The sequence below is a fragment of the Schistocerca gregaria genome, chromosome 2 (assembly GCF_023897955.1).
Source record: "Schistocerca gregaria isolate iqSchGreg1 chromosome 2, iqSchGreg1.2, whole genome shotgun sequence".
Lineage (NCBI taxonomy): Eukaryota > Metazoa > Arthropoda > Insecta > Orthoptera > Acrididae > Schistocerca > Schistocerca gregaria.
In genome coordinates this window covers 591,556,980-591,629,068 of record NC_064921.1, presented here as the reverse complement: position 1 = coordinate 591,629,068, position 72,089 = coordinate 591,556,980, and the positions used below count along the sequence as shown (strand labels likewise).

General features: G+C 44.2%; 4 non-coding genes across 4 annotated transcripts; 1 reads left to right on the top strand and 3 right to left on the bottom strand.

Annotated features, from left to right (window-relative positions):
* Positions 1-25,057: 25,057 nt before the first annotated feature.
* Positions 25,058-25,129, bottom strand: Trnap-agg (transfer RNA proline (anticodon AGG)). Its single transcript has one exon. It is a non-coding gene; the product is annotated as a tRNA-Pro (tRNA).
* Positions 25,130-42,702: 17,573 nt separating this feature from the next.
* Trnap-agg (transfer RNA proline (anticodon AGG)) lies at positions 42,703-42,774 on the bottom strand. The gene has a single exon. It is a non-coding gene; the product is annotated as a tRNA-Pro (tRNA).
* A 9,309-nt stretch (positions 42,775-52,083) lies between these two features.
* Trnap-agg (transfer RNA proline (anticodon AGG)) lies at positions 52,084-52,155 on the bottom strand. Its single transcript has one exon. It is a non-coding gene; the product is annotated as a tRNA-Pro (tRNA).
* A 5,135-nt stretch (positions 52,156-57,290) lies between these two features.
* On the top strand, positions 57,291-57,380 carry Trnay-gua (transfer RNA tyrosine (anticodon GUA)). Its single transcript is given in 2 exon segments — positions 57,291-57,324; positions 57,343-57,380. It is a non-coding gene; the product is annotated as a tRNA-Tyr (tRNA).
* The last annotated feature ends 14,709 nt before the right edge of the window (positions 57,381-72,089 follow it).

The window sequence follows — 72,089 nt, the reverse complement described above, 5'->3', positions numbered from 1 at the left end:
TGCCTTTTCTTAATCTTTCTTCTAAGATAAGTCGTAAGGTTAGTATTGCCTCACGTGTTCCAACATTTCTACGGAATCCAAACTGATCTTCCCCGAGGTCCGCTTCTACCAATTTTTCCATTCGTCTGTAAAGAATTCGTGTTAGTATTTTGCAGCCTTGGCTTATTAAACTGATAGCTTGGTAATTTTCACATCTATCAACACCTGCTTTCTTTAGGATTGGAATTATTATATTCTTCTTGAAGTCTGACGGTATTTCGCCTGTTTCATACATCTTGATCACCAGATGGTAGAGTTTTGTCAGGACTGGCTCTCCCAAGGCCGTCAGTAGTTCCAATGGAATGTCGTCTACTCCGGGGGCCTTGTTTCGACTCAGGTCTTTCAGTGCTCTGTCAAACTCTTCACGCAGTATCGCAGCTCCCATTTCATCTTCATCTTCATCTTCTATTTCCATAATATTGCCCACAAGTACATCGCCCTTGTATAGATCGTCTATATATTCCTTCCACCTTTCTGCTTTCCCTTCTTTGCTTAGAACTGGGTTTCCATCTGAGCTCTTGATATTCATACAAGTGGTTCTCTTATCTCCAAAGGTCTCTTTAATTTTCCTGTAGGCAGTATCTATATCATCCCTAGTGAGATAAGCCTCTACATCCTTACATTTGTCCTCTAGCCATCCCTGCTTAGCCATTTTGCACTTCCTGTCGATCCCATTTTTGAGACGTTTGTATTCCTTTTTGCCTGCTTCATTTACTGCATTTTTATATTTTCTCCTTTCATCAATTAAATTCAATATTTCTTCTGTTATCCAAGGATTTCTACTAGCCCTCGTCTTTTTACCTACTTGATCCTCTGCTGCCTTCACTACTTCATCCCTCAAAGCTACCCATTCTTCTTCTACCGTATTTCTTTCCCCCATTCCTGTCAATTGTTCCCTTATGCTCTCCCTGAAACTCTACAACTTCTGGTTTAGTCGGTTTATCCAGGTCCCATCTCCTTAAATTCCCACATTTTCGCAGTTTCTTCAGTTTTAATCTACAGTTCATAACCAATAGATTGTGGTCAGAGTCCACATCTGCCCATGGAAGTGTCTTACAATTTAAAACCTAAATCTCTGTCTTACCATTATATAATCTATCTGATACCTTTTAGTATCTCCAGGGTTCTTCCATATATACAACTCTCTTTCATGATTCTTAAACCAAGTGTTATCTATGATTAAGTTGTGCTGTGTGCAAAATTCTACCAGGATGGCTTCCTCTTTCATTTCTTAGCCCCAATCCATATTCACCTACTACGTTTCCTTGTTTCCCTTTTCCTATTAGCGAATGCCAGTCACCCATGACTATTAAATTTTCGTCACCCTTCACTATCTCATTAATTTCTTTGATTTCATCATACATTTCTTCAGTTTCTTCGTCATCTGCAGAGCTAGTTGGCATATAAACTTGTACTGCTGTAGTAGGTGTGGGCTTCGTATCTATCTTGGCTACAATAATGCGTTCACTATGTTGTTTGTAGTAGCTTACCCGCATTCCTATTTTCCTATTCATTATTAGACCAACTCCTGCATTACCCCTACTTGATTTTGTGTTTATAACCCTGTAGTCACCTGACCAGAAGTCTTGTTCCTCCTGCCACCGAACTTCACTAATTCCCACTATATATAACTTTAACCTATCCATTTCCCTTTTTAAATTTTCTAACCTACCTGCCCGATTAAGTGATCTGACATTTCACGCTCCAATCCGTAGAACGCCAATTTTCTTTCTCCTCATAACGACATCCGCTTGAGTAGTCCCCTCCCGGAGATCCGAATGGGGGACTATTTTACCTCCGGAATATTTTACCCAAGAGGACGCCATCATCATTTAATCATACAGTAAAGCTGCATGCCCTCGGGAAAAATTACGGCCGTAGTTTCCCCTTGCTTTCAGCCGTTCGCAGTACCAGCACAGCAAGGCCGTTTTGGTTATTGTTACAAGGCCAGGTCAGTCAATCATCCAGACTGTTGCCCTTGCAACTACTGAAAAGGCTGCTGCCCCTCTTCAGGAACCACACGTTTTTCTGGCCTCTCAACAGATACCCCTCTGTTGTGGTTGTACCTACGGTACGGCTATCTGTATCGCTGAGGCACGCAAGCCTCCCCACCAACGGCACGGTCCATGGTTCATGGGGGGAGATTTCACTTCACTAACCTCCACAAAATCTAGATGACTCTTAGCAGTTCTCTTTTCAGATTTTCTAGCTTTCCTACCACATTCAGACTTTTCAAATATCACGCCCCGTCTCGTAGAAAGTTATCCTTTCATTCGCTATTCAATCTTTATTTCATGGTTGCCTCCTCCTTGGTAGACCCCTTCTGCAGATGCGAATGGGGGACTAGTCCGGAAGTTTTTGCCAATGGAGAGATCATTAAGACACTTTTTCAATGACAGGACGCATGTCCTGTGGATACTGTAATTATGTAATAGGCGTATTTAAACTGTTTTAGCATGTAATTATCTGAACTGTTTCTTATTTAAATTGTTTTGTTAATTAAATTGCATTGTGTATTATTGAGAAAGAGCGGGAAACCGCGCATAGATACATTTTGAGAAAGAGCGGGAAACAGCGCGCAGTAATACATCTGTAATGGTAGCAGGGATTGTCTGCACCAAAAACCATTGTTGGCGGCGAGACCGCACTTTTGTAGCATTGAGCGTTGGAAGCGAGCAGTTGCGAGTAAGATGTGAGACGAGGCAGTCGTAGCTAGCGAGACATGAGAGGAGGTCGCTGTAAGCGAGGTATGAATTAACACTTTGAAAGAAGCGGTGTGCTCGCCAGCCACTCGCTATATGTAGCGCAATGCTAGTTTTTAAGAATTTTTGTAAAGAACTATGCCCCTTGTAATTGTTTGTCAAGATCGTTCTCAGAATACAGTTATGTAATTTTGATGGAAAATTAGGTATGTAGCGCAACGCTACTTTTTAAGAATTTTTGTAAAGAACTATGCCCCTTGTAATTGTTTGTCAAGATCGTTCTCAGAATATAGTTAACTTCTACCAGATTAAATGCATTAAGAATTTTCTATCCCAAAATCATTCACGTAAATGCTTTACGGAATTTATTGTTATCTTAAAAGAAAAGTCTAAACTGAGCTTCAGCTTTTATCAAATCTAAATTAACTTCAACTTAAAGAATTCCAGTCACAAAGTATTATGAAACTCCACCAGCAGCTTATAATTATGTTAAAGAGAAGTAAGTATATTCATTCCACAGTTTGCTGTAGCAGTCAGATGGCGATCCAGTATAAATAATTAAAGGTAAGAATCAGTCTTAATAATTTCAGGTAACGACTGAGGGCCACGGCGACAACACATTTTATGTTTCGTCGTAATAATCAGCAGGTAGTCTTGACAGAGCAGCAGTTAAAAGATTTTAAGAGACGCAGCGTTCAGTCAGCAAGCAAACGTTCATCCAATATTAGACAGGAAGGTTTCAATACACATTATCTGTGTTTTAACGCAAGGATTTTCATTGGTTTCTGCCCCCTCATACCGTTGATCATTGCTGATTATTAGCCTTTAGGGCCATTTTCCAACCCCAAGGTGAAGAGAGTGCCCTAAACCTCTATCCGCTTCTCTGCCCCCACTAAAAATGCCGTCGGCTGAATGAGGGTGACTTCATATGCAGCAGCCTATCGAACACGACGGGCGTCCACTTCTCTTAAGAGGGCAGGGACAAGGTAAAATCTTCGGGCTCATCTGAGATTTGAACTCGGAACCTCTTGCACCCTATGCGAGAATCAACATCCCACAACTTTTTTTCTGTAAGGAACATTGCCGGCGCTCAAAGGGAAGGGTGGGGAGGAAGTGGGCAGGTGTCGCAACCCAGGGACCAAGGGAAGCTTAAAGGTGCAATGAACATCGTTATTCAATCTCTTTCTGGTTGTCACATACCCCTTGACAGACCCTTCCCAGAGATGCGAACTGGGGACCAGTCCGGAATCTTTTGCCAATGGAGAGAGCATTAAGGCGCTTTTTCAATTACAAATGTGGATAAACATTATCTGTCTTTTAATGCAGTGGTTGTCATTGCCTTCTGCATTCCTCATGCAGCTGATCAGCCTTTAGGGCCAGTTTCCTACCCAAAAGTCAAGAGAGTGCCCTGAACCCCTATCCGCTCCTCTGCCCTCTTTAAAACGGCCGTTGGCTGAATGAGGGTGACTTCGTATGGCGAAAGTCTTCGGCCGCCATTGCTGATGATCTTCATCCGACATTTAAGCGATGCCGGGGTTCGAAACCGGGAACGAGGCCGTTTTGATAACTAATCAAAAGCTCTATCCCTAGACCACGAGTCAGTGAAAGAACAGTTTCAACCGAGGGAGCTGTGTTGTGTGTTTGTGCTCATTACGTGAATGTCGGCGAATCAATAAACTCCCACATTACTTGCTTCTCAAAACTTTTGGATCCGGAGTTGGGTGCAGCAACCGAACACGTATGGGCGACCCCTTCTCTTAAGACGGCAGGAACAAACTAATAAATTCGGAATCATCAGAGATTTGAGCCCAGAACCTCTCTCCGAAAGCGAGAATAAAGCACCCCCCCCCCTATTTTTTTAAGAAATCTTCCCGATGTCCAAAGGGAGAGGTGGGGGCAAAGTGTGCAGTGGTCACAACCCGAGGCCTACATCTACATCTACATTCATACTCCGCAAGCCACCCAACGTGCCACTGTCATTACCTCCCTTTTCTGTTCCAGTCGCGTATGGTTCGCGGTAAGAAAGACTGTCTGAAAGCCTTCGTGCGCGCTCGAATCTCTCTAATTTTACATTCGTGTTCTCCACGGGAGGTATAAGTAGGGGGAAGCAGTATATTCGATACCTCATCCAGAAACGCACCCTCTCGAAACCTGGCGAGAAAGCTACACTGCGATGCAGAGCGCCTCTCTTGCAGACTCTGCCACTTGAGTTTGCTAAACATCTCCGTAACGCTATCACGGTTACCAAGTAACCCTGTGACGAATCGCGCCGCTCTTCTTTGGATCTTCTCTATCTCCTCCGTCAACCCGATCTGATACGGATCCCACACTGATGAGCAATACTCAAGTATAGGTCGAACGAGTGTTTTGTAAGCCACCTCCTTTGTTGATGGACTACATTTTCTAAGGACTCTCCCAATGAATCTCAACCTGGTACCCGCCTTACCAACAATTAATTTATATGATCATTCCACTTCAAATCGTTCCGCACGCATACTCCCAGATAATTAACAGAAGTAACTGCTACCAGTGTTTGTTCCGCTATCATATAATCATACAATAAAGGATCCTTCTTTCTACGTATTCGCAATACATTACATTTGTCTATGTTAAGGGTCAGTTGCCACTCCCTACACCAAGTGCCTACCCGCTGCCTAACCTCCATGTCCCATTCCCACCCTCGAGGAACCAAGGAAAGCGTAGGGAATGTAGAGTAGAAGTACAGTGAACATCGTTTATTTATTTATTTTCTTGTAACATTAATACCACCGAGAATAGCAGGAAACCGGCGTCGCGAGGAGAAGGGCGTAGCAAGACTTACGACACATTGAGACTATTGACGTATTGTTTTTCCGAGAACAACATTCGGATGACCAGAGAATGTATCGATTCTAAGTGTGGAAGAGGTGGGTTAAGGTACCATGAGGATTGGACGTCAGTGTCAAGATAAGGAGCGCACACCGATCGCAAACGGCACGCCGGTCGCAGTGGGGATGCTTCCGCTCAACCACATTCGGTGATCTGTTCTGGAGAAGAAAACTATAGATGGCATTCGTGGATGTCAAGTCCGGTGGCAGTTTCATAGTACAGACGTAGCTCAGTTCGAGGGAAAAGTGCCCGAAGTAAAAGAAGTGCGGCGGGAATTTCAAAAGCCGGATGATTGCTAGGAGAGAGTGTGGTGCAAGGGCCTCCAGCAGTAGGCTGGAAGACACGTAGGACATAGGCGCCGCAACGCCATGTGAGCGCTATGAAAAGCGCTTGCTCTGTCAGGCACATGATGCAGACCTAAACCGGCCCTGCACCGTGGGAGAGCGGGGGTCTCGTACCTTATCTTGAACAGCAAGCCGTGGCAAACAAATAAACCCAATGCCATGGATGGCGGAATAGAAAGTGTCTGTGCCACGTGGGGCATTTTTTTTGTCATCAGTCTACTGACTGGTTTGATGCGGCCCGCCACGAATTCCTTTCCTGTGATAACCTCTTCATCTCAGAGTAGCACTTGCAACCCACGTCCTCAATTATTTGCTTGACGTATTCCAATCTCTGTCTTCCTCTACAGTTTTTGCCCTCTACAGCTCCCTCTAGTACCATGGAAGTCATTCCCTCATGTCTTAGCAGATGTCCTATCATCCTGTCCCTTCTCCTTATCAGTGTTTTCCACATATTCCTTTTCTCTCCGATTCTGCGTAGAACCTCCTCATTCCTTATCTCATCAGTCTACCTAGTTTTCAACATTCGTCTATAGCATCACATCTCAAATGCTTCGATTCTCTTCTGTTCCGGTTTTCCCACAGTCCATGTTTCACTACCATACAATGCTGTGCTCCAGACGTACATCCTCAGAAATTTCTTCCTCAAATTAAGGCCGGTATTTGATATTAGTAGACTTCTCTTGGCCAGAAATGCCTTTTTTGCCATAGCGAGTCTGCTTTTGATGTACTCCTTGCTTCGTCCGTCATTGGTTATTTTACTGCCTAGGTAGCAGAATTCCTTAACTTCATTGACTTCGTGACCATCAATCCTGATGTTAACTTTCTCGCTGTTCTCATTTCTACTACTTCTCATTATCTTCGTCTTTCTCCATTCTACTCTTAAACCATACTGTGTACTCATTAGACTGTTCATTCCGTTCAGCAGATCATTTAATTCTTCTTCACTTTCACTCAGGATAGCAATGTCATCAGCGAATCGTATAATTGATATCCTTTCACCTTGTATTTTAATTCCACTCCTGAACCTTTCTTTTATTTCCATCATTGCTTCCTCGATGTACAGATTGAAGAGTAGGGGCGAAAGGCTACAGCCTTGTCTTACTCCCTTCTTAATACGAGCACTTCGTTCTTCATCGTCCACTCTTATTATTCCCTCTTGGTTGTTGTACATATAGTATAAGACCCGTCTCTCCCTATAGCTTACACCTACTTTTTTCAGAATCTTGAACAGCTTGCACCATTTTATATTGTCGAACGCTTTTTCCAGGTCGACAAATCCTATGAACGTGTCTTGATTTTTCTTTAGCCTTCCTTCCATTATTAGCCGTAACGCCAGAATTGCCTCTCTCGTGCCTTTACTTTTCCTAAAGCCAAACTGATCGTCACCTAGCGCATTCTCAATTTTCTTTTCCATTCTTCTGTATATTATTCTTGTAAGCAGCTTCGATGCATGAGCTGTCAAGCTGATTGTGCGATAATTCTCGCACTTGTCAGGTCTTGCCGTCTTGGGAATTGTGTGGATGATGCTTTTCCGAAAGTCAGATGGTATGTCGCCAGACTCATATATTCTACACACCAACGTGAATAGTCGTTTTGTTGCCACTTCCCCTAATGATTTTAGAAATTCTGATGGAATGTTATCTATCCCTTCTGCCTTATTTGAACGTAAGTCCTCCAAAGCTCTTTTAAATTCCGATTCTAATACTGGATCCCCTATCTCTTCTAAATCGACTCCTGTTTCTTCTTCTACCACATCAGACAAATCTTCTCCCTCATAGAGGCTTTCAATGTATTCTTTCCACCTATCTGCTCTCTCCTCTGCATTTAACAATGGAATTCCCGTTGCACTCTTAATGTTACCACCGTTGCTTTTAATGTCACCAAAGGTTGTTTTGACTTTCCTGTATGCTGAGTCTGTCCTTCCGACAATCATATCTTTTTCGATGTCTTCACATTTTTCCTGCAGCCATTTCGTCTTAGCTTCCCTGCACTTCCTATTTATTTCATTCCTAATCGACTTGTATTTCTGTATTCCTGATTTTCCCGGAACATGTTTATACTTCCCCCTTTCATCAATCAACTGAAGTATCTCTTCTGTTACCGATGGTTTCTTCGCAGCTGCCTTCTTTGTTCCTATGTTTTCCTTCCCAACTTCTGTGATGGCCCTTTTTAGAGACGTCCATTCCTCTTCAACTGTGTTGCCTACTACGCTATTCCTTATTGCTGTATCTATAGCGTTGGAGAACTTCAAACGTATCTCGTCATTCCTTAGAACTTTCGTATCTCACTTCTTAGCGTATTGATTCTTTCTGACTAATGTCTTGAACTTCAGCCTACTCTTCATCACTACTATATTGTGATCTGAGTCTATATCTGCTCCTGGGTACGCCTTACAATCCAGTATCTGATTTCGGAATCTCTGTCTGACCATGATGTAATCTAATTGAAATCTTCCCATATCTCCCGGCTTTTTCCAAGTATACCTCCTCCTCTTGTGATTCTTGACCAGGGTATTCGCTATTACTAGCTGAAACTTGTTACAGAACTCAATTAGTCTTTCTCCTCTGTCATTCCTTGTCCCAAGCCCATATTCTCCTGTAACCTTTTCTTCTACTCCTTCCCCTACAAGTGCATTCCAGTCACCCATGACTATTAGATTTTCGCCCACCTTTACATACTACATTACCGTTTCAATATACTCATACAGTTTCTCTATCTGTTCATCTTCAGCTTGCGACGTCGGCATGTATACCTGAACTATCGTCGTCGGTGTTGGACTGCTGTCGATTCTGATTAGAACAACCCGGTCACTGAACTGTTCACAGTAACACACCCTCTGCCCTATCTTCCTATTCATAACGAATCCTACACCTGTTACAGCATTTTCTGCTGCTGTTGATATTACCCGATACTCATCTGACCAGAAATCCTTGTCTTCCTTCCACTTCACTTCACTGACCCCTACTATATCTAGCTTGAGCCTTTGCATTTCTCTTTTCAGATTTTCTAGTTTCCCTACCACGTTCAAGCTTCTGACATTCCACGCCCCGACTCGTAGAACATTATCCTTTCGTTGATTATTCAATCTTTTTCTCATGGTAACCTCCCCATTGGCAGTCCCCTCCCGGAGACCCGAATGGGGGACTATTCCGGAATCTTTTGCCAATGGAGAGATCATCATGACACTTCTTCAACTACAGGCCACATGTCCTGTGGATACACGTTACGTGTCTTTAATGCAGTGGTTTCCATTGCCTTCTGCATCCTCATGTCGTTGATCATTGCTGATTCTTCCGCCTTCAGGAGCAATTTCCCACCCCTAGGACAAGAGAGTGCCCTGAACCTCTATCCGCTCCTCCGCCCTCTTTGACAAGGCCGTTGGCAGAATGAGGCTGACTTCTTATACCGGAAGTCTTCGGCCGCCAATGCATACATGACGCCAAAGAAGATCGAGTGCTCGGAAACGGTGATCTAAGAGCCCAGATACTAGTTGGGGAAGTAGGCGCCGGCAGTTGAAGGTAATTGTCCGCCGCCGATCATCGTGAAATCGAGTCCTAAGCACGGGATAGTATCGGCTACATGCAAAGGAGCAGTGCTGTTCGCATGTTCGCTGTTCGCTGTTCGCACCTACAGCCCTGGCGCTCGATTTGCGGACGTTAAGGCAGCTACTAAAAACTTCGCCGTAGGTGGTAACCCATGACAGTGTCTTCCTGATCTGAGCAGCACCACGAGCAACGATGACGAGATCGTCTGCATATGCAGTGCTGCTGAATAGATGGTCACGCAGAGACACCCATAGAGGTGTTGACGGAGGCCGCAGAGGTTTCCATGGCGAAAGTATACAACGGTGCAGCGAGCGGGCAGGTGTGATGCACTCATCTATGAATCGAGATGGAAGACGTGAGACACTAGATACAACTCGACGGTAGTGTCAGGGTAGCACATATTGTGGAACACCCCTTCCAAGTAGTCGTGATCGACTCCATCAGCCTGATCGAACTCCTGGGTGAATCCAAGAGCTGCCAAAGGTCCACTCATACGACAAGCGCGAGCAAAAGCGATTACACCCCTACAGCGACAGAAGTCAGTGCGGATGTTATTGGCCCCTCCCAAACACGTTTGATCAGGGGGAAGCCACGCATCGAGCTGCGCGTTTAAGTCGCGCAGCCAACAGCTGGGTAAAGACCTTTGTGTCGCTGTTGAGTAACGTCTAGGAGCAGTTATCGCATATCCGCGACGTACGCTTACGCTTGTGGATGGGAATGAGGGAACCATCGAGGATGCCGGCTGGAAGCGGCGCGAAATGTGACATAAGGTCATGACAAATTTCAGTCCACACTGGCGCCAGAAGGAGACGAAATATTCGATAAACCTCCAGTGGAAGGGCAACAGGAACACACGTCCTGTTCGTAGAACCCGCCTGAATAGCGCCATGCACTTTGTGACGTTAGCAAGCAGTCCACCGTCGCATCCACGGGCAGCGAGCCAAAACAGAGTCTGAAGACTGCTCTAATGTTGGCAGGGTGGTGATGTTCAGAGTGCAGCATAACATAATGTGCGTGGAGGGCAGACCTGGTATCTCGTTGGGTATCAAAACGCTGCCCATCATCGGTCGTAAGAACATTGTTAAAATTTCTCTGCCCGTGGCGTCGTTCCGCTACCACATGCTACACCGTTGGACGCTCTTGCTCTAACCCATCGTGTGTGCGCCGGCCGGGGTGGCCGAGTGGTTCTAGGCGCTTCAGTCTGGAACCGCGCGAACACTACCATCACCGGTTCGAATCCTGCCTCAGGCATGGATGTGTGTGATTTCCTTCGGTTAGTTGGGTTTAAGTAGTTCTATGTTCTAGGGGACTGATGACCTCAGAAGTTAAGTCCCATAGTGCTCAGAGCCATTTGAACCATTGTGTGTGCGAGCCCTGACCATTGTTCCTTCAAGGCGGCGGCGAGAGAGAGATGTGAGCTGTGTCTTGGCACAATTCACCATCGCCTGGCGCTTTGTACATTCCCGGAGAATGGTAAAATAGAATTCCTGAGTCTGTCGCCGCCACCCCACAACCTTCCTTCTCTAACCAGTCAAGACCTTACAGAACGCAGACTTTGCACAGAGCACCCATCAAGACAGGGCAAAGTGACAGGCATCACGACGTCGATGAGAAGCTGTCCATGTGATCTCCATGAGCTACCGACAGTCGGGTGAAGTAAGGTGGATGGTGTTCAATTTCCATGGTCCACGGCCGCGCCACGTCCTTTGGTGGCAGAGATTTACGGCTCAGATACATACGTCATGGTCAGAGAACGCAACGGGCCAGACTTCAGCAGATTGGGCCCTACTGATAATATTTCGGGAGATGTAAACACCATCGAGGCGGCTGGAAGAATGGCTTGTGATATGCGATAACTCCGAACGTTCGCCATGAACATACTCCCGAAAACCAATAGGCTAGCGCCACGCACGGAGAGTGACGTGGTAGTTGGTCTTTGGGTGCCTGGGTGCAGTTGAAATCGCCTCCGATGATCAATGCATCCTGACGACCCAGGAAGAGAGTCGTGACTGTTTATGAGAAGTAGGTGGAACGTTCACAGCGGCGACCGAACTAGATGGCGCATAGACACACAGTCCTGATGCCGCTAAATGTGAGAGCCACACATCTGGCATTTGGGAGATAGGCAACTGTATCAGAAAGGATTCCATCACGTAAGAGGATCGCCACCCACTACCAATAGGGGAAGCATGACAGACATGTGCTGTGAAACCTTGGGGAGCACAGAAAGTTGCAACGTAAACTTCCTGAAGGAGAGCAACGTTAACGTCCATAGCATGTCGAGGAATAAAGCCAGTTAGTGGCATACGCGTAGGTATTAACATTGACTATGCGATAAGGCTGGAAAGCTGCCATTGCCAGGAGGACGGGCGATTAAAACACGGGGGAAGCACTGGGAACTCCCTGTTAGGCCCCCGTGGAAGGGCACATCACAGTGACGGGGAGGGAACCGAATCCACGAAGGGGGCTCCATCGCTCTGTACACCACCAGAATGTCTCCGCATTGATGGCATACGCCTAGGAGACAAACTTCTCACCGGGTCGGGTCAGTGAAACACTATCAGAGGACCGCCTGCAGGTGGCGTCGGACACAGAAAGGAAGGCAAGCGTACCAGACGCAGGCGGCGGAAGGTCGGTGTCCGGAGGCTGACGTTGACTGGAGATGGAGGCGGAAAAGGACGTCACGTCGTCAGGCGCCAGGACATCAGAGGACGCGCACCGTCAGTAGCAGGGTCCTCATCCTGTACAGACGTCCGTTTCCTCGGTTTCCGTTGCTTCGTAAGATGGTGTTGCATGCTGGACGGCGATCAGTTGCCGTCCAACATGTGTCTAGATGGCAGAGAAGCGGAGGTCGGTACAGCTGCATGATCAGCAACCATGGGGTCGGGACAGGCAACTTGTGCCTGCTGACGGTCATCGTTTAATTGTACTGCCTCCGGCAGAAGTGTAGGAGAGACAGGCAAAACGTCCATGGCGTCGACGAGGGGAGTGCAGCAGGCAGCACCGCAGCAGACGGGTACGATAGCGGTAACACAGTGGGCGCCGCAAAAAGAGCGGCGTCCCAACCGGTCTTCGTCGGAGACATTCAGAACGGGCATGACCTTCCTGGCCACAACCTGAACAGGTGCGAGGCTGGCCATTGTATATGACGACAGCCCTGCATCCGGCTGTTACAGAGTAGGAAGGCACGTGTTTCCGCAGTTCAGTTTTTATCCGACGGGTACTGTTGAGAACACGATGTGTTTCAGTCGTCTTCCATGTTTCAGCAACGTGACTGACGACGTTGTCGGAAGGTTTAAAGGCAGTAACCACAACGTCCGGCGGTATTTCAAACGGAAGTTCGAAAACCCGCAACCTTCGGAGGCCAAAAGCAGCGTGATCAAACACTTCAGTCCCTATACAGGGTGTTACAAAAAGGTACGGCCAAACTTTCAGGAAACATTCCTCACACACAAATAAAGCAAAGTGTTATGTGGACATGTGTCCGGAAACGATTAATTTCCATGTTAGAGCTCATTTTAGTTTCGTCAGTATGTACTGTACTTCCTCGATTCACCGCCAGTTGGCCCAATTGAAGGAAGGTAATGTTGACTTCGGTGCTTGTTTTGACATGCGACGCATTGCTCTACAGCACTAGCATCAAGCACATCAGTACGTAGCATCAACAGGTTAGTGTTCATCACAAACGTGGTTTTGCAGTCAGTGCAATGTTTACAAATGCGGAGTTGGCAGATACCCATTTGATTTATGGATTAGCACGGGGCAATAGCCGTGGCGCGGTACGTTTGTATCGAGACAGATTTCCAAAACGAAGGTGTCCCGGCAGGAAGACGTTCGAAGCAATTGATCGGCGTCTTAGGGAGCACGGAACATTCCAGCCTATGACTCGGGACTTGGGAAGACCTAGAACGACGAGGACACCTGCAAGGGACGAGGCAATTCTTCGTGCAGTAGACGATAACTCTAATGTCAGCGTCAGAGAAGTTGCTGCTGTACAAGGTAATGTTAACCAGGTCACTGTGTGGATAGTGCTACGGGAGAACCAGTTGTTTCCGTACCATGTACAGCGTGTGCAGGCACTATCAGCAGCTGACTGGCCTCCACGGGTACACTTCTGCGAATGGTTCATCCAACAATGTGTCAATCCTCATTTCAGTGCAAATGTTCTCTTTACGGATGAGGCTTAATTCCAACGTGATCAAATTGTATATTTTCACAATCAACATGCGTGGGCTGACGAGAATCCGCACGCAATTGTGCAATCACGTCATCAACACAGATTTTCTGTGATCGTTTGGGCAGGCATTGCTGGTGATGTCTTGATTGGGCCCCATGTTCTTCCACCTACGCTCAATGGAGCACGTTATCATGATTTCATACAGGATACTCTACCTGTGCTGCTAGATCATGTGCCTTTACAAGTACGACAGAACATGTGGTTCATGCACATTTCATTTCATGCACATTTCAGTCGAAGTGTTCGTACACTTCTCAACAACAGATTCGGTGACCGATGGATTGGTAGAGGCGGCCCAATTCCATTGCCTCCACGCTCTCCTGACCTCAACCCTCTTGACTTTCATTTATGGGGGCATTTGAAAGCTCTTGTCTACGCAACCCTGGTACCAAATGTAGAGACTCTTCGTGCTCGTATTGTGGACGGCTGTGATACAATACGCCGTTCTCCAGGGCTGCATGAGCGCATAAGGGATTCCATGCGACGGAGGGTGGATGCATGTATTCTCGCTAACGGAGGACATGTTGAACATTTCCTGTAACAAAGTGTTTGAAGTCACGCTGATACGTTCAGTTGCTGTGTGTTTCCATTCCATGATTAATGTGATTTGAAGAGAAGTAATAAAATGTGCTCTAACATAGAAAGTAAGCGTTTCCGGACACATGTCCACATAACATAGTTTCTTTCTTTGTGTGTGAGGAATGTTTCCTGAAAGTTTGGCCGTACCTTTTTGTAACACTCTGTATGTCCGTCAGAGTTGAGTTGGTGCGTTTCTGGCGCCAGTTTCCATCGATCGTCATTTTGATCTTTGAGTCGACTTCGATGTGTATTTGTCTTCTGCTCATCTTTGGCAGCGCGGATTTAACGGCAGCGAATGCGCTCTGCTGGGGAGGTGTGTCGGGATCGGCGGTGAGCGAGAGTCACGTGGGTCTGTGTACGTAGGCAGGACGGCAAGAGGACGAGTCGGATAACGAAGAAGCGAAGCTAACGGGTACGGCGTGTTGAGTCGTGAGTGCATATCCATCGCCCATGGTGTTCTGGTTTTCCTAGAGGTCGGAAGGACAAGCTCCTTCGAGTCTGTTGTAAGCTACGCCGGCCGGTTGAATTGGAGTCACCGAGTTGTTTCGGTGGGTCGGGTGCTGCTTAATTGAATATACCAATGTTCTAAAAATCCTGTGGAGTTGTTTTAGTTGTTTATCACTTACGTCGGTATAGTGACTAACTATCTTGACGGCAGTTGAGGAAGTGTGGCTACGCTTACCCAACCAACATGAGCGTGGTTAAAGACGTAGGTATAAGTGCAACGATTAGTGTTACTGGCGTTTCAAGGCACTCCAAGATACGTCCTCTATTCCACCTTGTAGCTCATTTGGTAGTTCGGCGTGTAAATGTGCGCCGAGATAATTCTTGTCATCTTTACTTTAGAGCATGATTTTTGGCAAACTTATTAATCAAAGTTTAAGGGCTGGCACTGGCCAAGTAACTCACGGAGGCTAATTTGTTTCTGTTCTGTTGTATTGATCACCTGTTCTCTAGATAAGATTGTGTAGTTTGTCTCAGAATATTATCGGTCATTGTGTGTGTTGTGTTGCAGATAATTGGCAGCGGTCGACGTGAGCATACTGGGAGCGGAGCACGACGGGGTCAGAGAAACATTTAAGGCCCTGTCCTCTCCTTTACGTCTTGGGTTATGGTGTCACTGTTGAAAGATTCCGTCTTTCCGGAGGAGAATTATAGCATCTGAAGTTACTTTGCAGTGCAAAGCTGAGTACATTTCTATGTCATTTCCTGTCTCGTGGATCTCTCGTATTGATTTGAACCCTTGGTCTGCTCGCGTCTATCGCTAATTCGCACGCAATATTGAAGCAACCTCATTTTAGGGGTATTGTGATATGGTCATGTTCTAGATGTAATCATTCTAAGAATATTGTTTATTAATCAACTGAGTAAGTAAATTTGGAGATTGATTTGGTCAAAATTAAAGCACCTCCTTAATTGTGTTAGTAATTTGTATATAGTTTTGTTTAGGAAAGTTCGCTAGCCAAACCTTTAAAAGATCTGTGTTCTTAACCTTAATCTGTTCTTCAGCTGTTTGGAAGTAATGAGAGTTCTGATGCGAATTCTATGGACATTTGCACTACTTAAGTATAGCTTTACCTGATTAGATTTACCCAGTCATATTCAAATTTCAACTTTTATGTGTCTTGTTCCGGTTAATGAAATTTATTTCCCAGTGATCTTGCCTTGTAAGGCAGTGTCCTGCATTATTCTGATTGTGATTTTATAATGCTTTTGATTGTAATATAATATTTAGCAACTCAAACGGATTACTACTGTGATTTTGGGGTGTCACCACCGCTACACATTTCAGTGGTAGCAGAGCAGGTGTAGGTTGATGTTGTAGTTGCTACGTTTCTCCCTAAATTGTCTGAATTGTGTGCCTGTTCCGTTTTACTGCTTTGGTAGCTGTTTTCAGGATTTCCCTGTCACGATGGCGAGTGAGATCTGCCCCGGCATTGCGTATCTGCGTCGGGAACATCTAGTGCACGAGTTGTGTATACGGAATGTGTCGACGGAGGGCAGTGTGGCAGAGTTGTCAGCACGACTTCGCGCGGCGGCTAGCACTAATTTGTTGTCACTTGACTTCTTCTCCAATCAAAGTGAGTTTCTTTCTCGTCTCTCGACTTCCCCTACTGAGTTGGCATCTACTGTTTCCGTTTTTGAAACTGACCCTCCTACTCCAAAACAGTTGTATAGAGTGCAAGCCCATTTGGCTCATTACAACTACTGTCTTGTGGATTTGGCGGCTATAGGCGTGTCCACCTCAGTCAGATTTGTTTAACCGTTTAAAGGATGAAGTACAGGTATTGCATACACGCCTCCTAGTGTTGTTTTTGGGAGGTGGAGGTGATGGTTCCGAACTGGGCAGTCCGCATTCAGGGTCAGGCTGCAGTAGGGATGGAATGCAGTCAGTAGTAAATGCGGGCGTGGTATCGGCTAATCAGTTCTCTAAGTTACCTCATTCTCTCCAGTTTTGTTGGAAGGTATTCCGGAATTAACAGTAGAAAATTTAAATCAGATTCAATATTTTTTAATGGCTGACCTTTAAATTGCAAAACTCAGGCTGAGGCGTTACGTGTCCCGCATTGTTTTGTTAGCCGCTTTGTACCCACTAACGAAAGGGGTGCTTAGTTCACTTACAACAGAAGTGTTACAGGATCAGGGTTCGTTAATTCAGCTCCGACAACGTGTGGTAGATAGTAGGTTGTCGGAACGTATGAGGATGACGTTAGAACAGTTTTATTGGCGCGTTCAGGCTAGTGATGGGAGTGTGTCAGTATTTTGAGCGCATACGTCTAGCAGTAGTCGTCTGTTTCGGAACAGACTTGTGTTGGGAACATCATGGAGGGAATGCGCCCCCAGGATCGCATACGCTTTGTTTTTCCCGAAAGATCTTGCAGTTTCAAGCAGTTAATACTGCGGATTCGTTAGCGATCGTGGATGATCAGCGGGAAAACTTAGCGCACGTAACGGGATCCTCGCTTGGAGTCGAACCACAGATGTCTCATAGTAGGGGGAACACGCCTACTCCTCGACGCTGTTACCGGTGTGGCGCTTCTGACCATCTTGTACAACAGTGTCCCGCACAGCGCCGTGAACGCGCGTGTAAATGTCTCCAGGGTAGGGGAGGGGCGAACCAACGGTGGCACAGGAATTGGTCAGTTCATTGCCGTATTATTGTTAGCGCAGTTGCTTCGGGCTTTTAGTGAACAGAACGGCTTAGCACTTGTCGACGTTCACTCTAACACGCCATTTCTCCAACCAAGGCTCAGCCACTCTGAGTGCAGTCTGTAAGCGTGACGTAATGTTTGATGGTTTCCAATCTTGCGCGAGGATGGCTGTGTCATCCGCGTAGATGGCCATCGTTGTGTTGTGTGTGGTTGGGAGATTGTTTATGTAGAGGTTAAACAGTAGGGGCCCTAGGATGCTTCCCTAGGGTACTCCCGCGTGTATACCGTGTCGTGTTGATTGTTTTTCCTGCTGAAACTCCTGTGTGAGGTATGAGTGTATTAGACGCACCAGCCCGTCGGGGAATCCCGCGTCGCTGAGTTTGCGAATGAGGCCGTTGTGCCATAGACGGTCGAAAGCCTTTTCGATGTCCAGGAACACCGCCCCTGTAGCTTTGTTTATGTTGAAGCCATGTGTTATATGTTCAACGACCCGTAAGAGTTGTTGTGTTGTGGAGTGGTGATTCCTGAGGCCGAATTGCTCCGGTCTCAGGATGTCATTTGTTATGCAGTGCCTAGTGATGCGTTTGAGAATCACCTTCTCAACAATCTTACTGAGCGAGCTCAGAAGGCTGATGGATCGGTAATTTTGTGGGAGGCTGTGGTGTTTCCCCGGCTTCCTGAACATCAGGACCTTGGCCGTCTTCCAAAAGACGGGGAAGTGCTGGTGTTTTAGTACGGCATTCGTTGTGTTATAGTTGCTTTATCCGTGAACTGGAGGACACGGTTTTGAATGCCATCATGACCAGGGGCTTTCCTAGCAGCGGAATGCATTATGGCCCAGGAGACTTCGGCTGTGCTAGCATGCAGAATGTCGTCGCGAGATGGTTGGGCTAGAATGCGTGTAACCTCTTGGTGAGTAGCAAGTGTGAACACTGGATCTGATGGTACCAGGTTCGGTCTGAATCACGCTACGAGTGTGCGGGCCATTAGTTCTGCTTTCTCTTCCGCTGAGTATGAAGGTCCGTCAGGCCCTTGAAGCTTTGGGGTGTATATTTTCTCCCTGGTGAAGTGTCGGGCGGTGTCCAGCCCTTCGAGTTTTTGGTTCCACTGTTGTGTTCTATGAGTTTGTATTTCATCGTGTATGATGCCCTGTAGCCTGTTAATGTGCCGTTTGAAGTACTGACACCTGGTGCGCTGCCGTTGTCTCCTGAGGCGATTCCTCATTGAGATTAGGCCCAGGATTTCCTGGGAGAGGGCCGCACTGCGTTGTGGTGAGGTGCGATCAGGTATGGTGCCCGCCATTGCGTGCTGGACGGCGTTAGTGAGGGTTTCTACTACCTCGTCAATTTGTGGTGTTTCATTAATTTCGTGTGTGGGTGGGATGTGGCTATCGAGCGTTTCCTTGAACAATGTCCAGTTCGCAAGCCCGTAGTCCAACATCTTGCGTTGTTCCATGTGCTGCAGTGTTTCCTCAATGTATAGTATTACAGGTTGTTGGTTTGAGGGCAGATGGTTTTCAACGCCAACGTTGAGTGTCGATGTAATGCCCTTGACTAGGGCCATGTCTATCACGTCTGGCCTGTGTCCCCTCTGATAGGGAATGTGCGTCGGTTCAGTCGGCGCTAGTATAATGTAATTTCTGCCTAGTGAATGTTCGTACAGTTTTTTGCCGTTGGGATTTCGTATGTGCGAATTCCATTCTGGGTGTTTTGCGTTCAGATCTCCAGCGACTATTACTCACGGTGAAATATTGAGTAGTGTTGAGGCGCTACCCTATGCTCAACAGGCGTAGCACACTGAACAGAAGGGTGCCGAGGTCCATGTACATGGCACTTATTCGACCCCTGATGACGTACGCAGCTCCTGTCTGGGGATACGCTGCGCCTACACGCCTGCGCCGTCTGCAGCTCATACAAAACAAAGTATTCAATCATAAGCAATGCTCCACGATACACACGCATCGCGGACCTTGTAAGTAGGCTGTTTAGGTTTTCTTATTGGTAACGCCATATAGCGCTCTGTATGAAAAATCACTGGCTGTGCTGTGCGCAGTCTCTGGCTAGTTTGCATTGTTGTCTGCCATTGTAGTGTCGGGCAGCGGCTGCTGGATGCTAACAGCGCGTAGCGTTGCGCAGTTGGAGGTGAGCCACCAGCGGTGGTGGACGTGGGGAGAGAGATGGCGGAGTTTTGAAATTTGTAAGAATTGGTGTCATGAACTGATATATATATATTATGACTATAAAGGTAAATACATTGTTTGTTCTCTATTAAAATCTTTCATTTGCTAACTGTGCCTATCAGTAGTTAGTGACTTCTGTAGTTTGAATCTTTTAGTTAGCTGGCAGTAGTGGCGCTCGCTGTATTGCAGTAGTTCGAGTAACGAAGATTTTTGTGAGGTAAGTGATTTGTGAAACATATAGGTTAATGTTAGTCAGGGCCATTCTCTTGTAGGGATTATTGAAAGTCAGATTGCGTTGCGCTAAAACCTATTGTCAGTTTAAGCACAGTCGTGTATAATTTTTCTATTGGGGCGTTTCAACCTTCACCGGGAATACCGACTTGAACTCTCACGGAGGTAATCCACAAACTCACCACAAGACTATACAGAAACGCCAGACATTTGCAGAATCCGTTTATTCTGAATCTGAGGAACTACGACCACAACCATAGATGGAAACATAAAAGACCAAAAGACATACTTGTAAGGACCTAACATCTATGGCCAAGCATACGCAAACATAACGGTACAGGTGAGCCCCTGTTAATCAGATGCCATTACTGGATATCCAGCTGGAATACACTGCCGAATAACTGGCACCACGCAGGGAAGCCTTACCGTACACTGCATGCAGACAAGCTCCACACATCCCCCACACAGAGAGATGATCTATGACCGATCTCCCACAACTGAATAACGAACTTGATTGTTCCAGGAATGTAGCGGTTGCAGCAACTGGGATACATCGCCGTCGTTTGCCACGGTAATGATGCATGATACCGATACTAACAAAGCCAACCTTGCATGAACTATCACAGCCAGTACGCCACTACTGCTCTTACTACCCATCCCACTGTCGCAGAGGTTTTTTTCCCACGGCAGGAGCCTTGGCACTTTATTCCCCCTCTGCTCTTCAAATCGCTACCCTCACTCTCTTTTCGTCCACTATCAGTCACCTGATAGACCGTGTTAATGCGTAGTTTTACCCAGACGCACGGATATCACAGCCCAGCATCCTGTGATCCACTTACTAGATAACTAACATGTTTACGGAGGCGACAGTAGAATGTTTGGTTTGGTCACCACGTTGGTGCGGGCATGGAGGGGCCCCATCTCTATGAAAAAAAGGACCTCCCTTACGTCTGCGCGCGCGCCTAGATGAGGAACCAGTCTGCGCCCTCCCTAGTTGATAAGCAGTGGTATCCCGAGTTTCGGCGTTTGTGCCGACTTTCTGATTTGCAACCCGCCAAGTACAGATGTCGGGTTGCCAATGGGCAGAAGTTGCCTGTCTTGGGAGGTGAGAGTTAAGTTATCTATTGAAGGCTTTTCTTGGCCGGTTTCTTTACTTGCAGCCGAGAGGCTGAGTACCCTCTTTATTCTTGGGTGTGACTTTATCCCTGCGGCCCAGTCGGTATTATAAAAATTCAGAAGGCACATTGTATTTCAAGTTTCGGTCTGATAGGAAAATCGCCTTTTGCAGTTGTAATCGTGGGGTTGCTGTACACGCACTTACGGAGGACACGGAGCAGGCTGATGTATCGCACTTGGTCGCTGATCAGGCTCATCAAGTAAAATGTTTGCTTGATTATTATCCTTAGGTTCTCACGACCAGATTGGGGATGACGCATGTAGTTGAATATAATATACAGCTTACTGAAAATATCCCACTGCGTCATGTGACTTATCGCCATTCAACCCTTAAAATGAAGCTGTTACGTGCTTAGATCAATCGCATGTTGCAGGACCGAGTTATTAGGTATTCCACCTCTCCTTATGCTTCTCCCGTTTTCCTTGTTCCGAGGGGTCAAAGTGGAGATTATAGAGCAGTGGTCGGTTATCGGAACTTGAATCAGAAGGTTACGTTAGAATCCGTTCCGTTACCGGATGTTCACAATTGTTTCACTTGGTTTCAAGGTACTACTATTTTTACTGTTCTGGACTTGAACCAGGCTTACTATCAGATTCCCCTTACTAAAGGTTCCAAACCAGCCACGGAATTCTGCACAGATTGCAATTTATACTAGTTTAGCCGTGTCCCTTTCGGTTTGGCTAAGGGTGAGGCAGTCTTGTTTCGACACTTGGATAATGTTCAAGTTTAAGTGTGTCCATAATTATCTTGATGATTTAGTAATTTTCAGAAGTTCATTTGAGGACCATCTGGAGCACCTGCGTTTAGTTTTTTTGTAGGTTGCGGTCCGCTGGCTTAACTGTGAAACCCTCCAAAGTTACCTTAAGTCACCCGCGTATATTCGTTTTAGGTCACCTGGCATTGGCTGATGAGGTGCGCATTGACCAGGAGCGTAGCAAAGCTAGTAGGGAGTTTTCTCCTCCTCGGGATAAGCAGGGAATGACCAACTTCTTTAGGAAGTTTATTCCTAATTTTGCTTGGCTTGCGGCACCCTTGAATGAATCGCGCAAGAACAGCGTTTTCGTCTGGGGTTGCGAGCAGCAGGAAGCCTTTGATGCACTCAAAACTGCAATTGCTAATCCACCGGAGATGGCCATACCTGATTTTAATAAGATCTTCGTCGTTCAAACGGATGCCTCCCATGCTGGTATGGTGGCGGTTTTATTACGGGAAGAAGAAGAAAGGCAGCCGGTTGCTTATGCGTCTCGGCGCCTTAACGACGCCGAGTGCAACTACTCTGTGTATGTATGAGGCGCTGGCTGTTCTGTTCGCTTTGGAGAAATTCGCATTTTATCTTGAGCATTGCGAATTCATTTTATAAACGGATAATCAAGCCCTTAGTTGATTGTTGGCCAGTTCTCGCAAGACGGGTCGTATGGCACGCTGGGCGGTCTGCATTACTGCGTTCCGTTCCCGGTTGCGGCATATTAGGGGCAGTGACAATGAAGTGGCCGACGCTCTTAGCCGTATGTTCGCGGCAGGGTCTGGGGAAGGCGAGAGCCACGTGGAGCCGGATCTTGGGGTGAATTTCCTTCTCTCCGAGATACCCGGTCTCTTCTGCGACTTAGCCAACAAACAGGCTAAGGACCCTAGTGCGGACCGATTCGGCACCAGTTGGCGGTTGGCGAGGTCGTTACTGGCTATTGCTCTCGTAGGGGCCTCTTGTGTAAAGGGGGAGACAACCATGGTGAAGTGAAGGAACTAGTTAGCATGGTCCTCAGATATTTCCATGATTCGGCGGCCGGGGGTCGTTTGGGGTTCTACAAGACCTTGAACCGAGTTTGGGAGCACATGTCGTGGCCCGACCTATATCGCGATGTCAGGCGGTTTGTTGGTAACTCTATCCAGTGTAAGCGCGCTAAGCCCGATGTGGGACAGCGCAAAGGACTACTTCAGTCGGTTATGGAGCAGTATCCTCTGTACCTCATTTTTATCGATTATATTGGACCGTTACCCGTACCAAAAGGAGAATAGGTGTATACGGGTAACTGTCGACGGCTGGAGGTATAACGGCCGAAATTACGCCTCGGGTATGGATGTGTGTGATGTCCTTACGTTAGTTAGGTTTAAGTAAATCTAAGCCTAGGGGACAGATGACAGATGTTAAGTCCCATAGTGCTCAGAGCCATTTGAACCATTTTTTGTAGTTACTTGCGTCATCCTTAAGTTTAATCAAAATCTCATAATTTGTTAGGCGACCATCCTGTCGAATTACCAAGCGATACTGTTTTCTGCTTGTGTTAGTGACAGATATATTGGAGGTTTCCTATCTGACTGGAAGACAATATCTTGACACTCTTGATGCTGCTCTTAAGGCGAGGCTGTTTACAAACACACGGTGCACTAGTCAGATGATGACTGCTGTGATAAGAGTAGCTGATCACAATCAGATGACGATTACTATGATAAGAGTATCTGATCCATCGTTGCAACTCTTTGCAACGATAATCCTGAACAGATCCATAAGGAACTCGACTTAAAGGGAGGACGCACACTTCGTGTTTGGCAATATCCACCGCGTTACCTGCATTAGAAAGTCGCACGACGCCCAACAGCTGTGACGGTCACCAGTGCTTAAACAGGGACTGAAGAGAGCCCTATAGTAACAATGCCGTCGTAGCCAGAGGCAACTGATTGAAATAAGATTATAGGCAGTGGCGAACCGAAGGATAGTAAATCGCTTTCTTTTTTTTTTTTCTCAAGCTTCGCTTCAGCTACTGGCACTGTGATCGCCGGGTCTGTTTCAGAAAGCTTCAGAGGAGGAGATACGAATTTTCCCAGATTACACTGATACGTCATCAAATGTATTCGCTTTCAGTAGCAGTATGCACGACGCACCTGATACGAAATGTTGCATTTCTGAGTAGTCAACGAGACACCAGCAATACAACGGCGGAGCAGCGTGTTTGTTCCTGCCCCACAAGCGGATATCCTATCTTCTTCAGTCACTTCACAGTTATACAGAGACTCCCTAATTACATGAGTACAAAAACTCTGTGCAGCTTTCAGAATGAAATGAAAAATTGTTTGTGGCCATTCGATATTTATCCTCAATCTACTCCAGTATACATCAAGCGAATGTCGTACACAAATAAGTGATTACTCGTTTGGCCGTGTAAATGCTTCGAGAGTAAGACATCGAATAAGATAGTATTATGATTGCTTCTTCCGTTAGTTGCTAAATGCATTGAAGACCCTGAAGAATGGGTGTCAGCTCGCTGTTGCGAATAGTGACGTCCGATGGAAGCATAAGATTTGTTTTCTTGTGGAACTAGGATTCACAGATAACACTTTGAAATAGTTCTTAGACTATCCACCTGTGTGTTGTTCAGACCATTTACAAGGATTTTGTTTCTCTCGATCGTAAAAATGGTGTACAAGGAGACTTGCGGGGCGTGTTAGCTGCTAATGCACGTTATTCAGTGAACAGATCTGCTTTCAGTGGTAAATTCGTAACTCCGCTGCGGCTGATGAGGTTAAGTAGTTTGAAATGCCCATTAATATAATTATAATCTATTTTTGCTGGCTGGCACCAGGGACACTGAATATTATTGGCCATTCTACAAACCTATGCAGCGCATAATATCAATGCATGGAATAGAAACGAATAAAAGATTTATTATGAGGACTGTCTGATGATTTTTGTGAAAGTATGTTTTGTTCTACTGAAAGGAATTCAATCTCGTGAATCGGTTTGCATTAAAAACAACTAAACAATTGCCATGTAAGTTTATTGGAGTAGAAATGAACGTTAAAAGTCAATGAAACAGCAGCTGCAGCGGAACGGAACTGTTATGTGTTTGTGCTCCTTCTCTTATGGCCTGAATTTCAGTGTATCGAGAAATCCTGTATTCCTTGGTTCCCAACGCTTTCGGCATTCGATGTGGAGTTGGGTGCAGCATACCGAATATGTATGCTTGTATACTTTCTTCCTTAATAGGGAAACAACAAAATATAAAAATTTCGGGCTCGTCCGGGATTTGAACCCGGGACCTCTCGCACCCTAAGCGAGAATCATACCCCTAGACCAACGAGCCATGCTGAGAACATGTTCGTGTGCGCTATAGAAACTGCAGAAAGCGTGACCCACTTCCGTGCAACAGGCGGCACGCTACTGCTGCTGCTGGTACTGCTGCGGTCGCCAACACTGGCTGCCAGCTCAGCTGCGACGGGCGACGCTGCTGAGATATGCCGTGCTGAGTCTGGCTGTCCCTACTTCAGAAAAGCGGGAAGTAACTGAGAGAGCAGTGAAAGCCAGTCAAGAAAAGAATTTATAATCTATGGTGTGTGCCCAAATCAATTGAATCGTTTGTTTCGTACTACTTCTTCCTATTCGTTATGTTTTCCTTACATCTTTCGGATCGTCAAGGTATTTATCCTCGCACATCGTGCGCCTCCATGCCTGCGATCGGCAGCGACATAACTATTGCCCTGGACAGGGACCTGAACACTTGCCGAAGGTGGTCGCCTCGTCGTGTGTACACCCTGCATACAGGGAGGAGCGTAGCAATAATGTACACTTCGGTATTCTTACAACTGGAGCTCCACTAAACGCTACACGTTGACACTTATTCAAATATGTGTGGTTTCCTAATGGACCAAACTGCTGAAGTCATCGGTCCCTAGACTTACACACTACCTACACAGTCTTGTACTAAGAACAACACCCACACCCATGCTCGAGGGAGGACTCGAACTTCCGGCGGAAAGGGCTGAGCATTCCGTGCGGCAACAATATTTATTCACTTTTTTTTCGTCTGGGAAAAAAAGAACTGACCTGACGCTTTCATTGCCATTAGTTTACGTTAAAATTAATGCACTGTACAGTTTTGGAGCCTACGTTGTCTCATTCGCAGAGCACTCGTTTATTTTGGTACGTGTTAAAACCAAATGTCATAAACAAAATAATTTTTCTGATAGTTCATTTATGCGGGACGAAAGCTGTGAAGTTTTCGAAAAGTTAGATTTTTTAATATTTCGTAATTTACAACATTTATCCATATCTGAAGAAATAAGACAATAAGCTGATTTTTATTAAATAATTCTTCGTTCGGACCAATTTCCGGAACAACTACCTTTTAAAGTCAGTGTAAAAATATATTCTAACAAAGTAACTTTGTACGATAGATCAACAGGTAAAACGTCACATCCAAGCTAACAATTGGTCAAAAAAATTTACATCACAATCACATGGTTTCTGCACATTTGATCATTTTGAGCGTCTTCCTCTCGCAAAACGCATCAAATGGGCAGAAAAGTTTTTATGTAAATGTTCTTCACCGAGGCAATTAGTTTGGCTGTGACGTTTTAAGTTTTAACCTAACCGACTAAGATTTGTTTTAACGTCTACTTGAATGGTATTTTTTCCGAAACCAGTCGTCAATAAAGCGTTCTTAACGAAACTCAGTTTCTTCAAAGTTATAATATATCAGTGCTGTGGACAACGTTATATATTCTTTTTTCTTCTGTGTCGAAGCGTTTTCCCTAGAAATACATCACAAAGTTTCGACGTGATGCTTTTTACACGGCTCTACCCGGGCCACGACGTTTGTTTGGGGGAAGAGACCAAACAGGTAGGTCATCGGTCTCATTGGATTAGGGAAGGATAGGGAAGGAAGTCGACCTTGCCCTTTCAAAGGAACCATCCCGGCATTTGCCTGAAGTGATTTAGGGAAATTACGGGAAACCTAAATCAGGATGGCCGGACGCGGGATTGAACAGTCGTCCTCCCGAATGCGAGTCCAGTCCAGTAACCTGATCATTGTTAGATCCTTGGGTGTTTTATATTCTTACAGAATAAAAATTGTATTTTGTGAATAATAAAAATTGATTGCGTAAATTCTACGCCTCTATGTAGCCAAAGTGACTGCTTTTGATGCAAGCATAGCTTACACGCAAAAACATGAAAGACTTCGTAATTATTGCAGTTTTGTTTATACTCAACAGAAAGTTCACCATGATGAAAGGCAATCGTTTTATCTTTTTATTGATAATTAGAAAATTGTTAATGGACAACGGAAACATATTTTATATAACTTCGACAACACACTGAATCGATGTTCGATATATTTCTCTTCTGCTTTTCTTTTTCTTTATTTTACCTTTTTGCGAAATTACGTTTTCTAGCGCGACATGACAAACCAAAACTGTTTTCTTTTTTTCTTTTACTACTGCATTCCTCTTTTCCACATTGCGAATCAATAATTCTCGAATGAAACCTGAAGTAAAATTTGATAATTTCTGTTTTGCTATGAATACTGCTTCTTTTTAAGCCGCAGACAGGAGGATAACTATGTAGAACAAAAATGTTCTGTAGATAACGTGGCGCTTCATAAGCCTTACTCTGTTTCTAGACACTTCACTGCTTCCCGTTTCTAGGGGAATCCTGTAAGACAGTGGTGACATAAGTAAAGAAAGAAATCGTTATGAGGTAATGCCTGATAGCTGTGCAACACATCTAACATACAGGTAATCCGGGTACAACCGTAAATGTCCAAAGCTACTAAGAAGACTACCATAGTCTACACATACTTCTAATAGTCGACGATAGACCACAGAATTCTTACAACTCTAGGTGCAGGCATTAACTGAGACTATCACACGATCTAAGCATTACTTATTGTGTGACACTTATCGGCACTGAAGAGCGCTGTTTCTCAGCTGGTGGGTGCGTGGTGCGCATCGTGTTTCTGAAGATCTGTAATAGCCTAGAACAGGGGCCGCCAAATTACGACCCATGGGCCAACACTGGCCCGCAAACACTATCAATCCGGCCCAACGTACCGGCTCAGGCATGTGTAGTATCCGACCCTCCGCGTTTTCTTTTTATTAAAGTCGATCTTTGCTTATCTCGCAGGTCCAATAACGAGTGATTAACACTGAGTAGAACGTGTAAGAAATTGCCTCGCCTAAAGAACGATGTTTCCCATAAACGATCTTTTTAGTGTTATTTTTTAAGTCTTTTAAAACCATTTCAAGAAGCGCTTACCGGTCTCGCTGACCACTATGGTTGAAAGCTGAGTCACACTTTTCCCGTAAACCAAGGCTCTGTAAAGTAGAAGATCCGAGTGCTGCATTTAGTCAGCCGTAACGATCGCAATACGCCTCACGCTGCAAATGCTATCATCCCTAACCACTGACATATAATGTAGTTGAACATTTTGACTGTAATTAATTATATAAGATATCCTGAAATTTACTGTACTAAAGTGATACATATAGCAGAGTTACACAATGAAATTAAGCATTATAATAATAAGTGATTTATGTGACTATAACTTCGCAAATACAGTTGTTTGCAGCTGTCGATAAAGTTTACTAGTTGAAATTATCAGCAGCGATTTCAAAAACTCATCTGTTAGTTTACATCTGTAAAACATTTTTTTATGTTTAATTTTGAAGAAATTTTTTTCCACCGATGTATGTAGTGCGGAAGTCAGAGAAAAGCCACGATTAATGCAACTAATGATACTGTGTGAGCGGAAGACTAGTATAAAATTCAGTTAATGATGGACTGAAACAGCCATCTTCATAAAAATCGCTACATTGCAAATTAACCATTACCATTTGAAGTTCTGGGGTAAGAGTTTTTATAGTGGCGTTAAAAGGATTTTGAAAAATCTTGGTATATTTTGCAGTTGCATCAAAATCTCAAAATCGAGACTCATAATTTATTTTTAAAACATACAAAGTTTCAAAATGCCAAATCTACCGGAATTGGTGTCTCTCATTGCTGACTGAATGTTTGGCGTGCATTGAAATGCGTGAAACATTTTTTGTTGAGGCAAGATTGGAACAAAACAATTTTTGTGTAAGGTATTTAATAAGTGTATAAATCAATCAGCAACTGGTTTAATCCTTATAATTTTAAATTAAGGTTCTTCGTATGTTTAGTTTTTTGTATAAAATAACTTACGTAACCCTTCATTTGTTTTGTAAGGTAACCAGAGGAAATTCCTTTCATTCCAAAAAATTTCGATTGCTGTTCTGAGCTCAAGAAATCACGTCGGAGCCTTTCCATAGCTAAGCAAGCGTGCTGCTATATAATAGAGTAAGCCATTTCTTTAGTCTCTTCAATAAACTCGCGGAACTAACGTTGTGTGAAAGTATGTGATCTTGTATAATTAACAACTGAGATAACGGGCTTTAAAGCATCTTACGTATCCAAGCATTTTCCGCACAAAGACTGTTGATGCGTGATGCAATGTACGATTGTTGGTTTTGATCCAAAGTTATTTTCTACCGCGTTTGGCACAAGAGCAACGACACCTTTGTTTTTTTGCAAACATGTTTTTACCATTTTCAGCGGTAACAAACCTTAAGGTTTTCCTCTGAAGCCTGTTTTATGAACAGCATTTTCTACTTACTTAAAACGTTCTTCTCCCCTGGCCGTTCCGTGAATGGTATGAAAGTGAAGATGCTCTTCGTAAACTTCATAATTTTTATCATTAGAATAAAAACTAACAACTGTGCACTATCTGAAATACCTTTTGGTGCATCCAAAGACAAAGAGAACCATTCTCAGTGTCGATATTACTCATACAACTGAGTTAATTTATTTTCAGCAATATCGTTTACATTTCGAGTCAGTGTAAGCTGACACACTGGTGTTTTTAAATAAATTAGGTTCTCTGCATACTTCTCTTCAGTGCCATCCTTTATTAATTTGCCGTCAGTACACGACGCACGGAAGTAACAAGGCAAGGTATCGTAAAGGAGCGTCACTTGTGGCATTTATTTTCAGCCATTTGCAGGGTGGGCGAGAAGTCTCGTTACCCCTGTTTAGTAATAAATGTTATGCAAATATGTAGCTATGTTATTTCTTATCAGTTGTTTGAATCGATCATTATAATTGTTTACACAGTAGCAGTAGCAGTCGAGTTTTGATTTGAATCCATGGCAACCGTGAGCGGTCATAGTCAAGTTATTGAGGAGCGCTTAGCGAGAACAGTGTGGGTGCACGAATGGCAGTACACTGGGGACACAAATGGGACAGATTATGGAAGCATTGCAGAGCAGATTTAATAAGGCTCCACCCCGAAAGGGGAGACTTCTGAACTGGGAAAGACCTCTTCCGCATTTTGTAGTGCTAAGGACTGGCTGCGGAGTGGAATGAAGAAGACTCGAGAAGAAACATGTACCGGAGTTTGTGTTTCGACTGAATCACCTCCTATGAAGCCGACACTTAAACGTGCTTCGAAACTCGGTATACCGTGGACAACAGTGCGAGATCACATGAAACAAAGACATTCAGCTCAGACATTTTCGACCGACGATCGTAAACTTATCAGATGCAGATCGGATTGAGCTCGGTTTAGAACATCGTACTTTGTTAATTCAATTTACATATGTAGAACCGTGAAAAATTATATTTTCAGATGAATGTGCCATTATCGCAGCTCATGTGCTTGGAAATACTGTCGTTTGGGCCAAAGAGACTCTTTACACAGTCGGGTCAGAAAGAACCCGACTCACGTAATGATAAGGGAAGCGGTAACATCACATTGCTTGGACTGTGCTTCTTTGAACGCACTTTGAATGGTGCAGATTATTTACACATGTTACAAACGCGGTTAATACCTTAGCTTGAGGAATTGGGCCTCACAGAATGCCTGTGGATGTAGCAAGACGGAGCGCCTCCTTACCACTCTCTTGCAGCGTGCGAGTTCGTAAATGAACAGTTTCCAGGACGGTGGACATGTTGTGGTTCACCAGCTCCCTCGAAACGGCCAGAAAGACGTCCTGACCTCACAACACGTAACAACTCGTTATGGAGAGGCATTAAAGCGCATGTATCTTCACGTCGTTATGCTACAAACGAAGAACTCAGCAATGCTGTTAAGTATGCATTTCGCACTATAGTACCGGACATACTCAAAGATTTGTCAAGAAGACCCTGGGTCTACAGAAATGTGTTTACACAAGATGGGGAACATACCAATATATTGGGCACATAATATGCAAGTAAGTACTTGTGCTAACACAAATAAAATCAATTAGTTTTCTATACTAGGGGAATGGGGATTTCTCGCCTACCCTGTACATGAAATATCAGGCCTACAGCTTAAAGTCAAACAATAGGCTTTTCACGGTATGATGACTTCTACAGTGCCACACTGTGTCAGCTCATAAAGATTGGTAGCAGCAGCAGCGGTAGGCGTCACGAAATGTCCTGAATTGTACCAAGGAGTTCCAAGCATTACTGGGTCTCAAGAAAACTTAGACTATAGCTAGGTCTTGGCACTTGGGACTTAGTGGAAGAGCCAGTATGGCCCTTAGGCTAAAATGTTTGGAGACCTCTGGCAGAGAGGAATACTCTCTATGGTGGGGAGGGGGGGGGGGGGGGAGCGGGAAAGGGGGGGGGGCAGTACCGGCGTAGGTGTTGAGGAGATCTGATGTGCTCATTCCTGGTCCATGGTGAATTTGTGGGGCGCTTGGTATCAAATGACGGAGACTGCAATCGTTTACTATCGGACACAGAAGAATATCTGTCTACGAAGATTTTATGATCTCTGTAATCAGGTTATGAACTTTTCTAAACAGAATTGATTCCTTAAGAAGGAATTTATTGACATAGCAGAAAGATACAGCTTATTCGACTGATTTATGTACAGTAAAAATTGAAGAAATGACATGGAAACTGCTTAGAGATAATTTGATGAGAAACAAAATAAATTGTTACTTACCTTGTAAAACAAAAAAGGAAAAGAAAAGTTGTGTCGAGCGCGATTCTATCACTGTCCTCACTCTGATGTATTGTTTGCAATCGAAATTACTTGTAGAGATTTCACAAATAGATTTCTGTAACATGTTAAAAAATGGTTCAAATGGCTCTGAGTACTATGGGACTTAACTTCGGAGGTTATCAGTTCCCTGGAACTTAGAACTACTTAAACCTAACTAACCTAAGGACAACACACATATCCATGCCCGAGGCAGGATTCGAACCTGCACCCGTAGCCGTCGCGCGGTTCCAGACTGAAGCGCCTAGAACCGCTCTGCCACTCTGTCCGGCTAACACGTTCATTCCAGATTGGCTGCTAGTACCTATTCCAAATCCAAAAACTCAAGAATATCGCCATGGGAAATGGTCATCAAATGAAGTGCTAAATTAGAAATTTAAAAGATGGACCTAAAGAACTTTGGTTTCAAAAGTAAAAGTCCAGATTATACGTAGCCTTATAAGCTACAGCAAAGAAGTTTTCCATTGCGTTCCCATCATGATATTTAACCGAAAGAGGATTTAGTGCAGTCAGAAATTTCAAGAGAAAGAAAAGAATAAGGTTGTCAGTAGTGGAACATGGCGATTGGAGATAGGTGGCACTTTTCACCACATGGCTTTTAACAGCTATTCAATAAATTGAGGCCAATGTCGTAAGCAGTTAAATTGGTTGCTAGTGTCTTCCTGTTTGGCAAAGAGACACATCACTATAGAGCGCGAAGCTCAATTACTAATAACTCATCTGCAGGTCGTTTTCAATAGTTACTCAAGTGCAGAATAGAATAAATGAAAATAAGTGTTACGGAACAGATAATATTCATCTCTGAAAGATAGCGAAACATATATCAGTTCTATGGTTCGTCTATGCTCCGCCGAGGTGGGTTTATTAAACCAATACTAAAAATAAGACAAAATTAATCGCTGATGCTAAGTTAAAAGCGAAAGGGGAGAGACAATTTTTCCTATCTTTTCGGCAGAATGCAGGTGCATCACAAAATATATGGGCTTGTCCGGTTTTTTTTTTTTAGCTTCAGACTGTTCTACAATATTCACTGTATTTGTTAGGGGCGGACGTCCCATGAACCCGTTCAGGTTCTTCGTTGGTTCGTTCACTCCGTTTTTTTTTATTACAGAGGACTGAGAACCTTCTGACCGAACACGTGGGCTACCGTGCCGGCTAGAATTTGAACCCGGGACCTACCGCATCCGCAGCGAGAATCATACCCCTAGACGATCGAGCCACTCAAAACTTCGGCTGAGTACAGATAATCACAGGACAAAAACAAACGGCACAGAAAACTGCGGCGGCGTGACATGTTGAACTATTACTTTCCTGTCTTTCACCTCCGTTCACGACCTGCACTGTCTTCTCTTCATATAGTTACGTATGAACTTACCTGACTATGTCTCTGATGATTGTCGTAACGAAGTGTCAAATAAAGGGTGATCCTGTGATGAAGTTAAAAACTTTCAGGGATGACGCAGAAGGGTAAATGTGTCGACGTAGCTGAATGGGGCCCCCGTCCGAGAACGATCGAGTCGAAAGTAAAAAGCGAAAATCGCTCTGGTACCGTGAGGCTCTTCCATTTTCCATTCCTTATTTTGGGAGAAAGTAGTATGAACCAGAACAAGAAAAGAAATCGTGGTAAACATGGCTGCAAGACGCATACCTTTAGAGCCGTGAATTCTTGTTCAGTAGAAGAGATGTGTTCCCCAGCAGCAAAGAAGAACAGAGCATATGTTTACTGAACTGATGTTCTTTTTTCAGTCCATGCTACCACCTCCAAAAATATGGATAGCAAAATCTTGGAGTAGAAAACATAACTTTTCAGAGGTAGAAGAACGTCTTTGACTTATAACTTTTGACTAAGTCGTGGCCAGGTCAGGGTCCGTTTCTGGAAAATGAGTCATTTATCTTTTTCAATCATTCCTGGAATTTTGTAATATCATCACAGAATCACACTGCATAGGATGTCACAAACATTCAGGCTCAAAATTAAATAGATCACGGACGATCCCAAACTGAGTAGTTCGAGATAAGGGGAATAATGGTCAGAAACGAACTTCTGTTTTCTTTTTATGCAAACAAATTTGGCCTACTTGTATTTGTTTATCATCTCTCATGTAACACCGATGATTTTTAGAATTATTGTAATTCCAGGTATTTTATTGAAGTTATTTCAGTTGATACACTGCAGGAGAGCTTCATTTTAGTGCTTAAATTGGGAAGTGTTGATCTCCATCGCCAACTTTCATTGTGCGATGAGGCTGAGCACGTCGAGCGAAAGCAATAATGACGTGATGACGGTTTAAAAGCGTGTCGAAGATTCCTTGTGGCATTTGTGAAGTCCTCAGGCGGAGTGATTCTTGCTGGATAGAAAGATCTTAATTTCTCTGCTGGGGCACTCTGTGGGAAGGACGAGCCCATCCAGAGTTCAGAAACAGTGCTATCTATTTTACAATATTACCACTGGGTCATCTTGGAAAAGGAAGAATTGTTTGGGCAGCGAAAGGTCGCTTCCACTGGAAGCAGAGCCTGGACTCGTTAAAAGTGGATGAATACGGTGGAGAAAGGGGGTAAACCGAGCGAAGGCCCAAGGTGTCCTTACTATAACATATTGTCTTTCCTGCACTCCAGGAACGAAGCTGACAGTCGGCGAAGGCAGCCGGATATGTCACTGTGCTATGGCCGCCCCAGGGCGGTAGCTGGATCGTAGCCAACGGCATTTGGAGCACACAACTGATTGTAAGGAGTGGCGTGTGCGGCGTCACCAAGTCGGTACCGTGCCAGGGCGAGTGCTGCGCGTAGTCCCACTGTTCAAGAATGGCTCTGAGCACGGTGGGACTTAACATCAGTCCCCTAGAACGTAGAACTACTTAACCCTAACTAACCTAAGGACATCACACACATCCATGCCCGAGGCAGGATTCCAACGTGCGACCGTAGCGGTCGTGCGGTTCCACACGGAAGCGCCTAGAACCGCTCGGCCACATCGGCCGGCCATCCCACTGTAATCTTGGAGAAAACAGTGGGTTTTAGCCAATACTTTCAACTTTCTTCCTCCCAAAACTGGGTACCAGCTCCGAGATCCTCTGCAAGAACCAATACTCTGATTCGAAGACGTAAATACACTCCTGGAAATTGAAATAAGAACACCGTGAATTCACTGTCCCAGGAAGGGGAAACTTTATTGATACATTCCTGGGGTCAGATACATCACATGATCACACTGACAGAACCACAGGCACATAGACACAGGCCACAGAGCATGCACAATGTCGGCACTAGTACAGTGTATATCCACCTTTCGCAGCAATGCAGGCTGCTATTCTCCCATGGAGACGATCGTAGAGATGCTGGATGTAGTCCTGTGGAACGGCTTGCCATGCCATTTCCACTTGGCGCCTGAGTTGGACCAGCATTCGTGCTGGACGTGCAGACCGCGTGAGACGACGCTTCATCCAGTCCCAAACATGCTCAATGGGGGACAGATCCGGAGATCTTGCTGGCCAGGGTAGTTGACTTACACCTTCTAGAGCACGTTGGGTGGCACGTGATACATGCGGACGTGCATTGTCCTGTTGGAACAGCAAGTTCCCTTGCCGGTCTAGGAATGGTAGAACGATGGGTTCGATGACGGTTTGAATGTACCGTTCACTATTCAGTGTCCCCTCGACGATCACCAGAGGTGTACGGCCAGTGTAGGAGATCGCTCCCCACACCATGATGCCGGGTGTTGGCCCTGTGTGCCTCGGTCGTATGCAGTCCTGATTGTGGCGCTCACCTGCACGGCGCCAAACACGCATACGACCATCATTGGCACCAAGGCAGAAGCGACTCTCATCGCTGAAGACGACACGTCTCCATTCGTCCCTCCATTCACGCCTGTCGCGACACCACTGGAGGCGGGCTGCACGATGTTGGGGCGTGAGCGGAAGACGGCCTAACGGTGTGCGGGACCGTAGCCCAGCTTCCTGGAGACGGTTGCGAATGGTCCTCGCCGATACCCCAGGAGCAACAGTGTCCCCAATTTGCTGGGAAGTGGCGGTGCGGTCCCCTACGGCACTGCGTAGGATCCTACGGTCTTGGCGTGCATCCGTGCTTCGCTGCGGTCCGGTCCCAGGTCGACAGGCACGTGCACCTTCCGCCGACCATTGACGACAACATCGATGTAGTGTGGAGACCTCACGCCCCACGTGTTGAGCAATTCGGCGTTACGTCCACTAGGCCTCCCGCATGCCCACTATACGCCCTCGCTCAAAGTCCGTCAACTGCACATACGGTTCACGTCCACGCTGTCGCGGCATGCTACCAGTGTCAAAGACTGCGATGGAGCTCCGTATGCCACGGCAAACTGGCTGACACTGACGGCGGCTGTGCACAAATGCTGCGCAGCTAGCGCCATTCGACGGCCAACACCGCGGTTCCTGGTGTGTCCGCTGTGCCGTCCGTGTGATCATTGCTTGTACAGCCCTCTCGCAGTGTCCGGAGCAAGTATGGTGGGTCTGACACACCGGTGTCAATATGTTCTTTTTTCCATTTCCAGGAGTGTATTAAAGGGCTACGGTCAGGTTGGAAAATTCCAGTCTTAACAATCTAAAATTGGTTCATATTTAAATTCCCTTTTCTCAGAAGATATTCGGAACAATAAATTGAAAAAGGAAAAAAATGTCACCTGCAGATTACCTATTTCTGACCACTGTAACAGAGGGATTGTGAAAGTTTTGATTAGCATAGAGGTAATGGTTATTTTTGTGAAAAGGTAACATAATAATCTGTCTACTCTTTTTATGTATGAGGCCCTAACTTCTTTCAGATTTACAAAAAAAGGAACCCCTTTGCTAAAACATGAGCACTACACCAGTGAGTACAGCCTGTAATTTTGAACTAATTAAAGCAAATATGAACTGAGAAGAAGTACACGTTCATCTTAAAAAATACAGTTTACTGGAAAAAGGCATTAAAGTTGTCAGTGCCCCATATAATAAGCTGTCAGTTGCTTCTTGCATTTCATCTTGCAGTTATCTTCTCCCTGCTCATCTGCACTGTCTTCCCTTTGTTTCAAGGTTTCTAACAGCTATCTCTGATGGTCTATGTCTTTCTTTAGCTAAATTTAACAGTTCTCCCACTGTGAAACAGCCAACAGGTTATTTTCAAGACTTCACACATTGCAACATTTCTTTCATTGAGCATTACCACTGCATCAAAGACGCCAAAACGCAGTGTACTAGCTGACATAAACACTGTCTTGTTACTTCTGGCCCAGATTATGCTGCTGGTGGACTTGTTAGGATTCTGAGTGAGGCCATGAAGACACTTCTTCAATTGTCTTACATCTGAAAAATGTTTGAAAGTTCCCTTCAAGACCTCTACTATGACATAAAGTATAGCTGGTTTGTGAATAAATTTCCCACCATTTTGCCCTGCTCTGTGGTATTTTCATCATGGGTCACTTCCTGGAGGTCGTAGGCTATGAATGGGTGTATCGTCCGTTGATGAGAGCTCAAACAAAACTGCCCATACAGCTTTTCTCACATATGCAACACTAATAAAAGTTTGAGTGAATACCATGCCATAATAATTTTGAGTTTTATCTGTGACAACATCTAGCCCATTTATGCAGTTTTCAGTTGTCGCAGCCTCATATTTACTTTGTAGATGACTTATGCACTCCAGTTTAGTGACAGTTAAATTTTATCTATATGGCTTCTCTTTCTCAACTCCTCTAAAAACTTTAGGATCCCCAGTCCCTAAGTAATTCCCTTGGATGCGGGTGATACAAAAAATAAAATTTCTGTCTGAGAACTGTCAAATGTACATAGTCACAACCGCACAGTGTTTCATTTAAATGAATAAATAAGAAATAAGGCAAAATTATATAATATGTTCACAAAGAGGGGGTGCCATTACGCCCCATTGTCAGCAACATCAGAGCACCTACATCTTTGTTGGGCAAATATCTGACGAGAATATTAAGTCCATATGTGGGTAAATGCCCTCATCACATCCGTAATTCCGTGTATTTTGTTAAACGCTTGATAGCTTTAGGTTGGATGAGTCAGATATCATGGTGAGTTTTGATGTTGTTTCCTTGTTTACGAGGGTACCCCTGCGAGAGTCACTAGAATTGATTAGCCAGAAGTTTGACGAGAAGACCACTGAACGTTTTAGGCATGTCTTGACTTCCACGTAATTTCTTTTTAATGGAGAATGCAACGAACAAACGGAGGGAGTCGCCATGGGTAGCCTACTTTCACCGGTGGTAGCGAATTTGTACATGGAGAACTTCGAGGAGGAAGCCCTGTCGTCATCCGAATGGAAACCTACTTGCTTTTTCCGTTACGTGGACGACACGTTCGTCATCTGGCCACATGGTATGGATAAACTCCTTGACTTCCTTACACATCTAAACTCCATACACCCCAACATCAAATTCACTATGGAGACTGAAAAGGAGGGTAAATTACCTTTCCTTGACGTCTTGGTCAGGAGAAGGGCTGACGGCACCCTAGGTCATGGGGTGTATCGAAAGACAACACACACTGATCTGTATTTGCACGCAGACAGCTGCCACCACCCTTCACAGAGGAATGGGGGTACTTAAAACTCTAGTACATAGGGCGCGCACTATCTCTGACACAGACAGTCTACCCCAGGAATTGGAACATCTGAGAACTGTGTTTCGAAAAAATGGGTACTCAGAGTGGCAGATCCAACGTGCTCTCCGCCCAACCACTGCAGCACAACCTGTTGAGATGGATGAAGTCACGAGGGAGGAGGTAGGCACTGCATTTATTCCATACACAGGCGCACTCTAGGGGAAAATCGCCCGCATTTTGAAGAAACACCGGGTCCTCCGAATAAAACTCGTGCACTGATGGGGAGCGCCAAAGGTGACCGCGGTTTGTGGAAGGCCGACGTGTACCAGATTCCGTGTCAATGTGGCAGGTCGTATATTGGTCAGACGATGCGTACCGTCGAGGATAGATGCCGTGAACACCAGAGGCACACTCGACTGATGTATCCGGGCAAGTCGGCGGTCGCTGAACGTTGTTTGTCGGAAAATCACGCTATGGAGTATGAACGCACGAGGATTCTGGTACAGACGTCGAGATACTGGGACAGCGTTGTTAGAGAGGCCATAGAAATTCGCACCAATGACGACCTCATAAACCATGACTGTGGCTATAATCTTAGCAAGGCTTGGGAACCAGCGATTGGGTTAATCAAGAGTAAATCGAGCAAACGTATAGTTGTGACGACCACGGCGGACACCGACGTCATCTCAGACGTTATCTCAGACGCCGTTGCAATCTGTTCCACCGCGCTACCGTGACGCGGGGCGCGGACGGAGGGAGTGCGCCGCGGGCGGAGGGTATTTAAATCGGCCGCCGCCGCGACCGAACGCAGTTCCCCCTGAGCAGCCATAGCGTACGGATCTCCGTACCGGCACGTTCACAGGAGCTCAGTCCACCAGTTCCTCATGATGGCGACATGTGTGATCGCCGAAATATTGTGCCCGTTGGAAACTGTAGACCGGCAGTACACCCGTGGATACATATGTATCATATACAGTTGCAGAGGGAAATTTTCAAAGATTAAGACCAGTGAAGAAAACAAAAATGGAAAACGTCAAGATTTCCACCTTCCCAGCACCTCTTAGTTACTTGAGAAATGTTGTGAACTTCCTAATGCAATGGAAAAAGCGTACTTTCCTCTGAAAATATTAGAAAACATACACGTAATGCATTTTATTGTTTGCTACCTGCGACAACAGTAGTCACACATTGTATTTGCTTTCAGCATTTCTGTACGATGCAAATATTTGTTACTGGGTAAGTTTTAGACTAGGTCCGTTGCATGTTACTTTGTGTCAGTTTCGCAGTTCTTAGGATCTGACAAGATTAAAATAACGGTAGCATTGAAAATGAGATCTGCACTCTTTGGCCAATCTGTGAAAGAGACTTGACAATGTTTTGTATATAAACGCCACATGAACAAGTGTCTGTTAAGCATTGGGATCACGATGTCCAACATGGAGATAAAGAAGAAACCTCTCAGAGTGAATTGTCATTCTCTATGTAGTAAATTATGTATGGCTTCGTTTATTAAAGTTAACGATTGGGTACAATAATTATAAAGTCCTTTCTAGCACTGGTGATGTTTACTGTAAGCGGGATAAGCAGCGACGTTAACTCATTTTTACTGAATCTGTGCATATGGTCTTTAAGACAACAACATGATTAAGTGTTTCAAATTGTTGTTGCAGGGTTCAAGTTATTTCAGACAATTATATTTGAAAGTTCAATTTTAAGCACCGCAAATCGTAGAAAAGTGCCTAAACAACTTTTGGAAACAATAGTTGACTATACTCGTTTCTTCTTAGACACACACCATGGTAAAGATCGGAATGTAATCACTTCAAATGCAATCACTTAAAAAAAATATATTTTCACAAACAATTATCCTGAAATGAGGAGAGAAAGACCCGTAAATCTCAGCTCACAGAAGTGACATTTTCAAAGGAAATACAGATTTCTGCAAAATTAGTGATGTATCTTTTCTTTTCTAGTTTTAACTACTGAATGTTTGCTTTTCTGATTTAAAAGCTCTTTTTTTCATTTCTATTCAGGCTCTATAAGCGGTACATTGCACAAAAGCTCGAAAATGATGCAAGTAATTTATGTTTAATGTGACGTTTCTGAAAAATGTGTGTGATTTGTAATCCCCGTTCCCTCGTCCTGTATAGCGTAACGTAATCTCCGTGACATGCACAACGTATGACGGGTAATAAGTCTCCACCAAAATCTCGTACTGCAATTAGCAGCATAAACTGCTAGTGCAGTCACGCCTGTGGCTATCACTTGGGCTGTGACGTCACTAAAGGCAAGGCGAGGCGAGGCCCACGAGAAAGGCAGGCTTTGCTGCGTACGTCGTATCACGTGACGCTTCAGGTCTTACGAGGGCCAGCACCCGTCTCCGGCGGGGAGCGAGTAACTATTTCAGACGTGTTTAACAATCCTTGACTGCGTGTTTAAATACATGCTAGAACTCGATAGCACAACAAAATCGAGACCTTCAGTCGGAGTCTTTTGAATTAAATATTGATTTCCCGTGGGTCTTGCACGAAACCGAGCGTTCCTGAGGTGTCGCGGACAGGCCTATTAGTGTGACGTCACAAGTTCGTTGCAGGGCCCATTTAACTCGTTGGCCCCAAGGCAAAGGCCTCATTTCGCGGAGGCCTCTTCCGCAAACTGGTCGCATTTGTTGGCTTCTTTGGTCACAGTTGAAATATTACTATTTGTGCTCATATTCCTTAAATATCTACCTTTCATAGTAGTTTGGTAGTGGAGTGGCTAGAACAAACGACTGTGATTTACGTTACCCAGAGAGCATGTTAGTGCACTCTGGCCACAACTAACGTTTGTTATATTTTTCCTGATATAAATGTCATACAAATTCGGTTGTTAGCAACTCAGTGGGAGAGTACACTGAAGAAGGTGTAAGAAGCGTTCGTTTAGAACCTAGAACTACAGGTGCACAAGCACTGTTTACGGCAACCCTTACACTGGTAACTCAGTGCCCGCTGTCTACCATAATGATCGGGGCTCGGAGAAAAACGGGGCAGGGTTGTTCATAAGGGTATGACCAGCATTTTAGAAAAGCATTTAAATTGATAGCCATATTAATTTCCAAATTTAGTAGCCAATATTTAAAGAGACTAAGAGTCTAGAAAATGGGACGATATTATAACAGATTAGAAGCTTCGTTTAACACAGGGTGCTTTTCAGTTGCGTTCCTGAAGGTCAGACTACGTGGTTTGTGGCCTGACTGTCTGTAGAAAACGTTCCAGCCGGGGAAAGACGGCTTCTCCAAGTCTGACCACACCTCTTGCCATCAGCAAACCGAAGATGGTTCGTAAGTCCTGAGGTGGAACCGGTAAACGATAGCAAGTTGAGGGTAGGCAAGGCAGAGGATTTCTTATGCTCCTCTACGAAAAAAACTAAACGAAACTACGACTTTCGCGAACATAGGTGGAGACGACAGAAACATGAAGATACAGCACTATCTTCATTTATGTACTCCTAGATCCGTAGTCTGCAGACTAGTGTTTACGACAGTGGACTTCTCGATTTTATACCGTATAATTATGAATGTGTAAAGATGCGAAAGTTTTTGCTATTACAGTTGTTAATGGCATGTCACATCTAATTGTGAAACTTTTGGGGAAGGGCTTTTTAGATCATTTATTTGTCTGCTTTATAATTTATTGTAAGTTATACAAAAACGCTGGACAAAGTAATGACCTAAACAAAGTATATAATTTATTTAAATAAGGCAACAGTGATACAGTGTAAATGCACTATCAACCATTGAGCGGAAGAAGAATGGTGGAGAATATGTTGCAATACTGAATTACAAGAATTGATACAAGGTAGGGACAAAGGTATTTTTGGGGGGATGTGGGGCGGGGGGGGGGGGGGGGGGGGCGGGGCGGACAGGACAAAATCATATTCCGACCTTGTCATAGGCTGTAATCGAGTACCACCTTTCAGAGCTTTCAGAGGACAAATATTGAGACTTGATATAATTTGACTTCAACGACAAATTAGTATTGTCAAAGTAAATGAACAGCTGCTTTTTAACATTTATGTCATATTTTGATCATCTACTTTGGCCTAATTCAAGCACTGGTAGACGCGAGAGCCATTAAGAGTGAGATGAGAGCAGAAGCAAGACGCAAATTATAAGTCAAGCACTTCATTTTAAGCAGTCGTCACCGTAAAGACACAGTAAGTAACTATGAGTAAATCAGAGATACCTACGGCTCTAGCAAACTGCAAGAGGTTTGCAATTTGCACGAAGCTAGCAATATGATACAAAAACATGGGCTCGTCCGGGATTTGAACCCGGGACCTCTCGCACCCTAAGCGAGAATCATACCCCTAGACCAACGAGCCGCTCGTGAGAGTAAAGGCCTTTCTCTTGCGTGAGACGCAGCGAGGCGGTCCAGACGCACGCAGAACGCGGCGCGCGCTCTGCGGCCGCCAGCGGCTCCTGTGTTCCGCTCTGCCCGCCTCTCACGAGGCGAACCGCAGCTGTGACGCACACGTGTACAGGCCGGGCGCACGTGCTGCAAGTCTGGCAATAAGTTGGCGTCACGCAGTAATGATCAAGCTAACTTAATTGCAAACTGCAGCATTATCCGACAAATCTAGTATTTTTCTCCACTCTGCTCAAACGTTAGGTGAGGAAGGAGATTGAGAGTTTGACGACTTCAGCATACGTTAGACATGAAACATAAGCCTGCATTAGACTGACAGATGAAACATGAGAATACTCGTCTTAAAAATACAAGCCTAACGCGTGTGCATTAAATTCTATCGTCTCATTTTCATCCTGGCTTTTATGTATTTTAAAACGACACCAATTCACATAAATTTCTGTAGTTTGTCTCCTAGGGACGCCGAATGCTACAAAAAAGTAAAGTCGTGTTTCGTGGTTGGCTGGCAGACGCCGAGATGGGGGTTCAACCGACTATTAGGAAAGCATTTTCCTGTACTTCCTGTACACTGGCACCTTTCGTTGTGAGAGACGAGTTTGAAGCGTATCTGATAAGTGCAGAAGACTGAACTTGCAACATTTCTTTGATTGAAAACGTTACCATTGCATCAAAGACACCAAAATACAGTGTAATAGTTGACACAAACACTGTCTTGCTACTTGTGGCCCAGATTATGCTGTTAATGGACTTGTTAGGATTCTGAGTGAGGCCATGAAGACACTTCTTTAATAGTCTTACATCTGACGAATGTTTGAAAGTTCCCTTCAAGACCTCTACTATGAGATAAAGTATAGCTGGTTTGTGAATAAATTTCCCACCATTTTGCTCTCTTCTGTGGTATTTTCACCATGGATCACTTCGTGGAGGTCATAGACTATGAATCGGCGTATCATCCGTTCAAGAGAGCTGGATCAAAACTGCCCTTACAACTTTTCTCATGTTTGCTACACTAATAAAATGTTGAGCGCATACTATGTCATAATAATTTTGTGTTTTATCTGTGAGAAATTCTAAGAATCTATTCTTACCATCTTATCCTATGCCATCTTGCCCATGTATGCAGTTTTCTGTTGTCACAACCTCATATTCATTTTTGTATGTGACCTATGCACTCCAGTTTAGTGATAGTTACATTTTCTCCCTATGGCTTCTCTTTCTCATTTCCTCTGAAAGCTTTTGGATCCCCTAAATAATTGCTCTTGGATGCGGATGATACAAAAAGTAAAATTTCTATCTGAGAACTGCCAAATGTACATAGTCACAACCACGTAGTTTAAAATGAATGAAATTTTAAATGAGTGAATAAATATTTTTATTTAAATGAATCAATAAATAAGAAATAAGGCAATAATATATATGTATCATATACTGTTGCAAAGGGAAAATTTCAAAGATTAAGACCAATGAAGAAAACAAAAATGGAAAACTTCAAGATTTCAACCTGCCCACAACCCCTTAGTTACTTGAGAAATGGTGTCAACTTCCTAATGCAATGGACAAAGATTACTTTCCTCTCAACATATTATAAAACGTACACTTAACGCATTTTATTGTTTGCTACCTTTGATCATCAGTAGTCACTCATTGTATATGTTTTCAGCATTTCGGTAATGGGTAAGTTTCAGGCATAGCTTTAGACTAGGTTCGTTGCATGTTACTTTGTGTCAGTTTCGCACTTCTTAGGATCTGAGAAGATGAAAATAACGAGAGCATTGAAAATGACAGTGTAGCAGCTGCTGTGGTATAGCCTCCCATTCTTGCACCAGTGCCTGTCGGAGCTCATGCAGTGTCGTAGGGGTTTGAAGACATGCAGCGATACGTCGACCGAGAGCATCCCCGACGTGCTGGAGATCAGACAGGCCACTCCATTCGCCTGATATCTTCTGTTTCAAGGTACTCCTCCACGATGGCGACTCGGTGGGGCCGTGCGTTATCATCCATCAGGAAGAAGTGGGACCCACTGCACCCCTGAAACGCCGACATACTGGTGCAAAATAACGTCCCGATACACGTGGCCTGTTACAGTTCCTCTGTCAAAGACATGCAGGGGTGTGCGTGTACCAATCATTATCCCACCCCACACCATTAAACCATCACCGCTATACATGTCCGTTTCAAGGACATTAAGAAGTTGGTATCTGGTTCCTGGTTCACGCCAAATGAAAAAGCGGCAAGAATCACTTTTCAGACTATACCTGGACTCGTCCGTGAACATAACCTGCGACCTCTTCCAATGACCACGTACTGTGTTCTTGTACCAGGATCCTCTCCTGTGACCAGGGGTCAGTGGAATGCAGCTTGCAGGTCTCCAGGCGAATAAACCATGTCTGTTCAGTCGTCTGTAGACTGTGTGTCAAGACAACAGTTCCAGTGGATACGATAAGGTCCCAAGCAAGGTACCTGCAGTACTCTGTGGCCGTCTGCAGGCACTGATGGTGATACATCGGTCTTCTTGTGGTGTTGTACAAGGTGGAGGTCCTGTACTGTAGAGCCTACACACGTTTCCTGTCTGCTGGAAACGTTGCCATAATCTTGAGATCACATTTTGTGGCACATGGAGGGACCGTACTTCGACCTGCTGTTTGACCAGCGTCCAGTCGCCCTAGTATTCTACCTTCATAACGTCATCAATATGTTTTCTTTGACCATTTTAAACACAGTCACCATTAGCACGTCTGAAAACGTCTGCACACTTACTTTCTGCACCGTGCACCAACATGCGTATGTGGACTGCTGCCAGCGCCGTCGTGCGACGACCGTAGGTCAAGTGCACCACATGGTCATACCCCGCAAATCACCCACCAGATCGTTGTTTCACCATGTATCAGCATTATCCTTAATTTATGAGCATGAGTGTATTTCAGACTCATTTAACAATCCGTGACTACGCGTTTAAATGCATGAAATTTCCCAATAGCACAAGAAGATTAAGACGTTCAGTCGGTGTCTTTTGAATTAAACATATGTTTCCCGTGGGTCTTGCACGAAGCCGCGTGCTCCTAAAATGTGATGAAAACGCCTACTAATGTGACGCCACAAGTTCGTTGCAGGTCCCATTTAACTAGTTGGCCCCAAGGCAAAGGCCTCCATTCGTGGAGGCCTCTTTTGGAAAACTGGTCGAATTTTTCGACTCCATTGCCCACAGCTGAAAGATTACCAATTGTGCACCTATACCTCAAGGCTCTCCCTTTCATACTACATTGGTAGTCGAGTGGCCAGGACAAACGACTATGATTTGCGTTAATTAGCAAGCAAGTTAGTGCACTCTCTACAAAAAACATTTGTTACATTTTTCCTGAAAAAAATGTCATCCAAATTCCGGTGGTAGCAACTCAGTGGGAGAGTATACTGAAGAAGGTGTAAGAAGCGTTCTTTTAGAACGCACTGTTTTCGGCAAGCCTTACACTGGTAACTGAGTGCCGCTGTCTAACATAATGATCGAGGAGCGGACAAGAACGGGGCGGGGTTGTTCATAAGGGTATGACCAGAATTTCAGTACAAGCGTTTATATTGATAACCATATTAATTTCCAAATTTAGTAGCTAATTTTTAAAGAGAACAAAAGTCTAGAAAATGGGAAGATATTATAACACATTAGAAGCTTCGTTTAACACTGGGCACTTTTCAGTTGCGTTCCTGAATGTTAGACCAGGTGGTTTGTGGCCTGACTGTCTGTAGAAAATCAGTCCAGCCAGGAAAAGACGTCCTCTCCAAGTCTGATCACACCTGTTGCCAACAACAAACTGGAGAAGGTTCCTACGTCTTGAAGTGAGACCGGTAAACCATAGTAAAGTGAGGGTAGGCCAGGCAGAGGATTTCGTATGCTCCTCTAAGAAAAAAACTAAAAGAAACTACGACTTTCGCGAACATAGGTGGAGACGACAGAAAGTTGAGGATACAGCGCTCCCTCCATTTATGTGTTCCTAGATCCGTAGTCTGCAGACTTGTGTTAACTACAGTGTTAGAGCTAAGTGAAGTACTGTTTGTGCCAAGTGGTGTTTTCAATTTTATACCGTATAATTGTGAATGTGTAAAGTTGCAAAAGTTTGTTGCTATTACAGTTGTTAATGACACACCACATCTAGTTCTGAAATTTTTGGGCAAGGGCTTCTTAGATCATGTATTTTCCTGATTTATAATTTATTGTGAGTTATACAAAAACGATGGACTAAGTAATGACGTGAACAAAACATATAATTTTTTAAAGGGGTAATACAGTGTAAATGCTCTAAGAACCATAGTGTGGTAAATACTACGCAAAATCTATGGGCCAATAAGGGAGGAAGAAGGCTGGAGAATACGCTGCATTACTGAATTACAAGAGTTAATACAAGGTAGGGAGACAGTAAAATGTGTGAAATCACAGCCCTTACGATGAATAGGCCGTTTAGCTTTTTTTATTGGTAACGCCAGGTAGCGCTCTGTATGAAGATCACTGGCTGTGCTGTGTGCAGTCTGTGGCTGGTTGCAATTGTTGTAATACTCACCATTGTAGTGTTGGGCAGTTGGCTGTTACCGGCGCGTAGGGTTGGGCAGTTCGAGGTGAGCCGCCAGCAGTGGTGGATGTGGGGGGAGAGGTGGCGGAGTTTTGAAATTTGTAAGAATGGATGTCATGAACTGATATATATTACGACTATTAAGGTAAATACATTGTTTGTTCTCTATTAAAATCTCTCATTCGCTAACTATGCCTATCAGTAGTTAGTGCCTTCTGTAGTTTGAATCTTTTATTTAGCTGGCAGTAGTGGCGCTCGCTGTATTGCAGTAGTTCGAGTAACGAAGATTTTTGGTGAGGTAACTGATTTGTGAAAGGTATAGGTTAATGTTAGTCAGAGCCATTCTTTTGTAGGGATTACTGAAAGTCAGCTTGCGTTGCTCTAAAAAAATATTGTGTGTCAGTTTAAGCACAGTCATGTATAAATTGTTCTAAGGGGATGTTTCATATTCAGCTAGGCGAAAAGGGGACCTAGAAGAAGATGAATTGACAACGTAATAATGGATCTCATAAGTATAGGAGTCCAGAAAACAGCAGCAAATAACAGAGAAGTGTAGAGGAACATCGTTGAAGAAGCCGAGGCTCACCAATGGCCATAGCGCTACTGAAGAAGAAGTGATCGAGTGTTATTTTGGAGATTGTAGACATTTGTGTTTGATAGGGGAGGCGGTGAATAAAATGTAAATAATATTAATAGAATATTGGTTTGAAATCTTAGACAACGGTTTTTTCTAGGGGATGGGGTGGGGAGGCGGACGGGACAAAATCATATTCCGAACTTGTCATACTCTGTAACCGGGTACCATCGTTTTAAGGACAAATATTGAGACTTGAAATCACTTTACTTCTATGACAAATTATTATTGTCTGAGTAAATGAATAGCAGTTTTTGGTATTTATATCGTATTTTCCTCATCTACTTTGGCTAAATTCAAGTACTGGAAGACGCTGCCGCCATTACGGTCTTCTTCTGGAACCTGTTAAATCAAGAAGAGTGAGATGAGAGTAGCATCAAGACGCAAATTAGAAATTAAGCACATGATTTTTTGCAGCCGTCACCATGAAGACACAGTAAGTAACTATCAGTAAATCAAAGATACCTACGGCTCTAGTGATTTGCTACAGTTTTGCAAAATTACACGTAGCTAGGAATATAATACAAGAACGTAAATAAGTTATACAAAACTGCAATGAGTCACTTTTTTGAATAATTATGTTTTATTCCATGAACCAGTTTTCGAAACTTTTTAGGTTCATCTTCAGATGGTTTCAGGAAGTTACATCATTATTCCTAGCATAATTCTGGGTGCTGGCTCTATGACAAAAAGATGGAACACACTTTAATGTATACCCATGACTATAGCTTATCTGTCGATATAGATGTAAATTTAGTTTTTTACTTACTGCGACAGTATAGCCGGCTTTTTTCGGTTAATGTCCATCTGTCTACCTCCATTTTGATGTCTAGTTGTTGTATCACTACACGCACTTCCACAGGAACTATATTAATTACACTCTGGAGCGAGACTTTTCCAGTATCCAGCATGAGATTTACAACTGTTTCTTGTAGCAAAGGTCTTGACAGAAAGATATGGCATAGGCCTAATTTGCAGAGAGATGTAATTTGTTCTTCTTTACATGCATTAAGGTCGATATAGGGCAAATATTTTAATCAGACTGGCGATAACATGAGAATACAAAATAAAATAAATAAATAAACTACTGCAAGAAGAACTTCAGGTGATCTGATATCTTATTACTATTTGTATATTACGTATAATACAGGCAGTTTATAGCGTTTTATATTTTTTATTTAATTTTTCAATTTTTTATGTGATTGGCATTAACATGGATATCCATGAATCAATGCTACACAGTTATTGTATCTGCAGTGAGATGCAGCTGTCTGTTAGACTAGCACATTCATATTTAAATTTAAATTAATAACTAACCTTCAGATGAACTGTTGACTTATTTCTGTTGTTATGTTAAGATGATCTGGGGCATTAGCAAGAGTAGATTCTGTTTATTTTAGCTAAAGGTATATGTATAAAAGTTATAGTGATTGTAATGGACTGAGCTGTTTGTATGGCTGTACACTTTATATTTAAAAACCATGAATAAAAGTTCTTTAACTGTTGACTTATTTTTATTCTAACATTGTGATCTGGAATATTGGTAAAGGCAGCTTCTGTTTGTTCCAGCTAGAAGTAATATGTATAAAAGTACTGATTTATTTTAGCAGTAGAGGGCTTTAACATTTAGAAATATACACTCCTGGAAATGGAAAAAAGAACACATTGACACCGGTGTGTCAGACCCACCATACTTGCTCCGGACACTGCGAGAGGGCTGTACAAGCAATGATCACACGCACGGCACAGCGGACACACCAGGAACCGCGGTGTTGGCCGTCGAATGGCGCTAGATGCACAGCATTTGTGCACCGCCGCCGTCAGTGTCAGCCAGTTTGCCGTGGCATACGGAGCTCCATCGCAGTCTTTAACACTGGTAGCATGCCGCGACAGCGTGGACGTGAACCGTATGTGCAGTTGACGGACTTTGAGCGAGGGCGTATAGTGGGCATGCGGGAGGCCGGGTGGACGTACCGCCGAATTGCTCAACACGTGGGGCGTGAGGTCAGTACATAGATGTTGTCGCCAGTGGTCGGCGGAAGGTGCACGTGCCCGTCGACCTGGGACCGGACCGCAGCAACGAACCGGATGCACGCCAAGACCGTAGGATCCTACGCAGTGCAGTGCCGTAGGGGACCGCACCGCCACTTCCCAGCAAATTAGGGCACTGTTGCTCCTGGGGTATCGGCGAGGACCATTCGCAACCGTCTCCATGAAGCTGGGCTACGGTCCCGCACACCGTTAGGCCGTCTTCCGCTCACGCCCCAACATCGTGCAGCCCGCCTCCAGTGGTGTCGCGACAGGCGTGAATGGAGGGACGAATGGAGACGTGTCGTCTTCAGCGATGAGAGTCGCTTCTGCCTTGGTGCCAATGATGGTCGTATGCGTGTTTGGCGCCGTGCAGGTGAGCGCCACAATCAGGACTGCATACGACCGAGGCACACAGGGCCAACACCCGGCATCATGGTGTGGGGAGCGATCTCCTACACTGGCCGTACACCTCTGGTGATCGTCGAGGGGACACTGAATAGTGCACGGTACATCCAAACCGTCATCGAACCCATCGTTCTACCATTCCTAGACCGGCAAGGGAACTTGCTGTTCCAACAGGACAATGCACGTCCGCATGTATCCCGTGCCACCCAACGTGCTGTAGAAGGTGTAAGTCAACTACCCTGGCCAGAAAGATCTCCGGATCTGTCCCTCATTGAGCATGTTTGGGATTGGATGAAGCGTCGTCTCACGCGGTCTGCACGTCCAGCACGAACGCTGGTCCAACTGAGGCGCCAGGTGGAAATGGCATGGCAAGCTATTCCACAGGACTACATCCAGCATCTCTACGATCGTCTTCGTGGGAGATTAGCAGCCTGCATTGCTGCGAAAGGTGGATATACACTATACTAGTGCCGACATTGTGCATGCTCTGTTGCCTGTGTCTATGTGCCTGTGTTTCTGTCAGTGTGATCATGTGATGTATCTGACCCCAGGAATGTGTCAATAAAGTTTCCCCTTCCTGGGACAATGAATTCACGGTGTTCTTATTTCAATTTCCAGGAGTGTAGTACAGGTTTTATTCTGTGGTAGAATATTACATTGGCATCGGTGTAGTTAGGATAAGGAGGGGGATGGGGGTTCGTTGGGTGGGAGTGGGATGGAGACGCGGTGTAGGGTTCATTGACTAGTCACTTGTTTTGAACTAGTAGTTCTTCAAAGTTCTGAAGGAAAAATTTGTTTCTCAGTTCAATTTGGTCATTGAGTAGGTAGTCACATGCTGTATTTGTGTGGATAAATATTTCAGTTTCTTCAATAAGGTGCCTTTGTTGGCAAAATGGAGTATTTGTAGGTTCTCTTCTGTGTTGTTTGCAGAATGATTGTGTTGGGCAAGATGTGAGGCTAAGCTGGACTTATTTAGGTTGTTAAGATGGAGTGCAACTATGTGCTCTTTAAATCTTGTTGTGAAGCTTATACCAGTTTGTCCAGTGTAGAAGCTTGGACATGAGTTACACATGAGGTTCTATACACCTGACTTTTGACAGCGTTGTATAGTGGTTTTTGTGCTGCGTATGAATTTATTTTGTTGTTGGTGAAGAAAGTTATTTTTATGTTGTATGTTTTGAAGAGGTTGACAATTTGGTGAGAAATCTTCCCTAGGAAAGGCAGGCTTATAAACGTAGTCGTCTTGTTTGTCAGTGGTTGTTCAGCAGTTGGTTGATTTAATTTTGCTGTATGGATTAGTTTATCTATTATTGCAGGATTGTACTCATTGTTGGAGGGAACTGATTTAATAATTTCTGTTTCTTTTTGTCTTTGATTTGTGTCCACTGGTATTTTAAGCATGCGATTAACCATTGTTCTCAAGAATGTCGCTGGCCGCGGTGGTCTAGTGGTTCTAGGCGCGCAGTCCGGAACCGCGGGACTGCTACGGTCGCAGGTTCGAATCCTGCCTCGGGCATGGATGTGTATGATGTCCTTAGGTTAGTTAGGTTTAAATAGTTCTAAGTTCTAGGGGACTGATGACCACAGATGTTAAGTCCCATAGTGCTTAGACCCATTTGGACCGTTTGGACAAAAACAGGGGCTCGTCCGGGATTTGAACCCGGGACCTCTCGCACCCTAAGCGAGAATCATACCCCTAGACCAACGAGCCGGTCGTGAGAGAAAAAGACTTTCACTGATGTGAGACGCAGCGAGGCGGTCCAGCTGCGTGCAGAACGCGGCGCGCTGTGCGGCCGCCAGGGCTCCTGTGTTCCGCTCTGGCCGCCTCTCGGGAGGCGAACCGCAGCTGTTACGCACACGTGTACAGGCCGAGCGCACGTGCTGCAAGTCTGGCAGCTTTCAGCCAAGGCTGCCCACTTTCATAGCTGCGTGGCGCAGTCGAAATTGTTGAGCTTGAGCAAGTAAAACGACTTCAGAAGCAGAGAACAGAAGCAAGTTGGCATCACGCAGTAATGATAAAGCTAACTTAATTGCAAACTGCAGCACTATCCGACAAATCTAGTATTTTTCTCCACTCTGCTCGAACGTTAGATGAGGATGGAGAGTGAGAGTTTGACGTCGCGTCGCCTTCAGCATATTTTGGACATGAAACAAAAGCCTGCATTAGAATGACTTAGGAAATATGAGAATACGCGTCTTAAAAATACGAGCCTAACGCGTGTGCATTAAATTCTATCGTCTTATTCTCATCCTGACTTTTATGTATTTTAAAACGACACCAATTCACATAAATTTCTGTAGTTTGTCTCCTAGGGACATCGAATTGTACAAAAAAGTAAAGTGGATGGCGTGGTTGGCTGGCAGACGCCGAGATGGGGGTTCAGCCGACTAATAGGAAAGCATTTCCCTGTCCATTCCTGCACATTGTCGTCTTTCGTTGTGAGAGACGAGTGTTACGTGTATCTGATACTTGCAGAAGACTGAAATCGGTGACTGTAGTGTGGTGTCATGTTTGCATTGTATGATAATCAGGGAAGGGAGAAGGTGAGAAGCGGTACCATCAGGAAAGGGGACGTCGAGCGTAACGTTCCCACCCGATGAACGGACCACTATGGAATTTGTCCCCTGCCCTCACCCCTTGAGACACTGCGGAGAGGTTCGTAATTTAATCGAGGACACGGTGCAAAGTCTGTTGAACAGGACGCCACCACCTCATGTCCCCTTTCGCCGAAAGAGGAAGGCAAAGTTGCAAACATCGCGTGGCATACCTGCCCGGTTACCCGGCGGCCATCGATGTCACTTTAGTGTCGTGATCTGGCGGGAAGTGGTGTATTCAATGAGTAAAGTCCATTGACTATCATATGCTACTAAAACAGTGAGCATTATCGAGAAGCAAATGTAACTTGGTGACGAACAGCGTAAGTCCACGCGTCTGGCTTATTGAGTCCAATACCCGCGATCCGTTTGTTACGGTGAAGAAAGATGCCACGTAGGGAATGGTACCTAGAAGAAGGTTTGTAATTTTTCAAAAATTTCTTGTTCAACAAGCTGCCAAGGAAAAAGAACGGAACGCTGAACATCATATCATTCCCCAAGAGAAATACTTATCTTTTGCAAAAACATGAACGATAGAGGTCGGTTCGAACTGCACGTATTTCCCTTGTAAGAGGAGGGATTTAAGACAGTTCACTCGTAAGCACGAAAAGTGTTATAAATAAACTTCTGTATGAATGTATCGTGCGATTTGATCACATGGGGAGAGGTTTCAGCTTCCCAGTTTCCAGATATTCGCAATATAGGCAGGGTCAGTCAAAAACACTGCCTGTTGTGTATACCCACTTCCGTTGACAATCGTCCTTTATCCTTAAAAGTTCATTATCATAAGAAAATATCCTCGTAGATGGATGAAATATAACCTATCAACAGAGTACGGGCCAAGGCTGACTTCTGCTGCACTCCAATTATAACCACCCTGGATGTGGTACATTACGTGATTCAAAGTAATGAATAGAATGCTTGTACAAACGTCAATGTGTTGAATAGCAATATGCATAGATAAGCACTCCTGCCCATGTCCTTCTGCACATGCTTCGCATGTCGACGCATAGTTCGTTGTGACAGCTTTAGAACAGAGAGGGTGGGGCGCACATCAGTAGCTACTCTTACCTGATCAGGCAGACGCGAAAGGGCAGCTGAGGTTATTGCATTTACAGTGGCTTGCTTACTCGTCAACACTCACCATAACCAAACTATTGACGTGCGAGCGCAGCCTTGGGTAACAGCTAGTTAAAAATAAAGAAAATAGAACAAGCATTCGAACATTATGTTTGTGCTGTTCATCTAACGAACCAGAATCACCTATCGCTAATAATGGAAATAATGTAATTCCACGAGTACTGGCAAGGCAGCACATAAAAGCTATTCGTGATATAAAGCGAGTTATGATCCCAAAAAATTTCATAATTACATTACAAGTAATTAATGTGCTAGAGCCGGCCGTTGTGGCCGAGCGGTTCTAGCCGTTTCAGTCTGGAACCGCGCGATCGCCACGGTCGCAGGTTCGAATCCTGCCTCGGGCCTGGATATTTGTGACGTCCTTAGGTTAGGTAGGTTCAACTAGTTCTAAGTTCTAGGGGACTGATGACCTCAGATGTTAAGTCCCATAGTGCTCAGAGCCATTTGAACTGTGATAGAAAACGTAATACACAACCAATTTGCTTTAATACTTATAGAATGTCTGCAGAGTAAGCCAATTCCGAAAACTGGAATGCAATTGCCCTACTTCATAGGAAAGAAGGCAATACAATCACAAAAAACTATAGTAGCTGTAATGTGCAAGATATTCACTATGATAAGGCAAAAACATTGAAATTTATTTAAGCAGAGGAGCAAGTTGGTTTTACAAGTGGATGTAGAACTTTGAATCATTTACAATTTTTGACTTAAACTACGGAAAGGAGCAGTGAGTCTCAATTACCACTTATCCTATAACTCACAGATCCTGAGAAAGCTATGCACTTAAATTGAACAAAATCTTCATTAACAGGACTTATAAAACAAGGTATTGGATTCAGCATATGTTAGTATACTCCAGAATATATACGTTATTGATGAGCTTCTGATAGATTTCATCATGGTAATGGTAAACTGAAAGCTGCCCTAGAAAAACATTCATATTCTTAAACTGCGATGAATCGAGATGCATTTTAACTAGTGCAATATATTAACACAGCAAGCCTGATGGTAGGTGTGAATTATAATATGACAAAAATAATGTCTAACTATTTCACTGTGCTACGTTTGTTATTTGTTGTTCAGCAGTACTGAATTGTCTTCCCAGGGCACTAGCAGCTCACTTGTGCCATAAGTGTGCAGACCCCATCAACAGTACCAGGCACACGTCCACCTGCCAGTAATGCTGCGTAGTGGATGTCTTACGTAACAGCCGTTACGTCACGTGCGGTCGATGCCCCCTGGTGTCATAGACGGTGCAGCCCACACTGGACGACGATGGATGGCAGCTCTCCGAGCTAACCTCCAAACTGTTCTTGTTAGTCGAATACATTTGCCCATCTTGAAGTACCCATTGGCATGCAGAGTTCGACTCTTGGCTTCCAGTTAAGACCTTATTTCTCAGGCCCTCCTCCACAGTGTTTTAATTTGTGTCACACTCCTTGAGCAGCCTGCAGGCAATCGACCGCTGCTATTCGCGTCGCCCTTTGGTCTTTGCTATCCATGACCTTCTCTGTCCCCTTTTTTGTGCCGCCTGTTCCGTTGTCTTTCTCTGGGTTCCAAGTCATGTGGGCATCCCAGGGATTGAACTGGCTGAACGTTTGGCTAGTGAACCATATACTTACCCCCCATTTTCATTCATGGATCCAGCTTTGGATATGCGGATCTACGCCAAATCTCTCTTTGCCCAAAAACGCAATTACATCGGGTGCCCTACTGCTCGGAGCATTAAATTCCGCACAATCAAGGAGCCTGCTGCAGTTTGGCGCTCTTCCTTCCTCTCCTCTCAGAAGGAGTCCACTATGGTATTATACCGTCTACGCATTGGTCATACCCAGCTCACCCATTGTTTCCTCCTACCTAACGACCCACACTTACAACGTGGTTGTGGCGCGAGACTGACTGTATCACACATGTTGATGGAATGTCCCCCTTCTTTCGGCCCTTTGCGCTAAGTATCATCTTCCCGATTCCTTAAATTTAGTATTTGCAGAAGATTCACAAGCGGTTGAACTGGTCTTCAGTTTCCTCCGTGAAAGCTGTTTTTATTTCCAGATATAAGGATCCACTTTAGTCTTGGAACCAGGCAGGTTGTTTGTGATTTGGACCTCTTTTCCAGTCTTCTCTGTCTGTAACGCCATCAACACCCCTTTCTTCAAGTTTTTAGATTTGGTCTCACCTTTTATGCCTTGTTTGTGCGTTTTTAATGTATATTATTTTATAATTTGTCTCCCCTGACTGGATCCGACCACTTTTAGCGGACTTTCTTTCTTCAGTGACTAACTTCAGAATCGCGAGACTGACAACCTCGCCGTTTGGTCTCATAACCCCTCTCATGTAATCAATTAAGTAACGACCGACGTCGGCCATATACGTGTTAGTGATCATTAATTAAACATTGCCTCGTGATGACTGTGTGTTGTGTGATGTCATTGGGTTAGCTAGGTTTAACTAGTTCTAGGTTCTAGGTGACTGCTGACCTGCGGTGGTCTAGCGGTTCTAGGCGCTCAGTCCGGAACCGCGCGACTGCTACGGTCGCAGGTTCGAATCCTGCCTCGGGCATGGATGTGCGTGATGTCCTTAGGTTAGTTAATGTTAAGTAGTTCTATGTTCTAGTGGACTGATGACCACAGATGTTAAGTCCAATAGGGCTCAGAGCCATTTGAATCCACAAATCATTTAGGCCAGGTTTCTTCAGAATCTACGCCTTTCCTACCAGTTGCGTTCATATAATCATGGTCAAAAGTTGCGTATGCCGGACAAGGTGGGAAAGTTGTAAACGGACACACTAGACGACGGAAGAGTTTACTTTCTGGTCAATGCTACTTTAAAATGACGGTATATTTTCTCCTCTGATAGAGCTATTTGAAAATAGGCAAACGACGACTTCCAGTTACAAGCGCCCAGATGTGATGACAGACTGTGTAACGAATGATCAGTAGCACGTTATCTATCTGAATGACGCTACCAACGCGAATGGTGTGGCCGACGTAAAAGATATTCGCAGGCCTCGCGCGAATGGGAGGTGACGTAACGGTACCGCTGACCGCCAGTCTGCGCTTGGCAGCATTTACGCGTATCTGGTGCACGGCCTGGCGAAAGCTCCACATTGCTTCGGTAGCTCAGTTGGTAGAGCGGTGGACTGTAGAGGAGCTTAGTAGCAGATATCCATAGGTCGCTGGTTCAAATCCGGCCCCATAGGAAAATTTTAAATATTCGTGACTTTGCTTCTCTTTACAAAATGTGCTACATCTTAATCGTACATACTGTTGTGACATTTTTGAGACAAAGGTACGACTAAGACAGAACCAGCATCTATGTGTGTATTTCACATTTACCTCTACGTGATTACTCTGCTATTCACATTAAGTGCCTGGCAAAGGGTTGAACGAACCACCTTCAAGCTGTCTCTCCTTCGTTCGACTCTCGAACGGCTTCCGGGAAAAACGAGCACTTAAATTTTTCTGTGCGAACCCCGATATCTCTTATTTTATCATGATGATCATTACCCCCTACGTAGGTGGGTGCCAACAGTATGTTTTCGCAATCGGAGGAGAAATTTCGTGAGAAGATCCCATCGCAAAGAAATACGCCTTCGTTTTAGCGATTGCTACTCCAGTTCACGTAAATGTCTGTTGAACTATCTCCCCTATTTCGCGATAATACAAAACGAGCCGCCTTTCTCTGATCTTTACCACACCGCACTGCAATATTCCAGAACAGGGCGGACAAACGCGGTGTAAGCAGTCTCATTAGTAGACCTGTCGCACATTCTAAGTGTTCTGCCAATGAATCGCAGTCTTTGGTTTGCTTTACCCACAACATTATCTGTGTGATCGTCATTTCAAATTGTACTCCCTAAGCATTTAGTTGAATTTACACCCTTCAAATTGTGTGACTTATAGCGTATTCGAGATTTAGCGGATGCCTTTTAGTACTCACGTAAATAACCTCACACTTTTCTTTATTCCTGGTAAATAGCCACTTTTCGCACCTTACAGATATCTTACCTAAATAGTATTGCAATTTGTTTTGGCCAGGTAATGACTTGGTAAATGACAGCATCATCTGCAAATAATCTAAGATAGTTACTCAGATTGTCTCCTATGTCGTTAATATAGAATAGGAACAACAGAGGGCCTATAACACTTGTTTGGGGAACGCCGGATATTACTTCTGTATTACTCGATGCATTCCGTGTATTACTGCGAGCTGTCACCTTTATGACAGCAATCGCGCATCCAGTCGCACAACTCAGGTGAGATTCCATAGGCAAACAGTTTGGTTTGAAGACGCTTGTGCTTTTCTTGCTGATACTATCGTAAAACCATAGAAAGCACAGATTTTATTAAAATTCCCTAAAAAAAAATTAGAAGTTAAGAATAATGTTGCATTTCTGTTGTACAGCACTGACAAAAGGAACAATCGATTATTGTAGTTTTTAGAGAGTGAACTGGATTAAGAAAAACGGGAAAGAAATCTCGTAACTTATTAAATACGGAAAACACGATACATTCCACATTTGGGAGTTATTAAAAGTTGAACACGTGTTCCTATCCTTGTCACCATATCCGAGAAAATTGTAAGTAGCGTCGAAGCTGATGTCAAGAAAGAAAATTTGAGAAAGTATGCTTTCGAGACAATATCTGATACACACGAAAAGCTTTTCGACAAAGTGAACATAATTGAGGACGTACTGCAAAGGACCCAAACAGATTCTTCTTTTGATCTGCGTGTCTGTTGTACGAAAATATTAAGATTAGATGAATGTATCATAACAGAATCACAGAAATTTCTGAATTTCAAGCACATAGACGGTACCATCAATGATAAACTTTCTAATGCAGGAATTAATACCAAAAGCATACTAATCCTTATCGTACCATTTAATTGAAAAAATCTATAAAATCATGTCTGAACTCCTTCGATAATGTAATTGACCCAAATACTCTAAAGAGAGAGAAGAACACCAAAAATGGTTCAAATGGCTCTGAGCACTATGGGACTTAACATCTGTGGTCATCAGTCGCCTAAAACTTGGAACTACTTCAACCTAACTTAACTAAGGACATCACACACATCCACGCCCGAGGCAGGATCCGAACCTGCGACCGTAGCCGTCGCGCGGTTCCAGACTGAAGCGCCTAGAACCGCTCTGCCACTTCGGCAGGCGAGGAAAACACAGCCTTGAAAGGACCGGAAAAGAGTGATGATTAAAATGTAAATGACAAAACAACTACTGGTATACATAACTGCTATATTTAAAGCACTAATAACAAACGACTGGCAGTCACGTACAGGAGATGTGTGGTGATCTAAAGAGTATGTTTCGGTAGACGTCACCCGTGAAGAAACATCCGTCATAAGTACCACACATCTTTTGTGGGACTTAACGTGTGGCCATTTTCCAACCCGACGGTGAAGAGAGTGCTCTGAGCCTCTAGCCGCTCCTGTGCCCTCTCTAAAAAGGCCGTTGGCTGAATGAGGGTGACTTCTTAGGGAGATTTTTTAATTCTAATGTATTTTAACGTCTACTTGAATATGGTTCTTATTCCCGAAACCAGTAGTTAATAAAGCATTATTCACGAAACGCAGAATTTCTTAAAATCTACAATATATTACTGCTGTGGACAACTAAAGACATGCGGAAGAAATTCTAAGTATGGTTGAAGAACAACCCACTGTAAGAACAAGAAGCTCAGCGCGTCACTTGGTAACATGACATATGACTGTTTATGGCATGTTGCATCAAGGGTTACTGCATCCTTATCATTACCAGAGAGTCAGCTTCTTCACGAGGTGGACTACCCATGAAGAGCTACACTTGAAACACCCCATCCATCACTTATCTGGTTTTGGTGTGTATTCACTCCAGCTAATTGACTAGCAGATCAACAGAGCGTGCAAAACTGCCGCAATGTCGGATAACGAAAAGAAAATAATACGGCCCTGTGACTCCTGATTGAACTGTGGTGGCAGTGTTGACATTAATTGATTCAGAATTGATCCTTTTTTTTAAATTAGAAAAGGGGTGCACATTGATGTTATATTCAGCTATTGAACACCAGATGGAAATGTTGAACATAAAATTAATTAAGAAAGTGATCTGGTGTTTGAACTACTTGATATAAAACAGATGCAGTCGATTAGCACAAATTTATTTTAACTTACGACCTTCCATCATCACATTACATGACTCTCCAAACAGGCAGTGGGAATAAATTGAGTTTACGTGGAGTAAACCGCGATAATCAAAATTCAATCCTATCGACTGACACAGGCGTAATGCAAAGTGCAAGAAGAATTCTACAATACACGGCCTATGAAACCCTCGTGGAAACTTTGCCGGCGTGATCCAACTAATTAATCAGTGGCCTAACTCAAACTGGAGTGGGCGCAATATCATCGAATTCAGCATGGTGGGGGGGGGGGGGGGGGGGGGGGTGTCGTTGTGCTGACATCGGCCGGCCTCATGGTGCTGCAAGGCTGCGGTCGTCGATTCACTCCTAGCTATCTTGCTCAGTACATAGCTGAATGAAAACTTTCTATCTCCGAGCTGAATCGTTCTGTTTGCTAAGTCATAAGCTGCCGAGATGCTCACTCTCTCTCAGGCAGGCTGAGTGAGGAATGCCATGTCCGCACTCTAGGCAAGCTGGGAACGGAAGATTTCTACGGAGTCCCCTCTTTGCCTCGGTTACCCCTCCAGCAAAATCACTTACGCCAACTGCAGCGCCAGTCGCGTTAATTATGCGCTGCGTCCCAGCGCCGACGAATGCCTGTTCTGGGAAGTGAACAAATTCCCACAAAATTTATCAATAGGTATACCGTTTTCTGTCTACTACCCGGTACACCAGCATAGGGTCAACCACCCCCACACAGTCACTCATCTTAAGGCAGCTGGAGGCCGCACCCCGTTACCGATTTCTCAGATTTTGAGCCGCCCTAAGCTGCCTATTATCGCTTCCCTTCACGTGCTGGCACCTGGCTGCAGTCAGCTCTGAATACTTCCTTGGGGTAAACTAGCCTCCAGTAAATCTATGCGCTTCCACAAAGTTTTCACGTTCTGTGAATTACTTTAAAGCCATCACCGAACATTAATTATTCCAATACGTCCTTACTATACCCACTACAAGAAGCATTGTGCCTTGTCAGTCATTTTGTTCAGCCCTACTGTTCGCTCAACGTGAGTTCGGTGATCTTTAATGACTTCATGTAAGGGGCATAGTACTTGCCGTCTTACACACTCTTCACCTGGCCCTTGGAACAGTGTGAAAACAACACAGAGTTTAAAACTTTCTGACAGATTGGTACTGTATGCCCAACTTAGACTATAACTTTAGCTTTTCACAGGCAAGTTCTCTACCAACTGAGCTACCCAATCACGAATCACTACCTGTCCTCACAGCTTTACTTCTTCCAGTACATCCCCTTCTACCTCAGGGTCAACATTAAATGGCTGACGGTAGATCCCAAACTGAGTTTTAGAAAAGGGACTAATGGTCATAAACGTACTTCTTTTTTCTATTTACTCAAACAAATATGACCTACTTGTATTTACTTATTGTGCTCTCATCTAACACCGATGCTTTTTTGAATTATTGTAATTCCAAATATTTTATTGAAGCTATTCTGTTGGCATCCTGAAGGAGAGTGCTATTTTTGAGCGTTTGGAGTGGGGAGTGTTGATCTCCATATAAAATGACCAACTGTCACAGTGTGATGTGGCTGGGCAAGCTGAGCGAAAGGAAGAATGACGTGATGACGGTATGAAGGCGATCGAAGCCCTTTGGAACTTGTGAAGTCCTCAGACGGAATATTCTGCTGGGAGAGAAGGATCTTATTCTCCCAGACGGGACGCTCTGTGGGAAGGACGAGCCTATCCAGTGTTCAGAAACAGTGCTATCTATTTTACAATATTACCTCAGGATCATCTTGGAAAATAAAGAATTGTTTGGGCTGCGACAGGTCGCTTCTACTGGAAAGAGAGCCTGGACTCGTTAAAAGTAGGTGAATACTGTGTAGAAAGAGGGGTAAACCGAACGAAGACCCAAGGAATCCGTACTATAACATAGCGTCTTGCCCCCACTCCAGGAAAGAAGCTCACAGTCGGCAAAGGCAGCCGGACCTGTCACTGTGCTGTGGCCGCCCCACGCCTCCGTCTTACAACAGGGCGGCAGCGGGATCGTAGCCTACGGCGTTTGGAGCCCACCACAACTAACTGTAAGGTGTAACGAGCGTGACGTCACCATGTCTGTACCGTTCCACGGAGAGTGCTGCTCGTCGTCCCTCCGTAATCTTGGAAAAACTGTAGGTTAAAGTCAACATTTTTAACGTTCTTTCTCCGAAAACTGCGTACTAGTTCCGAGATCCTCTGCAAGAACCAATACTCTGATTTGATAATGCAAATATTAAAGCGGTACGGACGGGCTGGAAAATTCCAGTCTTAAACAATGTAAAATCTGTTCATAGAAAAGTTCCCTTTTCTCAGAAACTATTCGGAAAAATAAATTGTTAAAGAAAGAAATTTCACCTGTAGGTTACCCATTTCTGACCACTTTAACAGGTGGAGTGTGAAAGTATTGATTAGCATAGAGGTAGTGGTTATTTTTGTGAAAAGTGGACGTAATAATCTGTATACTCTATTTTATGTATGTGAGGCCCTAACGTTTGTTCATATTTACAAAAAAAAGAAAATCCCTTTGTTGAAATATGCGCACTACACCAGTGAGTACAGCCTGTAATTTTGAACGAATTGTAGCAAATAGGAACTGGGAAAACGTACACATTCCTCTTAAAAAATACAGTAGTCAATGGCATCTTGCCTCATATAATGGGCTGTCAACTGCCTCTTGCATTTCATCTTGCAATTTTGTTTTCCCTGCTCATCTGCACTGTCTTCCCTTTGTTTCAAGGTTTCTAACAGCTCTCTCTGATGGTCTATGTCCTTCTTTAGCTAACTTTAACAGTTATTCTACTGTGAAACAACCAACAGATTGTAGCAGTGTTTTCAGGACTTTACACATTGCAACATTTCTTTCATTGGAAACGTTACCACTGTATCAAAGACACCAAAATGCAATGCACTAGTTGACACAAACACTGTCTTGCTACTTCTGGCCCAGATTATGCTGTTGATAGACTTGTTAGGATTCTGAGTGAGGCCATAATGACACTTCAATTTTCTTACATCTGACAAATGTTTGAATGTTCGCTTCAAGACCCCTACTATGACATAAAGTATAGCTGGTTTTTGAATAAATTTCCCTCCATTTTGCTCTGCTCTGTGGTATTTACACCATGGATCACTTCCTGGAGGTCGTAGGCTATGAATGGGCGTATCGTCTCTGAAGAGAGTTGAAATAAAACTGCCCATACAGATTTTCTCACGTCTGCAACACTAATAAAACTTTGAGTGATACCATGCCATAATAATTTTGAGTTTTATCTGTGACAAATTCTAAGAGTCTATTCTTACCATCTAACCCCATGGTATATTGCCCATGTATGCAGTTTTCAGTTCTCACAGCCTCATATTCACTTTCGTATGTGGCCTATGCACTTCAGTTTAGTGATAGTTACATTTTCTCCCTATGCCTTCTCTTCCTCAACTCCTCTGAACGCTTTTGGATCCTCAATCCCTAAGTAATTGCTCTTGGATGTGGGTGATACAAAAAATAAAATTTCTGTCTCTGAACTGTCAAGTGTACATAGTCACAACAACGCAGTGTTTTATTTAAATGAATAAATAAGAAATAAAGCAATAATATATGTGTATCATATACTGTTGTAAAGGGAAAATTTCAAAGATTAAGACTAATGAAGAAAACAAAAATGGAAAACTTCAAGATTTCAACCTGCCCACAACCCGCTAATTACTTGAGAAATGGTGTCAACTTTCTAATGCAATGGAAAAAGATTAGTTTCCTCTGAACATATTAGAAAACTTACACTTAAAATGGTCAGAAATGGGTAACCTACAGGTGAAATTTTTTCTTTAACAATTTATTTTTCCGATTGCTACCTGCGACAACAGTAGTCACTCATTGTATATGCTTTCAGAATTTCTGTACTCTGCAAATACTTGTTACTGGGTAAGTTTCAGACATAGTTTTAGACTAGGTTCTTTGCATGTTATTTTGTGTCAGTTTCGCAGTTCTTAGGATCTGATAAGATAAAAATAACGAGATCATTGAAAATGAGATCTGCACTCTTTGGCCAGTCTGTGAAAGAGACCTAACAATGATTTGTATATAAACGCCTCATGAACAAGTGTCTATTAAGCATTGGCATCACGATCTGCAACATGCAGATAAAGAAGAAACTACTACGAGTGAGTTGTTATTCTCTATGTAGTAAATTATGTATGGCTTTGTTTATAGTTATTGTACTCAATCGTGAACTTTATTAAAGTCCTTTCTAGCATTGATGTCCTTTGCAAACGGGATAAGCAGCGACATTAACTGATATTTACTGATTCTGTGCATACGGGCTTTAAAACAACAACCTGACTGTTTCAAATTGTTATTGTAGGATTCCAGTTATTGCAAACAATTATATTTGAAAGTACATTCCAAAGCAGCGCAAATCGTAAAGAATTGCCTAAGCAGCTTTTGGAAACAATAGTTGACTATACTTGCTTTTCTGATACACTAGGGTAAAGATCTGAAGGAAATCACTTAAAGAATGTAATATTTTCACAAACAATTATTCTGAAATGAGGAGAGAGAGTCCTCTAAACGTCAGCTGACAGATTTCTAGTGATGTATCTTTTCTTTTCTAGTTTTAACTACCGAATGTTTGCTTTCCTGATTTACAAGCTCTTTTTTTCACTTGTATTCAGGCGCTCTAAGCGGCGCATTGCACAAAAGGTCGAAAATAATACAAGGAATTTGTTTTTAATGTAACGTTTCTGAAAAATGTGTATGGTTTTTAATCCCCGTTCCCTCTTCCTCTATAACGTAACGTAACGTGCGTGAAATACACAACATATGACAGGTAATAAGTCTCCACCAAAATCTCGTACTGCAATTAGCAGCATAAACTGCTAGTGCAGTCAAGCCTGTGTCAGTGGCTCTCTCTCGGGCTGTGACGTCACTAAAGGCAAGGTGAGGCTCACGAGAAAGGCAGGCTTTGCTGCGTACGTCGTATCACGTGACGCTGCAGGTCTCACGAGAGCCAGCACCCGTCTCCGGCGGCGAGCGAGTGACAATTTCAGACGCGTTCAATATTCCTTGACTGCGCGTTTAAAGCCATGCAAGTTCTCGACAGCACAACAAACTTAAGACCTTCAGTCGATGTTTTTTGAATTAAATATTGAGTTCCCGTGGGTCTTGCACGAAACCTCCTTTCGCAGAGGCCTCTTTTGGAAACTGGTCAAATTTTTTGACTTTATTGCCTACAGTTGAGAGGTTACTAATTGTGCTCATATACCTTAAAGCTCTCCCTTTCATGCTACATTGGTAGTCGAGTGGCTAGGACAAACGACTGTGATTTGCGTTACTTGGCGAGCAAGTTGGTGCACTCTGGCCACAACTAACATTAGTTACATTTTTCCTGACATATGTGTCATCCAAATTCGGGTGGTAGAGTGGGAGAGTACACTGAAGATGATGTAAGAAATTTTGTCTTAGAACCCAGAACTACAGATGCACGAGCACTGTTTTCGGCAATCCTTACACTGGTAACTGAGCGCCCACTGTCTAACGTAATGATCGAGGCGCGGACAAAAAGGGGCGGGGGTGATCATAAGGGTATGACACCCATTTTAGTAAAAGCGTTTATATTGATAGCGGTATTAATTTCCAAATTTAGTAGCTAATTTTTAAAGAGAATAAAAGTCTAGAAGCCGACCGCGGTGGTCTCGCGACTGCTATGGTCGCAGGTTCGAATCCTGCCTCGGGCATGGATGTGTGTGATGTCCTTAGGTTAGTTAGGTTTAAGTAGTTCTAAGTTCTAGGGGACTGATGACCACAGCTGTTGAGTCCGATAGTGCTCAGAGCCATTTGAACCAAAAGTCTAGAAAATGTGGAGATATTATAACACATTAGAAGCTTCGCTTAACACAGGGTGCTTTTTATTTGCGTTCCTGAAGGTCAGACCACGTGGTTTGTGGCCTGACTGTCTGTAGAAAACATTCCAGCCAGGGAAAGACGGCCTCTCCAAGTGTGACCACACCGCTTGCGATCAGCAAAAAAAAGAAAGTAAGACTTTTGCGAACATAGATGCAGACGACAGAAATATGAAGCTACAGCGTTCCCTCCACTTTTGTACTTTGCAGACGTGTGTTTACAATAATGTTAGAGCTAAATGAAGTACTGATTGTACCGAGTGGACTTTCCAATAGTATACCGTATAATAACTTGACACATCTAGTTCTGAAATTTTTGGGCAAGGGATTTTTAGATCATGTATCTACCTGATTTATGATTTATTGTAAGTTATACTAAAACGATGGACCAAGTAATGACCTAAACGAAGTATATATTTGTAAATATATGTAAATGCGCTAAGAAAGATTGAGCGAAAAATACAACACAAAATCTGTGGGCCAATAAGGGAGGAAGAACGCTGGAGAATACCTACACTGCTGAATTACAAGAGTTGATACAATGTAGGGAAATAGTAAAACGTGTCAAGTCACAGCGAATACGATGAATATGACACTTGGAGAAAACTGTCAGAGGATAGAATTCCAAAGAAAATGATGAAAGCTGTGGTCTATTAAGCTAGGCGAAAAGGCGACCTAGAAGAAGGTGGATTGACGACGTAATAATGGATCTCACCAGTACGGGAGTCCGTAAAACGTCAGCAAATAACCGAGAAGTGTGGAGGAAGATCGTTAAAGAATCCAAGGCTCACCAAGGGCTGTAGCACTACTGAAGAAGAAGTAGAAGAAGAAGAAGGTGATAGTGTTATTTTGGAGATTGTAGACATTTGTTGTGTGGAGAGGGGAGGCGGCAAACAAAATGTAAATAATATTAATAGCATATTGTTTTGGAAATCGTAGACAACGTTTTTTTTATGGGGATGGGTTGGGGAAGGGGAGGGGAGAAAATAATATTCTAAACTTGCCACACTCTGTAATCAGGTAGCATCGTTCAGCGGACAAATATTGAGACTTGAAATGACTTGACGTCTACGACAAATTAGTATTGTCAAAGTAAATGAATAGCCGTTCTTTGGCATTAACATCGTATTTTCGTCATCTACTTTTGCTAAATTCAAATACTGGAAGACGCTAGCGTCATTACGGTATTCTTCTGGAACCTGCTAAACCAAGAAGTGAGATGAGAGTAGGATCAAGACGCAAATTAGAAATCAAGCACTTGTTGTTTCGCAGTCGTCACCGTAAAGACACATTAAGCAACTGTGTGTAAATCAGAGCTACCTACGGCTCTAACAAACTGCAGGAGGTTTGCAAGTTGCACGAAGCTAGGAATACGATACAAAAACATGGGCTCGTCTGGGATTTGAACTTTTTTTTTTTTTTTTTTTTTTTGGGACCTCTCGCACCCTAAGCGAGAATCATACCCCTAGACCAACGAGCCGCTCGTGAGAGAAAAGCCTTTCTCTTGAGTGAGACGCAGTGAGGCGGTCCAGCTGCGTGCAGAACGCGGCGCGCGCTGTGCGGCCGGCGGCGGCTCCTGCGTTCCGCTCTGGCCGCCTCTCGCGAAGCGAGCAACACCTGTGCCGCACACCTGTACAGGACGGGCGCACGTGCTGCAATTCTGGCAGCTTTCAGCCAATACTGCCTACCTTCACAGCTGCGTGGCGCAGTCGAAATTGTTGAACTTCAGCAAGGATAACGACTTCAGGAGCAGTGAAGAGAATCAAGTCGGCATCACAAAGTAATGATAAAGCTAACTTAATTGGAAACTGCAGCATTAGCAGACAAAAACCAACATTTTTCTTCGCTCTGCTGAAACGTTAGATGAGCAAGGAGATCGAGAATTTGACGTCGTGTCGCCTTCAGTATACTTTGGACATGAAACAAAAGCTCGCATTAGAAAGACTCAGGAAATATAAGAACACCCATCTTAAAAATACAAGCCTAACGCGAGAGCATTAAATTCTATTGTCTTATTTTCAACCTGACTTCATGTCTTTTAAAATGACACCAATTCACATAAATTTCTGTAGTTTCCCTCCAAAGGACACCGAATACTACAAGAAAGTAAAGTCGTATGGCGTCGTTGGCTGGCAGCCGCCGAAATCCAGGTTCAACCTACTAATTGGAAAGCATTTTCCTGTCATTCCTGCACACCGGCACCTTTCGTTATGTGAGACGTGTGTTAAGTGTATCTGATAAGTGCGGAACACTGAAATCGGTGTGTGTGCTGTGGTGTCATGTTTGCGTTGTATGACAATCAGAGAAGGGAGAAGGTGAGAGTCGATGCCAGCACGAAAGGGGACGACGAGCGTAACGTTCCCACCCGATGGACGGACCACCACCAACATTGTCACGTGCCCACACTCCTTGAGACACTGCGGAGAGATGTGAAATGTAATCGAAGACACGGCGCAAAGTCTATAGGTCAGGACACCACCACCACCTCCTCTCTCCTTTCACGGAAAGACGAAGCCTAAGTTGCAAACATCGCGTGGCATACTTGGCCGGTTACCCGGCGACCATCGATGTCAATGAGTGATGGGCGTTGACCATATAGGCTACTGAAACTGTGAGCGTTATCAAGAAGCAATTTTAACTTGGTGAAGAACAGCATAAGACCACGCATGTGACTTATTGAGTCCAATACCCGTCATAACAGTGCTTACAATAGGGCGATCCGTATGTTACGGTGAAGTATGATGCCAGGTAGAGAATCCTACCTAAAGTAGCAATATGCATAGATGCGCACTCCTGCTCATGTCCCTCTGCACAAGTTGCTGAGCAGTAATGATTAGCATGTCGACGCATGGTTGGTTGGGTCAACTTGGGATGGGGAGAGTGGGTCGCATATCACTAGCTACTCTTACCTGAACAGGCAGAGACGTGAGGGCAGCCGAGGTTGTTGCATTTACAATGGCTTGCTAACTCGTCAACACTCACCATAGCTAAACTGTTGATGTGGGAGCGCAGCCTTAGGTAACAGCTAGTGAACAATAAACAGAATAATACAAGCATTCGAACATTATGTTTGTGCTGTTCATCTAACAAACCAGAATCACAAATAGCTAATAATGAAATTAATGTAATTCCAAGAGTAATGCCAAGTGAGCACATAAAAGCTATTCGGGGTATAAAGCGAGCTATGATTCCAGGAAATTTCAAAATTGTAATCGAAGTAATTACTGTGCTAGATCCGACTGCTGTGGGGGAGAGGTTCTAGGCAAATCAGTCTGGAAGGTTCTAATCCTGCCTCGGGCATGGATGTGTGTGATGTCCTTAGGTTACTTAGGTTTAACTAGTTTTAAGTTCTAGGGGAATGGTGACCTCAGCGGTTAAGTCCCATAGTGCTCACAGCCATTTGAACTGTGCTAGAAAAAGCAATACATAACCAATTTTCTGTAGAAAATAATCCTATTCTTAAACTAGAAATAAATAAATGATTATTAGCGGAGAGTATCGGAACCTTAGCTTTAGAATGATAACCTTCTGTCTGCGACGAATCGGGATGAATTTCAACTGGTGCAATAACTTAACAGAGCAAGCTTGATGGTAGATCTCTCTACAGTCATCGTTCAGCAATACAGATTGTCTTCCCTGGTCATAAGTGTGCAGACCTTATCAAGAGTATCAGGTACTCATCCACCTGGTAGTATTGCTGCGTAGTGGATGGCTTTTGTAACAGCCGTTACGTCACGTCCGGTAGATGCCCCCTGGTGTCACAAACGCTGCAGCTCACACAGGACGACGATGGATAGCAGCTCTGCGAGCTAATCTCCAAACTGTTTTTGTTAATGTCAAATACATGTGCCCAGCCTGAAGTACGCATTGCCATGCAGAATTGGACCCATGGCCTCCAGTTAAGTCTTTGTTTCTCAGCCCCTCCCATCCTCCCTACAGTGTTTTAATTTGTTCAGACTCAATGAGGAACCTGCAGACTCAATGAGGAACCTGCAGGCTATCGACCGATGCTATTCGCGCCACCCTTAGGTCTTTGCTATCCATGACCTTCTCTTTTCCCTTTGCTGTGCCGCCTGTTCCATTGTCTTTCTCTGGGTTCCAAGTCATGTGGGCATTCCAGGGATTGAACTGGCTGACCGTTTGGCTAGAGGAAGAGAGACTTACCCCCGATTTTATTTCTTGGATCCAGCTTTGAATATGCGGATCTACGCCAAATCTCTCTTTGCCCAAAAACAAAATTATATCTGTATCCAAGTTTCTCGGGTGTCAAGCCGGACCCGAACATCGAAGTCCCACGATATTTCTGCGAATAACCGTTCTTTCATCATCAGGTGGTGCTGATGGAATGATCTGCCTGCGCTTTGTCCGTGGTATTCATGTCCGCGGGGTCCCGAGTCGTACCCCGGCGCGGACGGCCGACGTTGCGCCGCGTGGAGGGAGGGGAGGGGGAAGCTGCGGCCACGGGGTACGACTCGGGACCCCGCGGACATAAATACCACGGACACAGCGCAGACAGATCATTCCATCAGCACCACCTGATGATGGCAGAACGGTTATTCGCCGAAATATCGTGGAACTTCGACGATCGGATCCGACTGGACACCCGAGAAACTTGGATACGGCACATTCACCGGTAAAGCATCAGATCACAGAATTCTATCTATTCCTCAGAGGAATAAATTCCGCACAATCAAGGAGCCTGCTGCAGTTGGGCGCTCTTCCTTCTGCTCTTTTCAGAAGGAGTCCACTATGGTTTCATGTTGTGTAAGCATTGGTCATACCCAGCTCACCTATTGTTTCCTCCTACCTAACGACCCACACCCACAATGTGGTTGTGGCGCGAGACTGACAGTATCCCACATATTGGTGGAATGTCCCCTTCTTTCGCCCCTTTGTGGTAAGTATCGTCTTGCCGATTCCTTATATTAAGTATTAGCGTATGATTCATGGGCGGTTGAACTTTGCTGAGTTTTTTCTGTGAAAGTGGTTTTTGTTTCCTGGTATAAGGTTCCACTTTAGTCTTGGAGCACGGGCAGGTTGGTTGCGGTTGGAACTTCTTTTCAGTCTCCTCTGTCTGTGACCCCATGGCCGCCCCTTTCTTCCAGTCTTTAGACTTGGTCTCACCTTTTATGCCTTTTCTGTGTGTTTTTAATGTATATTATTTTATAAATTGACTCCCCCTGACTGGATCAGTCCACTTTTAGCGGACTCACTTTCTTCTGGGACTAACTTTGGTATAGCGAGGCTGATGACCTCGCCGTTTGGTCTCATAACCCCTCTCAATTAATCAATTAAGTAATGACCGACGTCACCCATATACGTGTTATTGATCATTACTTAAACATAAATCCTATTATAACCAATGGTTTGAGGAAGAAATTGTCCGCTTTAATATGTCGACCGTTTTATTTCATTATATAATTGATATTTTATTAAACTGAAGTTTCTGTTAATGGCAAATTCGGATAACTATTCAAAAATAATCTTTGTAATTAGATCTATCTGCTGTGAAACTTCCTGGCAAATTATAACTGTGTGCCGGACCGAGACTCGAACTCGGGACCTATACCTTTCGCGGGCAAGTGCTCTACCAACTGACCTACACAAGCACGACTCACGCCCCGTCCTCCCAACTTTACAGAAGCTCTCCTGCGAACCTTGCAGGACTAGCACTCCTGAAAGAAAGGAGGCGTGAGTCGTGCTTGGGTAGCTCAGTTGGTAGAGCACTTGCCCGTGAAAGGCAAAGGTCCCCAGTTCCACATCCCGTATTAGACTTGCAACGTAAAACAATACTACATAGACAAGAGCTAAGCATTGACAACCGTGGCAAATCCCAGTCACAGGAC